Source organism: Pipistrellus hanaki (genome assembly GCF_964339955.1).
Source record: "Pipistrellus hanaki genome assembly, chromosome: 4".
Lineage (NCBI taxonomy): Eukaryota > Metazoa > Chordata > Mammalia > Chiroptera > Vespertilionidae > Pipistrellus > Pipistrellus hanaki.
In genome coordinates this window covers 95,740,567-95,810,068 of record NC_140506.1, presented here as the reverse complement: position 1 = coordinate 95,810,068, position 69,502 = coordinate 95,740,567, and the positions used below count along the sequence as shown (strand labels likewise).

The 69,502-nt window shown below is 47.4% G+C and overlaps 4 protein-coding genes and 2 pseudogenes across 14 annotated transcripts in view; 2 read left to right on the top strand and 4 right to left on the bottom strand.

The window, feature by feature from the left end:
- The window catches only part of LOC311622176 (uncharacterized protein), a 13,003-nt gene extending 1,281 nt beyond the window's left edge, over positions 1-11,722 (bottom strand). Inside the window, exons 1-3 of one of the 6 annotated variants that reach the window (XM_084883053.1) lie at positions 11,284-11,722; positions 10,508-10,663; positions 10,128-10,232 (exon numbers count right to left, since the gene is read on the bottom strand). In XM_084883053.1, coding sequence (XP_084739179.1) covers positions 10,128-10,232; positions 10,508-10,654 — 252 coding nt within the window. In that variant the 5' untranslated portion in view covers positions 10,655-10,663; positions 11,284-11,722. Of the gene's footprint in view, positions 1-10,127; positions 10,233-10,507; positions 10,664-10,807 lie in introns of all 6 variants that reach the window. The other 5 variants (XM_084883050.1, XM_084883051.1, XM_084883052.1 and 2 more) reach the window with 5 other exon arrangements.
- On the top strand, positions 24-6,007 carry LOC311622196 (UBA-like domain-containing protein 2; annotated as a pseudogene). The gene has a single exon. The product of its transcript is annotated as a UBA-like domain-containing protein 2 (transcript).
- A 12,333-nt stretch (positions 11,723-24,055) lies between the features above and the next one.
- Positions 24,056-27,188, top strand: LOC311622166 (selenide, water dikinase 2-like). Its single transcript, XM_084883027.1, has one exon. It carries the CDS (start codon positions 24,377-24,379, stop codon positions 25,718-25,720), a length of 1,344 nt encoding a protein of 447 aa, XP_084739153.1. The 5' UTR covers positions 24,056-24,376; the 3' UTR covers positions 25,721-27,188.
- Positions 27,189-41,855: 14,667 nt separating this feature from the next.
- On the bottom strand, positions 41,856-42,602 carry LOC311621609 (microtubule-associated protein 1 light chain 3 beta-like). The gene has a single exon (XM_084881841.1). It carries the CDS (start codon positions 42,508-42,510, stop codon positions 42,133-42,135), a length of 378 nt encoding a protein of 125 aa, XP_084737967.1. The 5' UTR covers positions 42,511-42,602; the 3' UTR covers positions 41,856-42,132.
- Positions 42,603-45,171: 2,569 nt separating this feature from the next.
- Positions 45,172-54,868, bottom strand: LOC311622179 (uncharacterized protein). Of its 4 annotated transcripts, none has more exons than XM_084883073.1 (4): positions 54,606-54,868; positions 53,841-53,981; positions 53,382-53,450; positions 45,174-46,726 (listed from the first exon to the last, which is right to left on the bottom strand). In XM_084883073.1, exons 2-4 carry the CDS (start codon positions 53,970-53,972, stop codon positions 45,830-45,832), a joined length of 1,098 nt encoding a protein of 365 aa, XP_084739199.1. In that variant the 5' UTR covers positions 53,973-53,981; positions 54,606-54,868; the 3' UTR covers positions 45,174-45,829. The 4 variants fall into 4 exon arrangements, with proteins under 4 accessions (XP_084739197.1, XP_084739199.1, XP_084739196.1 ...); XM_084883070.1 differs by lacking the exon at positions 54,606-54,868 and adding an exon at positions 54,327-54,478; XM_084883072.1 differs by lacking the exon at positions 54,606-54,868 and adding an exon at positions 54,132-54,477.
- A 10,224-nt stretch (positions 54,869-65,092) lies between these two features.
- LOC311621768 (ribosomal RNA-processing protein 7 homolog A-like) overlaps positions 65,093-69,502 on the bottom strand; it is an 8,788-nt pseudogene continuing 4,378 nt past the window's right edge. Inside the window, exons 2-3 of the transcript in view lie at positions 65,446-66,195; positions 65,093-65,155 (exon numbers count right to left, since the gene is read on the bottom strand). The product of the transcript in view is annotated as a ribosomal RNA-processing protein 7 homolog A-like (transcript). The remainder of the gene's footprint in view (positions 65,156-65,445; positions 66,196-69,502) is intronic.

The following is a 69,502-nucleotide window of genomic DNA, read 5'->3' as shown; positions in this document are numbered from 1 at the left end:
GTGGGTTTTGTGCGCGGGCGGCGGCGACGGCCCGAGGCGGCGGGCCGGGAGCGCGAGCCCAGGGCGGCCGGCCGGCCTCCCGGGGCCGCGGAGCACCGCGCGCCGGCGCAGCCATGTTGGTGAACATGGCAGAGCTGCGGCACCAGGTCATGATCAACCAGTTCGTGCTGGCGGCGGGCTGTGCGGCCGACCAGGCGAAGCAGCTCCTGCAGGCGGCCCACTGGCAGTTCGAGACCGCCCTGAGCACGTTTTCCCAAGAAACCAACATTCCCAACGGCCACCACCACCCCCAGATGATGTGCACCCCCAGCAACACGCCAGCCACACCACCCAACTTCCCAGACGCCCTGGCCATGTTCTCCAAGCTGCGCGCGCCCGAGGGCCTGCAGAGCGGCAGCCCCAGGACGGCTGCGGCCTGCTCGCCCCCCGCAAGCTTCAGCCCCTCTGGGCCTCGTCCCCGCCCAGCCATCAGGCCGTCTGGATGCCGCCCTGCCTTCCACCACCTCCACCACCCACAGCCCACGTGGCCCCCGGAGCCCCGCAGGGGGGCGCCCGCAGAAAGCCATGGCCGCCGGGACGGCCAGAGATGAGACTGGACACGCCGCAGGGCTGAGCTGGCAGTCCGGGTCGTGGGAACACAGGCGGGCCGGGCGGGGGCTGGGTGGGCGGGTTTCCTGAAGATCGCACTGGAAGATTTTATAGAGGAATTTGGGGGGCGGGGGTACAGTAAACTTCCTGAGCCACTTGGGTCCTTCAGGAGTTTCTCTTCAGGCAAGTTTTTCTGTTTTTAATATATAACTGTAATATATAAATATAACTAACTACACACACACAAAAAAAATAACTCAGCAAGTGGAGAAGCCAAGATGGCGGCATAGGTAAATGCCTAACTGCAGACTTGCATAACAATTTCAAAAAAATACAACTAAAATACAAAATGGACATTATCCAGAACTACAGGAAAGTTGACTGACTGGAAATTCTACAATGAGAAGGAAAGAGAAAACCAGAAGGAAAATCAGAGGAGCTGTAAAAGCCTAAGGTACAGAGACACGGTGCACGCATGGGGAGAGGACTGAGCCAGAGGAGGCAGTGGCTGAGTGCCTGGCTGGTGTTTCCTAGCAGGAAGAAGATAAAATCTCCGGACTGTGCTGAACCCCAGTTCTAGGCAAGACCCTGGGGACCCAGGCTCATACAGAGGGAATCTAGGCTGTAAGGAGGAAACTCAGGGAAGCAGCAAAAGGCAGAGTCCCAGATGTGCACACGTTGTGTGCAGAGGACTGACTGTTGACTGTGCCGCTGGATTGCCCTAGCGGGAATGAGACAAAAGCTCCGGACTGCTCTTAACCCCACTTCCAACTGCACTGAACCCCAGTTCCGGGCTCACTCAGTGAGAGACTAGACTGTCTGATAGCTGGCGAAACTTGAGGGCACCTTTCTCTCAGAGGTGCTTGCAGCAAGTAACAAAGCAGTGAGTACCGAAGGACACTGAGGAACACTGAGACTCAGGAACCTCATAGGGCAGAGCTGATGGAAGCCAAGGCTGTAGGCTGCACCCTGAAACTCTGCCCCATGCAAGCTGAGCACAGAGGCTTTTGAATAAGGCTGTCTCCCCGCATAGACACAGCTGATCCTCACAGCCAATTGGCTTGGAGGTCAGATCCTCCCAGTGATACCAACAACAATCAAGACTTAACTACTACTGCCAAAACCGATTTGGCTCAGTGGATAGAGCGTCGGTCTGTGGACTAAAAGGTCCCAGGTTCCATTCCAGTCAAAGGCATGTACATTGGTTGCGGGCACATCCCCAGTGGGGGGTGTGCAAGAGACAGCTGATCGATGATTCTCTCATCAAGGTTTCTAACTCTCTATCCCTCTCTCTTCCTCTCTGTAAAAAATCAATAAAATATATATATTTTTAAATGAACATTTGTAGTACTATGAATAAAGATTTATTAAATAATAATAATTCAGCAAGTATTTATTAAGGGCGTACAATATGCTAGACTGTGTTCTAGGCACTGGGGATTCAGTATTTTATTTTTTAACTAGAGGCCTGGTGCACAAAATTTGTGCATGGGGGGGGGGGGGTAATCCCTCAACCCAGCCTGCATCCTCTCCAATCTGGGACACCTTGAGGGATGTCCAACTGCCCACTGGGATGGGGCCTAAACGGGCAGTTGGATATCCCGCTCACAATTCAGGCTCCCAACTGCTCGCCTGTCTTCCTGATTGCCCCTAACTGCTTCTGCCTACCAGCCTGATTACCCCTTAACCACTCCCATGCCAGCCTGATTGATGTCTAATTGCTCCCCTGTCAGCCTGGTCACCCCAACTGCCCTCCCTTATAGGCCTGGTGTCTCCCAACTCCCTACCCTGATGGCTATCTTGTGTCTACATGGGGGCAGGATCTTTTACCACATAAGGAAGCCATCTTGTATGTTGGGGTGATGGTCAATGTGTATATTATTCTTTTATTAGATAGGATAGAGGCCTGGTGCATGGGTGGGGGCCCAACTGGTTTGCCTTGAAGGGTGTCCTGGATTAGGATGGGGGTTACCTTGGGGCATGGGGTGGCCTGGGCAAGGTGCCTGTGGTAGTTTGCAGGCTGGCCACGCCCCCCCTCCCCCCCAGACCCAAGTGAAGGCCCTGGGATCTGGGATTTATTTATCTTCTACAATTTAAACTTTGTAGCCTGGAGTGGAGCCAAGCCTTCTGCTTGCTCTGTGGCGGCAGCCATTTCTGTTGGAATTTATGTACCTTCTATAATTTAAACTTTGTAGCCTAGAGTGAAGGCCTGAGCCAGCAGGGGTGTCCTCCATTGCCCAAGGCAACCCTAGCCTCCTGCTCTTCAGCTCCGTGGCTGCCGCCAGTTCTGTTGGAATTTATTTACCTTCTATTATATAATTGAAACTTTGTACCCGAGTGGAGGCCTCCGCCAGCCAGGGTGTGCGGAAAGCTTGGCTTCCTCCATTGCCAGGTAAAGCCAAGCCTCCCTCCTGCTCTCTATGGCTGAAGCTATCTTGGAAGGGGTTAATTTGCATAGTCACTGATTGGTTGGGCGTGGCTGAGGGGTGTAGCAGAGTGTGGTTAATTTGCATATTACTCTTTTATTATATAGGATTTCTGCTTACAGGAAAAATGGATGAGTGCAGATATTGGGTGAATGCTGCAAATTTAAGTAAGTTTAAAAAAACTATCAATGTAATAAGAGCAAAAACTAAGGAAGTGAGAAAGCAGGCTACAGAGGGCACAGCAAGACCCTGAGGCAGGAGTTTTGCCAGTGAAGCCCCAGGAATAGCAAGAAAAAGTGCCTAGCACAGAATGCACGGGGAGGAGAGTAATGGATGAAGTGTTCCTGGAGGGGATCTCTTAGCCTCGGACCCTGTAATATGAAAGACATGGGAGGTTATGTCAGAGGAATGATGGTGTAAGGCTGCATCTTTTCCTCACCCCGGAATTTCAAAAAGTTAACCATGTATAATTCAACAAAGAAATCCCTGCTCAACACAGACACACGCCTGAGAGACCTGCGTGCTGAATCTTCTAAAGGTGGGCAACCAGGAATAAACGGGAGACAAGAACGGAAAGCATAGATGGCCCCCAGATGCAGCCCTGTAGCCAGCTCAAAGCAAGTGGCAAGCAGTGAGAGTGAACAGTGTCTGAGTCAGCAGACTCCTGACAGAGCACAGGATTCTGCCATGTACATGTGGCTCAGAGACAGACAGTGGTATTTCAGACCAAGAAATGTACCACAGAGCCCTGCCACTGCTTGGAGTCCCAAAATTTGCCTCCTGTTGCCCTTGAAGTCAAGTTCAGGAGCATATTATCTGTAAACCAAAAGCTACTGCAATAGAATCCCTGTTTCCCTCTGTGACTGAGCCCCAGGAGGGGTATTAGGGGTGGGATCCACCGAGGTCACCATTACGGTGAGGGTAAACAAATCCTATCAAGTAGCACAGCTATTTGGTCTTAGGGGAAGCAGCGGAGGTTCAAGACCGGGAGATCAGAGGTAAAAATCTTGTGCTTCAGCACCATCTACTGGAAAATAGTAGAAAGACCTCTTCAGAGATAAATGCATAAGCAAAGGAAGACAGCAAATACCATGAAGAACCACAATGATGACGATGACCTGAAAGAAAATGAAAAAATCCTCAGAAAGCAGGCTGGAACACATGGAAATATGTGATATAAATGAAAGAGTTCACCCTACCTGGTTTGGCTCAGTAAATAGAGTGTCGGCCCACAAACTGAGGGGCCTGGGTTCAATTCCAATAAAGGGCACATAACTTGGTTGCATGCTTTATCCCCAGCCCCAGTCGGGGCATATATGGGAGGCAACCAATTGATGTGTCTCTCTCACATCAATGTTTCCTTCTTTCTGTCTCTCCCCCTTCCTTCTAATCTCTCTAAACATCAATGGAAAAAATAAAAATTTAAAAATAATAAATGATAGAGATTTCAAGATTGCAGTCCTGAAAATGAGATACAAGAAAATACTGACAGGCAATTCAGTGCACTTGGAAAATAAATCAATGAACGAGTACTTTACCAAGGAAATTAAACTTTGAAAAGGACCAATAAGAAATCCTGGAAGTATGCAAATAAAGAGATGAAGAGTAAACTACAGAGCATAGAAAACAGAACAAATGAAATAGAGGAAAGAACTAGTGATATCGAAGATAGGAATCAAGAAATGGTGCAGAGGAAAAAGAGAGAGACCTGAGAATAAAGAAAAATGAAAGAGCTCTACGAGACCTATCTGATTCCATCAGAAAAAGCAATATTAGAATTACAGGCATTGCAGAAGAGGAAGAGAGGGAGTATGGAATGAAGAGTCTATTAAAACAAATAGTGGGTGCAAACTTTCCAAATCTATGGAAAGAACTAGATCCTCGAGTATAAGAAGCAAACAGAAAACACGGTTACCTCAATCCAAAAAGGCCTTCTTCAAGGACCTGTCACAAATAATGACAAAGAAAAACATTCTCAAAGCAGCCAGGAAAAAAAGGAAGTGACCTACAAAGGAAAACCCATCAGAATCATCCATTCTCTCAGCGGAAACTCTACAAGCTAGAAGAGAGTGGAAGCAAATAGTCAAACTCCTGAAAGAGAGAAATTACCAGCCACAAATAATATATCCAGCAAAATTATCCTTTAAATATTAAGGAGAAATAAAAACGTTCCCAGACATACAGAAGCTGAGGGATTTCATTACCAGAAAACCTTCCCTGCAGGCAATACTCAATGGAGTTATTCTACCTGAAACAAAGAACATAAGATCATAACACTACAAGTAGGTTCAACAACAAACTTACAACATAAATAGGATAATTTGGACAACAAAAACATAAAAGGGGAGGGGGAAAGGTCTGAACTGGAAAAGAAAGATGAAGATCAGATTCACTTAAAAGCAAAAAAACTGTCAGGCTGGCATGGCTCAGTGGTTGAGTGTGGACCTATGAACCAAAAGGGGTCAGTTCGATTCCGGGTCAGGGCACCTGCCTGGGTTGTGGGCTTGATCCCCAATATGGGGTGTGCAGGAGGCAGCCAATCAGTGATTCTCATCATTGATGTTTCTACCTTTCTCTTCCTTTCCCTTCCTTTCTGAAATTAATAAAAATATACTTTAAAAAAAGAAAAAGAAAACATAACACTTCTTAATATATACCCACCCAAGCAGCAGCACTGAAATATATAAAACTACTCACAGAACTAAAGGGAGAAATAAACCATTGACAGCTCTAGACAGATCAAACAGACAGAAAGTCATTAAAGAAATATTGACCTGCCCTAACTGGTTTGGCTCAGTGAATAGGGCGTTGGAAGCTTGTAGACTGAAAGGTCCTGGGTTCGATTCCAGTCAAGGGCATTTGCCTTGGTTGCAGGCACATCCCCAGTAGGAGATGTGCAGGAGGCAGCTGATCAATGGTTTTCTCCCATCGATGTTTCTAACTCTCTATTCAGCTCCCTTTCTCTCTATAAAAAAATCAATAAAATTTTTTTTTTTAAAGGAAATATTGGCCTTAAATAAAACACTAGACCAAATGGACATAGCATTTACAGAACCTTTCATCACAGAGCATCAGATTGTACATTCCCCCAGTGCATAGCATTCTCAAAGATTAACCATATATTGGGTCACAAAACTAGCATCAACAAATTCAAGAAGATTAAAAGTTTACCAAGCATGTTCTCTGACCACAATGCCTTGAAATTAGAAATCAAATGCAAAAATGAAGTAAAGAAACCCACAAATACATGCAGATTAAACAGCATACTACTAAAACATGACTGGGTTAAAGAAATAAAAGTTGAGATCAAAAGATACAGAGACTCTAGCCAGTTTGGCTCAGTGGATAGAGTGTCAGCATGCAGACCAGAGAGCCCCGATTCCAGTCAAGGATGGGGACACACCTGGGTTACAGGCTCCTCCCCAGATCAGGAGGGGCTCATGCAAGAGGCAACCAATCGATGTGTTTCTCTCACATTGATATTTCTGCCTTTCCCTCTCTTTTACTCTTCCACTCTCTCTATTTAAAAAAAAAAAAAAAAAAAAAAAATCAAGGGAAAAATATCCCTGTGGAAGAGTAAAACAAATACAAAACAAATGCCCTAACTGGTTTGGCTCAGTGGATAAGAGCAATGGCCTGCAGAGTGAAAGGTCCCAGGTTCGATTCTGGTCAAGGACATGTACCTTGGTTGTGGGCGCATACCCAGTGGGGAGTGTGCGGGAGGCAGCTGATCAATGTTTCTCTCTCATCGATGTTTCTAACTCTCTAACCTTCTCCCTTCCTCTCTGTAAGAAATCAATAAAATATATTAAAAACAAACAAAAACTCCCAAAAAACAAAAGTCCAGAACCAGATGGCTTCACCAGTGAATTCTACCAGACATTCAAAGATTTAAAACTATCCTTCTCAAAGCCTGAAAAAGATAACACACACAAAAAAAAACTACAGACCAGTATCTCTGATTAATACAGATGTAAAAAACCTAAACAAAATACTAGCAAATTGAATATAACAGTACATCCAAAAAATAATGCATCACACCATCAAGTGGGGTTCATTCAGGGGCACAAGAATGGTTCAATGTACATGAGATGTAAGGAAAAGAGGAGTCAAAATTACTCCAAGGATTTTGAATTTAGGTTCAAACAGAAGTCGAGCTGCCATCTGCAGACAGGAAGATGGTGGGAAGAGCAAGTTGAAGGATGAGATCTGTTTCAGGTCACATCTCCAATTCTTGATGATCTGGAGCTCAGGAGACAGGCCTAGAGATGTTAATAGTTAAAATACAGCCGAAACCGGTTTGGCCCAATGGATAGAGCGTTGGCCTGCGGACTCAAGGGTCCCGGGATCGATTCCGGTCAAGGGCATGTACCATCGATGAGAGAGTAACATCGATCAGCTGCCTCCTGCACACCCCCTTGTCTCCTTTACAGCTTAAAAAATGCTATGTGCTGTATCTTTAAAGTTTATTCAAAAGCCTGGATTCGCTTTTGGCCTGGCTTCTAAGACACCATCCTCTCCTACCTCACTGGCTGCTCCTCATCTTGCTGCCATTGTGGGTGTGCAGGAGGCAGCTGATCAATGTTACTCTCTCATCCATGTTTCTAACTTTCTATCCCTCTCCCTCCCTCTCTGTAAAAAATCAATAAAACATATTATAAAAAAAAATAGTTAAAATACAACTTGCTACTTTAAATTGAGAAACTCCCCATAGCTGACTTGGCAGAGAGAACCAGGGGCAGCAAGATGAGGAGCAGCAGTGAGGTAGGAGAGGATGGTGTCTTAGAAGCCAGGCCAAAAGCGAATCCAGGCTTTTGAATAAACTTTAAAGATACAGCACATAGCATTTTTTAAGCTGTAAAGGAGACAAGGGTAAAACCCAAATACAATTCTGAGGCCTGAAATGAAAATGAGCCAGTTTCACCAAGCCTGGGCTTCTAGAGATAAAATCAGAAAATGTTTCATAAAAGGCAGGTGAAGGACACCCGTTGTATTAACCATATTAACATTATATTTTGTTAACATTTTGTGTTAACAGGAGAAGAAAGAGGACTATTGAGGGCCAATTGCTCCCTTCTTAGGAAAGACAGGCTCATCCAGGCAAAGTGACGTTGAGTAGCTACAGCTGGCGGAGCAGTTGGGTACATTAGTTAATGATTAAATGAAATACCTGACACATCTTAAGGACAAGACAGTCTTTCCTTCTCCCCATATTAGATCCCCACAAAGTAGTGACCATAGTCTTATTTTATAGATTACTGATGTGAGAGGGTAATGTATAATAGATTGGCTGCCTCCTGCACCCCCCTGATGGACGGAAGATGGGACTATACCTATCCAACTGAGGCACTCTGGCCTGGGCAAGGATTTTACTTTCTGAATTTGCAAGGAGGGACTTCAAGGCCCTGAAGATCAGAATTCTGGTTTAAACAGTATATATCATACTAACAGTGATACCAACATTACAGGGTCAAGTTTCTACAATGCGATTGGATGTTCATTATTGTATCAAATCTTCCTGTCACCCGCCATGAGTCGGTTGTTATCCTCTGATATTTAGGAAAACAGGCTGAGGCGATTAAATTAAATGATTCTGTCATTAGTGATGTTTCTCTCTCTTTCCCCCTTTCTTTTCCCCCTGAAATTAATAAAAGCTTATTTTAAAATAACAACAACTACCATGAACTGAGCTCTCTCTGTGCCAGGAACTGTGCTAAGTGCTTTTCACCATGTTCTCGGTAAACTCTCACAACCCTTTAGGTAGGTGTCATTAGCAGGAGGACAGTGACCACACAAGGCCCTACAGCCAATCAGTGTCACAACTGGGGTCTGAGCTCCAAGTCTCACCATCCCAAACACAAGTATGAGGTCACCCCACAGCTTGTCTCCCTGCCATGGACCCTTTTCAGAATCCCCCTTCTTTTAGGTAATACAATCCCAAACCTCTGGCTCTTTGCCCCTTGAGTGTGGCTCTTCCACAAAATACCATGGGCTGGGAGAGTCTATGTTGAAGAAGTGGCGTTAGAAGTTTAAGTTTAAAAAATTTGGCTCTCAAAAGAAATTTCAATCGTTGTACTGTTGATATTTGGCTCTGTTGACTAATGCGTTTGCCGACCACTGACCTAGACCAAGGTCCTAAACTTTAGGGGGAAAAGGAATAATAGCAGAATGAATATTTACAGACTGTTTGTTATGTAAACAGTTGTAAACAGTTCTCTTTAGTGTGTTAACTCATTTCATCCTCACAACACTAAGAAGTGTAGATGTATGATTTTCCTTTTACAAATGAGGAAAGTGAGGCACAAAGAGGTTAAGAAACTTGCCCAAGGCCTTTGAGCTGGTAAATGAGGGAGATAAAAGTCCACCTTGAGCCCTAACCGGTTTGGCTCAGTGAATAAGAGCTGTTGGCCAGGTTCAATTCCGGTCAAGGGCATGTACCTTGGTTGCGGGCACATTCCCAGTAGGAGGTGTGCAGGAGGCAGCTGATTGATGTTTCTAACTCTCTATCCCTCTCCCTTCCTCTCTGTAAAAAAATCAATAAAATATATATATTTTTAAAATGTCTACCCTGAAAAAAAGAAGTCCACCCTGAGCTCTGGAGTCTGAGTTCTTAACTCCTAGGTGGAATGGGGAGATCAGGAGATCCTCATGGGCCAGAAGAGGCAGACTAAGCTAGGATGAGGGGCCAGGAGGCCTGACAAAAACAGACCTACCTAGTTATTGTGACTGGGAGCAGAGGCCAACCCAGCCAGCCCCCGCCCCCTAGGGCCCACCGCACCCACTAGGGGGCAGCAGAACGTTCTTTCCCTGGCAACTGGCTCCCTTGATGGAAGAAACCAGAGCCTGGGCCCAGAAACCTGGCCCAGCCAGAGTTCTCCAGGTATGAGCAGGGCGGCCCTGGAGGCTGTGGCAGTTCGGGGCTGGAATGGGGAAACCCAACTCACGTTCTCACATTAAAGCTCCTCCCTTTAAACCTGCCTCACCCTCAGGATAAATCCCAAACGCCCTACCCGCCTGCCACACACCCTAGGCTCATCCAGGCTTCTCCCAGTGCCCCACTCACCCCCTGAGCCACTGAGAGGCCCGTTTCTTCTGCCTGGAGACGTCACTCACCTCACCCCTCACTGGCACTGGTCTCAGATTAGCCATCTCTCTACTAACTTTGAGACCTTGGCCATTCGCCAAAGTATCAAGCTTCCTGTGCCTCAGTTTCCTCACCTGTAAAATAGGACAAATACTACCTATGTTATAGAACTGAGGTGCTTAAAACCGTGTCTGGAGAACAGTAAATGCTACCAAGAGTCAGGGGTCTCTGTTGCCTAACCTGACCCCTCCCCCACCACGTCTGCATTAGGTTCCCAGCTCTGGGCTTCTCCCCCCTGGTGGCTGCTCTCATCTCATAGGCCAGGGGCTGCCGGGGGCAGGACCCACGGCTTCTATCTGCTGGAGGCCGAGCCGGAACCAGGTTAGGGATCGGGGTGTGGGACACGTACCTCCTTGTTGTCCACGGGGATCTTGAGTTTCACAACCTCATACTTCTCCTCACCCTCCTCCTCCTCATCCTTCACCAGCAGCACCATCTCCTCTTGCATCTCCTCCTCCTCCACCTCCACCTTCAGCGTCTGCTGTTCGCCAGGCATCTTGGTGTCCTAGGGCGGGCAGCTGGGTCAGAAGCTCAGGACCCACCCCGCACCCTGGCCCTGGCCCTGGTGCAGCCGTGGCTTCTCCAGTCCGACCCTGGGGTCTGGCCCTCTCCCTCCCACCCCAGCTCGGCCCTAGGCACCAGCACTTGCCCGCGACCAGCTCCGAAGACACTCGTTCACCCCACTCATCCCGGCATTCAAGGCCCAGCACAGTTCGAATCTCCAGTGCCAACGAGTCGCCACCCTCCCGCGCTGAGTCACTGCCGGGCGCCTGGGTCGGCGGCCCGGAACTCCAGGGCACGGAAGGGAGGCGGGATCGGGGCGGAGACCCTGAGGGGGCGCACTCACCGGCCGCGGGCTCAGCGCGCACGCAGCCCCTGGCCAGCGCTCCCGGCGGTTGGGCGTTCGCGAAGCGTCGGGGGCGGGGCCTCGGGGGCGTCTGGTCATTGGTCGGAACGGCTAGTCCCGCCCCCTAAGGGCGGGACCCGGAGGGCCGGAGCGTCCGGTCCGAGCGGCCCCGGGAGGGTGGAGAGGCCAGAGCCTGTGGTTCCGCCGTTCCCCAGCTCCCAGGGCCCCGGCCGCTGCACCCCGACTTCCCAGGGCCTCGCGGTCCGGTTCTGACCCACCTTCACGGCGTCTGTCCTGTGCGCGGCTCGGAGGTCTCCGCCGCGGCCGAGCACGTCCGCTCCGCCCGAGAGGCCACGTGCGCTCCGGCCGGGCCTGGGCCTCTCGCGGGCGCCCCGCCTGGAGGGCGGACCCAGTTTCCTCCTCACCGCTTCCCTTTTCCTGTTTCTCCCCCTTTGCCTTCTTTTCTCCTTTCCCAGCGACGCCGTTCCGGTCTCATGGACTCCGCATTGCTAGCTGCTTGAATACGCGCTTACCAATTTACGCCCACAAAATACCGCGGCCTGTCCCTGTGCTGTGCCTAGGAGGCGCTGGGGTTATGCTGCGCGTGTCACACAACTGATCTCTTAAAAAACTAAATGTAGCCCTAACCGGTTTGGCTCAGTGGATAGAGCGTCGGCCTGCGGACTGAAAAGTCCCAGATTCAATTCCTGTCCAGGGCATGTACCCAACCATCCCTCTCCCTTCCTCTCTGTAAAAAACCAATAAAATATATTTAAAAAGAACCAGCACTAAAAAAATAATAATAAAATAAAATAAATGTATTGGGGTAAAATATCGCTGCCCAAAGTCTGGTCTCCTTTGGACACCGTATATTTGATCGCCTTTATCCACTTCCTTCTCCCCCCACTACCTTCCCTGGTGTTGTCTGTATGAGTTTGTTGATCTCTTTTTATCTACCCAAAGGCCGGTCCATTTTACGAATGGGCTAGTGGAAGTTCTGGGAAGTAAACTGATTTGCCTAAGTTATATAGTAAAAGTTCTCATGTCAGTACCCCACAACCCCGAAGCCTAAGTGGGAAATGGGTAGCTCACAGGCCCAATCCAGTGCACAGTAGTACCTTTGACCCTTAGGGTGTTTTCACATTTAAAAATTAGCTTAAAAAAAAAGTTTTTACAGTGTTTTATTTCTAACATTTCAGAATTTGGATATTTCATTTAAAGGTTCTGTATTTTCCAATTCTCTTGAAAAAGCGATCTAATTCTTCATTTTATGGGTGGGGCAACTAAGGATCAAAATTGTTGAAAGTAGCCCTAACCGGTTTTGCTCAGTGGATAGAGCTCCGCCTGCGGACTGAAAGGTCCCAGGTTCGAGTCTGGTCAAGGGCAGGTAAACTTGGTTTTGGGCACATCCCCAGTAGGAGATGTGCAGGAGGCAGCTGATAGATGTTTCTGACTCTATTCCTCTCCCTTCTTCTCTGTAAAAAAATCGATAAAATAAAAATTTTTCAAAAACAAAAATTATTGAAAGTAAAGAGAAATAAATCAGTAAATGTTTAAAATGCTATCTTGCCTATCTTGCCTCTTTACAACAGCTCTGTGTGTGGATCACTATCTCCCTTTGACAAATGAGGGAACTAAATGTTAGAAAACTTATTTGTTCCAAGTCACACAGCTGGTAAGTAGCAGATTCCAAAGCTCATGTTCTTTCTATTGCACCAAACTATCAAAAACGAGGTTACACAAGGAAATTGGTAGCAGACCCAGGACTCCAACCCGAGCCTCAGGCCGCAGAGCCCAGGGCATAATTCGGATGTTGGGATTAAATCTGGTAGAATATTTGTGCCTCCCCAGATGAAAGCAAAGGTGTTAAATGGCTGAATACTCACACTCAAGATCCCCAAAGCCTCTTTGACTGTGTTCATTCTCTCAAGTATTCAGTGAGCGCTACTATGTGTTTGGCACAATTCTAGGTATTGGAGATGCAGTAGTGAACAAAGCAGACAAAAATCTTGACTACCAGGGTCCTCCTAAGGGTGTAAAAAAATGGACAATAATCAAGAGGATTTCAGACCCTGATAGGAGAGGATGAGACGGGGAGTGGTGGGTTGGGGGCTTCTTGAATGGGCAGGGAAGGAATCTCTGAGGAAATAATATCCGAGATGCCTTGAATGATGAGAAAGCGTTAGCCATTTGAAACGCTGGAGGAAGAGTGTCTAAAGAGAACTACGGCCTGGCTGACGTGGCTCAGTGGTTGAGCGTCAACCTATGAGCCAGGTGGTCACGGTTCAATTCCAGGTCAAGGTACGTGTCCAGGTTGGGGACTCAGTCCCCAGTGTGTGGTGTGCAAAAGGCAACCAATTAATGATTTTCTCTCATAACTGATGTTACTATCTCTCCCTCTCCTTTTCTCTCTGAAATCAATAATAATAATAATAATAATAAATGAGAGAACTACAGAGGCATTAAGGTAGGAATGAGTTTGGCCTATTTGAGAAACAGAAGGCTATGTGGCTGAAGCCAAGTAAGTCAAGGAGGGAAATGTGGTGTGGAGGATGGAAGTGGGTTAGGCAGGGACCGGTTATGGCTGGAACCCCACCTCTAAAGAGGCCAGGCCTGCTTGCCCTGATTCAGGAGTCAGTGGGGGACTGGGCTGGGAGCACTGAAAGTTCCTTCTAGAAGGGCTTCTGCTATGGAAGGACTAAGGAACAGTCCTTTGAAAAGGACATCCATTTGCTCTGCAAACATGGACGAGTATCTACCTAGAAATGGAACTAGTTCCTGTTCTTGAGAATCTCATAGTCTAGTAATGAAGAGTGTGATAAAAATGCATAGTAGTATATATAAATTGATTACACGTGAAAAAGAAACAAAAGTTGTCTGACAGATAGAGAGGTGAATGAGTAACTGTTGAAGGGAGTGGGTATGAGGTACAGGCCTCACTGAGGAGACAAATGTGAAAGGACCTTCAAAGATCAGTGGGAGTTTGCCAGGTTAACAAAGAGCTAGCAGCTTGGGAGATGGTCCAAGGACACTTTACCGAAGTACTTAGTGAGGCCTACTGTGTGCCCGGCCCCACTGCGGACTGGGAGATAGAAAGTTGAATTTGGGAAAGTCTTTATCTTCCTCCTTACTCTGCATGTCACACAGTATTTGTCTTCAGCCTCACTAGAACTTCAGGTCTTTTTTATTATTTTTTTTTAATCTATTTTTATTGACTTCAGAGAGGAAGGGAGAAGGAGAAAAAAACAACAAAGAGGAGAGAAAATCATTGATCGGCTGCCTCCTGCATGCCCCCCACAGGGGATTGAGTCCAAATCTTGGGCATGTGCCCTGGACTGGATTCGAACCCCAGGACACATCAGTCCACAGGCCATCTCTCTGTCCACTGAGCCAAACCAGCTAGGGCTCTCTTCTTTGGAGCGGCCTCTGGATCACACAGAATTCTCTGCTGCATGTGTGCTTCTAGCATAGTCCTTAGCACACTTGAAACCACCTGTTCAATCTTCTGTGTAGAAACGGGAGAGACTTGGTCTTATTCATGCTTTTATCCCCAGTAACCAGCACATACTAGGACGTGCTGTTGAGTGATTATCCTCAGGAAGCTCTAGATGAGTTAAGTGCTCTGATGAAGGGGATTCTAACTCAGGTTGGGAGGAAATAATGCTCCAGGTGTTTGGACTGGAGAGGTTAACCAAATAGTGTGTGTGGTGGGGGTGGGGGTGGGGAGGGACATCAAAAAAAGGAAACAAAATTTAAAGGCAAAGGGCTGAAACCACACAAGTGGAAGGCATGGAAGGCCTTGGATGCCAACTAAGGAGTTCTGTTTTATAGGAGACATGCAAAGATAGGCAGGGCTTTTAACTGGGGAATGACATCAGGTGTAATTTCACAAATCCCTGCAGGTGGGTTTCAGGGCCGGAGGGAGACAGGAAAACCAGCAAGGAGCACCTTCCAAAGCCACAAAGGCCTCCAGGTAGGCCTGTGGGTTTGTGTGCCAAAGCCTCCGAGAACCCCAGGTCTGGATGCACAGCTCTAAGGTTGTGAGTGTGCGTAACAACTTGGTGGGGGGGTGAGACGGGTTGCTGAGGAGGCGGTAGTGGAGGGAGACTGCACTGTAACAAATTTTTTTTTTATCAGTTTCTAGGCAAAGCCTGTCTAACTATTGTGATCTGTTGAGAGCTTCTATCTGGGAACCACTCCCACATGCAGATGAGCAGGGTCAACCAACCAGTGAAGCAGTGAAAGTCTGTACTTCATTTCTTAGGTGCGTGATGGCCTTGGTCTTTTTTTGTCCCTGGCCAGTCATACCCGTTCCTCTCACCCCTTCCTGTGGACACCCTCCTTGTAAAAAGCTAGGAATTGGAGTCAGCTCCTAACCCATGGGACGTCTGCCTTTTCCAGGGGATAAAGAGACATCCCCTTTCAGCCAAATAATCTATTTCTTTCTTTTCTTTTTAAAAAAATATATTTTATTGATTTTTTACAGAGAGGAAGGGAGAGAGATAGAGAGTTAGAAACATCGATGGGAGAGAGTCATTGATCAGCTGCCTCTTGCACACCCCCTACTGGGGATATGCCCGCAACCAAGGTACATGCCCTTGACCAGAATCGAACCTAGGACCTTTCAGTCTCCAAGCCGACGCTCTATCCATTGAGCCAAACCGGTTTCGGCTATAGCTCATCTTTTAAAACCAGAAGAGTCACATGAAGAATCATACAGATTCTCATTCTTACTTAAAAATCTAAGGTGCACACTGGGAATGGAACTGTTTTCTCTTTCTAGAGATGTGGCAGCCACGTTTTCTGATCTCTCACACATAGGGCCAAGCTGATGTTCTAAATCAAAACTGCCTGCTCCCTCCTGCTCCTGCTGAGCCTCAGCAGAAGTCTGTCTTGGCAGGAAGGTTTTGACAGGAAGAAGGCATTGTAGACCCTCTATCCCAACAGAAACCCTAACCAACTGAGCTACACAGAAAAAAATGTAAGCAAGCCTGCACAAACACTCAACATGCTATAAGCAAAGGAGAAAAGGAGATCTTTACTTCCAGCGAAAGCACATGCTCACTGGAGCGCCACAGAGCGTTCTGCTTTCCCAGTGAAACAGGAATTTTTAGGGTGAAAAAGACAGGTTTGGGAAATTTTAGAAATGAAGGGGACCATGGAAAAGCATGGGGCTGCAAAACAGCAGGTGTATTCCCACAGAATAGGGGAGCTGAAAAGCAGAACACAGCCAAAGGTCTATATTTATAAAATAAACAGAAGGAGGGGAGAAAAAACCTCCTGTGTCCCACGTGAGGTTCGACCTTTGAGCTCAGAAGTTACTATAGCAACCAGTCTAAGGGAATAGTGGCCAATCAGAGGGGATATCGATCTACAGCCTTTATAAACCTCGGAAAAGGGAACTCAGGGGGCCCCTTTCCCCCTCCCCACTGGGAGTCTGTGCTGTGAGATTCTGTCCCGCTCCCCACGTGGGAGTCTGTACTTGATCTTCAGTAAATCGCCACCTTTGCTCTACCACCTTCTGTCCGTGGATTCATTCTTCCATTCTGGCCGACAAAGAACCCGGGAACCAATCTGCCCGGGGACACTGTGTCTTCCAGTCCAAAGATTCCATCTCACCAGCACGAACAGCTAAAAAGCATCCGGCACCTAATACTACTTTGATCTTGCAGTGGGTAATGGTGGAACTCCCAAGATGATATTCACTAGGTTAGCCTGAGCGTTTATCTATAAAAATAGGTTTTCCCCCCCAAAAAAATGCTTAAAAGAGAGTTCTAGAAATAGGGGGCTATATCGGACCAGCAGCAGAAGACAGCGATATTGGGACTGCAAATGTGAGACTAGGAATTGGCTTGGACATGAGGCTTTTAGGTAAAGGACATCTCAGTTGATTCCTACAGCCAAGACTCCTGTGACAATAGGAGCTCCCGAAATTTCAAGCCAGGTAGCTGGCTTGAGGAACACCCTCGATAAAAGCTCCCAAACCGGCCAAACCAGCCCTAACCGGTTTGGCTCATGGATAGAGCATCGGCCTGGGGAAGGTCCCGTGTTCGATTCCAGTCAAGGGCATGTACCTTGGTTGCAGGCACATCCCTTATGGGAGGTGTCAGGAGGCAGCTGATCGATGTTTCTAACTCTCTATCTATAAAAAAATCAATAAGATTATATATATATATTTTTAAGCCCCCAAACCGTAAAAACCCCATTGGTGCAACATATCAACACGTGTACTAAGGAATGTATAGGTGAAATGCCGGCTGTGAATTTGTCCAGAGGAGCGGACTCAGGGAGGATGTCCACCGAGGGAGGAGGAGTAGGGTTACTGAGCACAAGGGTTTTCTGAAGAAACGGATCCCAGGAGGGTCACACCATTTTTTTTCTTGGCCCATCAGTGCTTGGCATTAACAAAGAGCTGCAGAACAAAGCTGGTCTCCCCAGAATCTAGCCTTCCATCGCTAGCTGAAGCTCTCCCCGTGCTCGGGGCTGATGTCCGGAACAGTCTCACTGCCGGAGGGGGACCGCGGGCCACAGGCAGTTCTGGGAAACTGGGAGAGGGTGACTAGCACAGTTACGTTGAAAGGAGTTTGAGCAGAATTCGGTAGACGGGGTAAGGGGCAGAAGAAGGAGAAATCATGGAGCTAGCTGAAACCACAAAATGTTTAGCAGAAAAACAGGGTGTTTTGAAACAAGGATGCTTTTCTTTTTCTTTTTCTTTTTTTAATTTATTTTTTATTTTATTTTTATTTTTTAATAAGTTTTTATTTTTCATATTATTACAAATGTTCCTTTTTTTCCCCCCACCATTGCTCTCCTCCACCAGGTTCCCACCCCACCCTCTGCCCTTTCCCCTCTCCCCATTGTCCTCATCCATAGGTGCACAGTTTATGTTCAGTCTCTTCCCACGCCCCCCTCTCACCTTTTCCCCAAGAATCGTCAGTTCACTCCCCTTCCATACCTCTGATTCTATTATATTCAACAGTTAATATTGTTCATCAGATTTTTTTAATTTCCTTGGTTTTTAGATTCACTTGTTGATAATTACGTATTTGTTGTTCATAATTTTTATCTTTGTTTACTTTCTCTTCTGAAAGAACCCCCTTCAGCAATTCATATAATTCTGGTTTGGTGGTGATGAACTCCTTTAGCTTTTTTTTATTAGTGAAGCTCTTTATCTGGCCTTCGATTCTGAGTGATAGCTTTGCTGGGTAGATTATTTTTGGCTGTAGGTTCTTGCTATTCATCACCTTGAATATTTCTTGCCATTCCCTTCTGGCCTGCATGGTTTCTGTTGAGAAGTCAGCTGACAATCGTATAGGTGCTCCTTTATAAGTTACTACCTTCTTTGCTCTTGCTTCTTTTAATATTCTCTCTTTGTCTTTTGCTCTTGGAATTTTAATAATGATGTGTCTCGGTGTGGTCCTCTTTGGATTCCTTTTGTTTGGAGTTCTGTGCGCTTCCTGGACTTGTAAGTCTAATTCTTTCACCAGGTGGGGGAAGTTTTCTGTCACTATTTCTTTCAGTATGTTTTCGATATCTTGCTCTCTCTCATCTTCTGGGACCCCCATAATTCTGATGTTGGTTCGCTTGAAGTTGTCCCAGAGGTTTCTTACATTATCTTCAATTTTCTGGATTCTCTTGCCTTCTAGCTTCTGTGGAGGAGTGTCTTCTGGCTCTTTATGTTCCAAATCTTTGACTTGATTCTTGCGATCTTCCCTTCTGTTTTTAGGACTCTGTAAAATATTTTTTATTTCAGACAATGTATTCTTTATTTCTTGTTGATCCCTTATCATTTCTTGTTGACTCCTTATTAATTCTAGTTGATCTCTTTTCATATCCTCATAGACCTTATCCATCTTTTCTAGGAAATTCTTGAAAAACCTTATAAGCGTAGATTTGAACTCTATATCCAGACGCTTTTTGTCCTCCATTTCTTTCGTTTGTGATCTATTTTGTTGTCGCATTTCGCAGTTACAGATGGGACGGGGTTTCAGGGTGGAGCCTGCAGCTTTGGCTTCCGTCAGCCCCGCCCTAAGCGGGTCCTTCAGTGCTCGCTGCCGGCGCCTCTGAGAGAAAGGTGCCCTCGATTTTCGCCTGCTGCCAAACAGTCTATGCTCTCCCACGATGAGCCTGGTATTGGGGTTCAGTTCAGTTGGAAGTGGAGTTGGAAGTGGCGTTCACAGCAGTCTGGAGCCCCAGTCTCCTTCCCGTCAGGGCAATCCTGCGGCACAGCCGACCGTCCCTTCTCTGGGGGCAGAGTGCGCGCCTCCGGGACCTCCTTTCTCCGCTACCCCGGGGTTCTGCCTTACAGCCCAGCTCCCTATGGCTGAGCCTGAGTCCCCGGGGTCTGGCCTAGAACTGGGGTTCAGAGCAGTCGGGGGCCCAGCACAGTCGGGAGTGTTTATCTCCTTCCCGCTAGGGAACGCCCGCCAGGCACTCGGCCTCCCTCCTCTCCGGCTCCGTCCTCTCCGCGCGCCGCGTCTCTGTACCTTGGGCTTTTCCAGCTCCTCCGCGCCTCCTTCTGGTTTTCTCCTTACTTCTCGCTGTAGAATTTCCAGTCAGTCAACCTTCCTGTAGTTCTGGGCAATGTCCGTTTTATATTTTAGTTGTATTTTATTGAAATTGTTGTGTGCGGCTGCGGCTAGGTGTTCACCTGGGCGCAGCCATCTTGGATCCCTCAAGGATGCTTTCTTGCAAGTGCAAAATAAAAGGTTGCAGAAAGGCCAGGAACCAATCAGAGAGCGGCACAGATAGACAAAGAGCCGTTAGCAGACCTAAGGGGAAGAACAGATGCTTGGGGTCAGCCCTCTGGGTCAGGCTGGAGCCTGTGTTAGCTTAGGATACACCCCTGCCTTGTTTGAACTCCTCTGGTCCTCGGCCTTATTCTTCCATCCCGTGAGACAGGCCTGGGAAGAATTCCTGCTCGCCGGTTCCGGTTTTAACGTCACCGCTAAACCACTGCTTAGGTCCAATCCCCCGCCTTCTTTTTCTGCTCAGGAATCCAGAAACATTTCTTTAAAAGCCAAAAAGTCAGTAAATGTGAGCAGCATGTCAAATCTGTCCCCAGCCACTTCACGTCTGTGGCGCTGCGAAGTTGTAGCGAAGGCCACCGTGTTAAACTCAGGAGTCCGCTCCAGCGGCTGTCCTTTTTTATTATTTTTGCGGAATTCTTAAAAGTGAATTTTAATTTACTTCAATGGAAAAAATCAGCACATCCTCTATAGCACTTGCTGCAAAGATAAAACAATGGGTGTTTAACAAGAAGCCTGGGAATCACTATTTTAGGTTATAAGTTAATAGTAACCGGTTAATTGCACTTTACGCTATTTGGCCTTTGAAATTATTGTGAAATAGTCCTATTTAAAAATGGAACTGTTCTTCCACCCACGGTTGTCTTACAGGCACGTGTGTGCATTAATGTATGCTGCTGTTAGCTGTGGGGTTGAGGCAGAGACAGGAGAATGAGCCCTCCCCGCAACAATAAGGTGGCAGAATTAAACAGGCATATAGGGAACTGTCTTTCCTTTCAGTAACTACAAAGTACTTGTTAAAATAGTATACAAACTAGATCAGATAGAACTGTTTTAAGGAAATAATCTGAAGGAAGGTTAAGCAAAATCTGTTACCTACTTAGACCTATACAAATCTAACATAACCTTTAATGCAATGCTGTATAGACTGCATGCAATTACTACCTTAATCTACACGCCCTGACTGGAATCCAAGAGTGACCTCCTGGTTCGTACGTCCACATGCAACCACTGGCCCACTCCGGCCAGGCATGTATTCTCCTTTTAACAGACACTTGGGTTATTTCCAGTGTTTTGCTCTTATAGTTATTCTTTTTTAAGGACCTTAAATGGGTTTGTTTTTGTTGTTAATTTATTTTAGAGAGAGAGGAAAAGAGATGAAAGAGGGAGAGAGAGAAACATCCGTGTGAGAGAGAAACATCTGCCAGTTGCCTCCCTTACCAGGGACTGAAACCATGACCTGTGACTGTCCCCTGACCAGAAATCGAACCCCGGCCCTCTCAGGTTAGGGGACAACATTCCAATCAACTGAGCTAGACCCGCCGGGGCTGGGATTTGTTTTTATAAAAAACTTTCCAGGGTCAGCCAGCATGGCTCAGTGGTTGAGCGTGGACCTATGAACCAGGAAGTCACAAGCCCAGGTTTCTGCTCAATCCCCAGTGTGGGGCGTGTGGGAGGCAGCCAATCAATGATACTACTCTTATCATTGATGATTCTATCTCTTCCCCTCCCTTCCTCTCTGAAATCATTAAAAATATATTTTACAAGCTTTCCAAGATGTTTTAAGTTTTATGAATTTAAATTGATAATAGGTTCTGTCATTTATTTTGAGTTTACCATCAGCTGGGAATTATGTTAGATGCTTTACACACATTTAAAATTTTTATTTTCATAACATTCCTATCTAGTGTGTATTATCTTTAGGTGAAATAACTGTGTTGGTTTTTTTAAAATATATATTTTATTGATTTTTTACAGAGAGGAAGGGAGAGAGATAGAGAGCTAGAAACGTCAATGAGAGAGAAACATCAACCAGCTGCCTCCTGCACACCCCCTACTGGGGATGTACCCGCAACCAATGTACATGCCCTTGACCGGAATGGAACCCGGGACCTTTCAGTCCGCAGACCGATGCTCTACCACTGAGCCAAACCGGCTTCGGCTGAAATAACTGTTCTTATAGGCAATAGAAACTGAGGTTCCTAGAGGTTAGACAATTAGCCCAAGGCCAGTTCACCCAAGCCAAGATCACCACTCTATCTGATTCTAACGTTCAAATTCACCCCAAGCCTTAATACTGTGTTGTGCAATGATAAAAAACAAGGGAAATGATGTACTATAATATTTATAACTAGTTCCTATATAGTTTATATTTCCAGTAATTGCAAAGTATACATAGCACAAAATTTGCCATCCTAACCATTTGTAACCGTACAGTTCATCAGTATTAAGTACATTCCCAGTACTGTGCAACCCACCTCCGGGGCTCTGACATTATATCCTGGGCACATGGGCCAGATTTCCTCTGTGGGGAGAATAGCTGAGGCAGTCCACCTGTAGGTGGAATGCATGGGTTTGCATATGTTCAGCTTTATCAGTTAAGATGTAACTCTTTTCCAAAATGGTTGCACCAGTTTATACTCCCATCGACAATTTCCTTTTAAAACATATGTAATATATTAAAATGTTTACAAATGTTCTTTATAAAGTTCCAAATGTTAAAGGAACAAAAAGGCAATACACTGCCCTAGCTAGTTTGGCTCGGTGGATAGAGCTTCAGTCTGAGGACTGGAGGGTCCCGGGTTTGATTCTGGTCAAGGCACATGCTCAGGTTTCAGGCTCGACACCCAGTAGGGGGCATGCAGGAGGCAGAAAATCAATGATTCTTATCATTGATGTTTTTATCTCTCTCCCTCTCCCTTCCTCTCTGAAATAAAAACAAATGAAAGATTTAGCCCTAATCGGTTTGGCTCAGTGACAGAGCGTCAGCCTGCAGACTGAAAGGTCCCAGGTTTGATTCTGGTCAAGGGCATGTACATTGGTTGCCAGCATATCCCCAGTGGGGTGTATGCAGGAGGCAGCTGATCAATGTTTCTCTCTTATCCGATGTTTCTGACTCTCTATCCCTCTCCTTACCTCTCTGTAAAAAATCAATAAAATATATTTTTTTTAAAAAGGCAATACATGGAAAAATATTGTATCCCCTAAGCATTTCATTCCTTTCTCAGAGACAATCAATCTTAACAGTTTCTAGTTGCATATACTAGTAGTCTCCGCTCTTACAACAAATAGTAGTATTCTATACATGCAGTTCTGAAGTTTGCTTACTCCTTTTAACAAACATCACAGGCACAGAACCTGGTGGTCTCTGGAGCAGATTGGATGACTATACTGCTCCTCTACACTGCTTGTAATCTTCAATAGGTCATTTAAGTGCATTGTGCCTTATATTCCTTATATATATGGTGTGGAAAGAATCATAACTCAAAAGATTTCATGAGAATTAAATAAGTTAATATAAATTAAATAAGTTAATAATGTAGAACTGTGCCTATTAGAATGGTAACTATTAGCAATATAATTACACCAATGATTTCTCATCCTTTTTTACATTGTTTGGTAGCTTATTATATAACTACTAGAGGCCCAATGCATGAAATTCATGCAAGAGTGGGCCTGCCGTCCCCGCCTGCCATCACTGGCTTCCCCTTGCACCTGGGACCGGCAGCCTTGGCTTCCAGTTGTTCTCAGCTTGTTGATATTATAAACAGCACAGAATAACTGAATTATTATTTTCCATTTGGGCTGGTGACATCTGTAGGATGTCCAGTCTAATTAGCATATTATGCTTTTATTATTATAGATCTCACAATTTATTTTAATCATAATGGATAAACAATTAAGTTGTTTCCAGTATGTTGATATTATAAATAACACAGCAATGACTAACGTATTATTTTCCACTCGGGCTAGGGACATCTGTTGGATAAAGTTCTAGAATTGGAACTGCTGGATCGAAGGTATTCTGTGCAGTTATACCTTTGATACGGGCAAACCGCCCTTCGTGGATACAGCATAGATTCTCGCATCCATTAACTTAGAGGATACAGAGACTTCAGAAGAGAAAAGCAGGTGAGCTGCTGTGTTGTCAGGATGAGTCAACTGATGAGAGAGGGGGGGTGAGGGGGGAAAGAGGGAGAGAGGGAGAGAGAGAGCGAGCAAGAGCGCTGGTAGTGGAGAGGACACCAGAACTGAGGCCAGTGTCTGGAGTCCTCAACTTCGTTAAAGTCCTTTTAAACCTTGCATTGTTTTCATGCAGGAGTTTCCTTATCCGATTTCTTATCATTCTTTCCGATTTTTTCCACAGGTTATTTTTCCTCCCCTGGATCGATCCTATGCGCTGTCAAGCGACCTTTGGATCCTTGAGGTTTGCCAAGCCTGCGACCTCCGCGGTGCCAACCAGCTGTACCGGGCAAAGTGCTTCTGGGGAAGCAGAGCTCCGCCTCCGGGGCGAGTTCATTCAAATCGCAGCGAGGCCGGCGGACGGGAGCCCCGCCCCGAGCAGCCGCCGCCAAGTTCGCAAGTTGGAGGCCGTTTGTCATACGTCAGTCTCCCGGCCTCAGGGGCCCGCCTCCGCGCGCCAGGGCGGCTATTGGAGGAGAGGGCTGTCAGTCAGCAGGCCCCGCCCCGGGGAGGCCGGCCCCGCGCGGCGTGCTCGCAGTTCCGCGCGCGAGTCGTGCCGGTTGCAGTCGCCGCGGCCACAGCGGTTGTCCGTCCGCAGGCGCCGGAGCCTGAGGTAAAGGCGGCCTCTCCTCCGTCCTCTCCCTCCCGGCGGGCAGGCGCGATGGCAGACCCCGCGGCGGCGGGGGCCAGCGGGGAGGCGGCGGCGGCGGCAGGTTCGGCGGGACTGGCGGGCTTGTCCCTGGGGCACGGCTTCTCGAACTACCGGCCCTTCGAGCCGCAGGCGCTGGGGCTGAGCCCGAGCTGGCGGCTGACGGGCTTCTCGGGCCTGAAGGGCTGAGGCTGCAAGGTCCCCCAGGAGACGCTGCTCAAACTCCTGGCGGGACTGACGCGGCCCGACGAGCGGCCCCCGCTGGGCCGGGGCCTGGGCGGAGGCCATGAAGAGGTGGCCCAGGAAGCCGGCCTGCAGGTCATGGCGGAGCCCAGCCCGGCCTGCCCGGCCCTGGGCATCGGCATGGACTCCTGCGTGATCCCCCTGAGGCACGGGGGCCTGTCCCTGGTGCAGACCACCGACTTCTTCTACCCGTTGGTGGAGGACCCCTACATGATGGGGCGCATCGCCTGCGCCAACGTGCTGAGCGACCTCTATGCCATGGGCATCACCGAGTGCGACAACATGCTGATGCTGCTCAGCGTCAGCCAGAGCATGACCGAGGAGGAGCGAGAGAAGGTCACCCCGCTCCTGGTCAAAGGCTTCCGGGACGCCGCCGAGGAAGGAGGGACCACAGTGACTGGCGGGCAGACCGTGGTAAACCCTTGGATCATCGTGGGAGGGGTTGCCACCGTGGTGTGCCAGCCCAATGAGTTCATCATGCCCGACAGTGCCGTGGTTGGGGACGTGCTGGTGTTAACCAAGCCCTTAGGAACCCAAGTGGCTGTCAATGCCCACCAGTGGCTGGACAACCCTGAGAAGTGGAATAAGATAAAGATGGTGGTCTCCAAAGAAGAGGTAGAGCTGGCCTATCAGGAAGCCATGTTCAATATGGCTACCCTGAACAGAACTGCTGCTGGGCTCATGCACACGTTTAATGCCCACGCCGCCACAGATATCACAGGCTTTGGCATCCTGGGGCACTCTCAGACTCTTGCCAGACAGCAAAGAAATGAGGTGTCCTTTGTCATCCATAACCTGCCAATCATTGCCAAGATGGCCGCCATCAGCAAGGCCAGTGGGCGCTTTGGGCTCCTTCAAGGAACCTCAGCAGAAACTTCTGGGGGCTTACTGATCTGTTTGCCAAGGGAACAGGCTGCTCGCTTCTGTTCTGAGATAAAGTCTTCCAAGTATGGAGAGAGCCACCAGGCATGGATCGTGGGCATTGTGGAAAAGGGAAACCGCACGGCCCGCATCATCGACAAGCCCCGGGTCATTGAGGTCCTGCCTCGTGGGACCACGGCCACAGCTGTGCCTCCAGACCATCCCAACGCCTCTTCGGAACCTAGCTCTTGAGATGGAACAGCAGAAGTGGTTTGGGCCTTACAGCCTGTGGACACAATCATGGATGATTCTCAAGAGTTGACTTTAAGAACAGATTTCCAAAGAAGGCTGCCTGCATAGGAGTTCCACAGTTGCCCTTTCTTGGTGATTGACTCAGCCCATCATCAGCTGCACATCCAAGGCCAGAAGTGTCATTTTGGACTTTGGGGGAAGGTGGTTTTGTTTTGGCTTGGAAGGGGAGCACAAAAACCTGTTTTCTGTTTCCAGGAGCAAAGTGAGGAAATTCCAATCTGAGAATTGGGGGGGAATGCATATACATATGCAACTAAATTTGGACCAATGTGGTTGGTAAATATAAATTGTTAAGAAAGATCTTATAATACAATGACAGGTTCTTTATTAGACTTTTCTGAAATACTGTCTCTTTCCTGTTCTGGACAAGAATTGAGCAGCTTGTCCAGTGACTGGAAAGGAAGACCTGCAGCCATCTGACCTGGTCTCTGTTAATGATGCCTCTTCCTCTAAACCCCTTTAAGGACTGGGAGAGGCTGACAAGCCCCAGAGCTCAGGCCATGGTGGTCATTAAGATGTTAAATTTTGTGTTGAAAATTTCTGATGATTTCATCAGTAAACTGATTTCTAGTGAACTAAATAAAAAAGCATTTTGTTGAAAAGTCACTTGACTAATGTTTGGATCCTTGGAGTTCTGAATCTTTTACAGTGTTATCAAATGAATCAATTAATACATTTAGAGTCTGGACCAAGTAGAGAGTTTTCTCACCTTTCCCTGATCCTGGACCAGGAGATTTAATCCCAGATTAAGGTTTGCATTCTCCCCCTGAGTTGACAGCAGAGGACTCAAGGGAGACATAAACTGCAGGGACCGGTTTGGCTCAGTGGATAGAGCGTCGGCCTGCGGACTGAAAGGTCCCAGGTTCGATTCCGGTCAAGGGCATGTACATTGGTTGCGGGTACATCCCCAGTAGGGGCTGTGCAAGAGGCAGCTGATTGATGATTCTCTCATCGATGTTTCTAACTATCCCTCTCTCTTCCTCTCTGTGAAAAATCAATAAAATATTTATATATATAAAGAAAGAGAGACATAAACCTCAAGGACTAGAAGGTGGGAGGGGAAATAGCAAACGTGCCAACAGTCCTTGGAAAATGAAAAGTAGGTGGGAGAGGGGTAACTGACTTAGCAGAATAGAGATAGCTAAAGTGTGAATGCCTCTGAGGTGGGAATACTAACAGGAAGTGAGGAGATATGCTCCAGAGGTCCTAAGGGATCAAGGGTGGGGATAAAAACAGATTCTGGCTCTGGCTGCTTTGGCCCAGTGGACAGAGCATCGGCCTGTGGTCTGAAGGGTCCCAGATTCTATGCAGGTCCAGCGCACATGCCCAGGTTGCAGGCTCATTCCCCAATAGGGGGCTTGTGGGCGGCAGCCAATCAATGATTCTCATCATTAATGTTTCTATCTCTCTCTGAAATAAAAAACATTTAAACAAAAAGATTCTAGTTGAAAGTTTATTCGGAGTAATTAGATTTTTAAATTTCTCAAACTTCTCCCTTGTTCACACTGCCAGAAGACTGCTCCTCAGCTTGACAGATAAAGGGAAGTTTACTTTCTGGAAAATGTGAATTAAAAAATACTGCAGTCCTGCCGAAACCGGTTTGGCTCAGTGGTAGAGTGTCGGTCTGGGGACTGAAAGGTCCCAGATTCGATTCCGGTCAAGGGCATGTACATTGGTTGCGGGTCCCCGGTAGGGGGTGTGCAAGAGGCAGCTGGTCTATGATTCTCTCTCATTGATGTTTCTAGCTCTCTCTCCCTCTCCTTTCCTCTCTGTAAAAATAAAATATATTTTTTTAAAAAAATACTGCAGTCCTGACCGGTTTGCTCAGTGGATAGAGCGTGGGCCTGAGGACAAGGGTCCCAGGTTTGATTCCGGTCAAGGGCATGTTCTTTGGTTGTGGGCAAATCCCCACTGGGGGGTGTGCAGGAAGCAGTTCATGGATGTTTCTCTCATTGATGTTTCTAACTCTATCCCACTCCCTCTCTGTAAAAAATCAATAAAATATATATATTATTGATTTTTTACAGAGAGGAAGGGAGAGAGATAGAAATATGGATGAGAAACATCAATCAGCCGCCTCCTGCACACCCCCCAGCGGGTACCTGCCCTTGACTGGAACCGAACCCAGGACTTTTCAGTCTGCAGGCTGATGCTCTATCCACTGAGCCAAACCGGTCATGGCAATAAAATATATTTTAAAATAAATACTGCAAAATCAGGGACACCAAGCATAACAGAGGACAGAAGAATGAAAAATAAAAAATGAGGGCCCAAACCTCTCCCTCTCCCTCTCTCTCTCTCTCTCTCTCTCTCTCTCTCTCTCTCTCTCTCTCTCTCTCTCTCTCTCCCAGCATTAAAAACAGCACAGGAAGCTCTTACCGCTGCTGATGGAGAAAATGAATGCGCCCAGAAAGAAGACAAATAGAAACATTTGAGGAGCCCCCAGTTAAAATCCCTGTATGAGGAAGTCTCCCAGGTGAAAATCTTCCCTCAGGCACATTCTTTTTAATGCCTAACTCTCAAAGAGGAGCGGTCATTGGAGATAAGCCTCCTACTTGAAAGAAGAATTCTAGAAAGGGACAATACTGGGAGTGGAAGAAAAAAAATTCAGGCAAAGATAAAAGAAGATAAAGTGTCCAAGAGAAGATAAGAACAAAGCACTTAGAATATAAATATATTTAATAAAAATAAAAATAAATATAGCTAATATTTTAAAATTCAGTATAAGACTTAGAAGATAAAGTTGAATAAGTTTACCAGAAAATAGAACACATATAAAAAATATACACAATAGCCGAAACCGGTTTGGCTCAATGGATAGAGTGTCGGCTTGGGGACTGAAGGGTCCCGGGTGCGATTCTGGTCAAGGGCATGTACCTTGGTTGCGAACATATCCCCAGTAGGGGGTGTGCAAGAGGCAGCTGATCGATGACTTTCTCATCGATGTTTCTAACTATCTCTCTCCCTCTCTGTACAAAATCAATAAAATATATTTTTTAAAAAATATATATATTTATGTATATATATATATATATGTGTGTGTGTATATATATATACACACACAATAGAAGAGAAAGATAAATGAAAATCATAGGTGAGTCAGGAGGTTCAACATCTCAGAAATTCTAAGAAGAGGTAAAAAAGTGTATGGAAGAAAGAAAATTATCACAGTAATTCAAGAACATTTTTTAAAACTTATTTTTTTTAATATATATTGATTTTTTGCAGAGAGGAAAGGAGAGGGATAGAGAGTTAGAAACATCGATGAGAAAGAATCACCAATCAGCTGCCTCTTGCACACCTCCTACTGGGGATGTGCCCACAACCCAGGTACATGCCCTTGACCGGAATCAAACCTGGGACCCTTCAGTCCACAGGCCGACGCTGTATCCACTGAGCCAAACCAGTTTCGGCCATTTTTTAAAACGTAGAAGTTGTGTCACATACCTCTTAATTCCCACCATAGGGAGTGAAAAATGACACTAATTTTAATAATAATAGTCGCAAATATTTATATAATGCATACTCTTTGCCAGGCACCATTCTAAGTGTTTTATATGTATGAACTAATTTAAAATTCCAACCCCATTTTGTCAATAAGGAAGCTGAGGTGCCAGGAGATTAATAAATTTGCCCAAGCCTGGCCAGCGTGGCTCAGTGGTTGAGTGTTGAGCTATGAACCAGGAAGTTCCTGACCAGGCATATGTCCAGTTTATGGGCTTGTTCCCCATGGTGGGGTGTGCAGGAGGCAGCCAACTAATGATTCTCTCATTGATGTTTCTGTCTCTCTCTCCCCCTCTCTGAAATCAATAAAAATATATTTTAAAAAGATATTTTCCCAAGGTTACACTATCAGACTTCTAGATAATGTGACTCCAGAGCCCATGCTTGTATTCACCGTGCTCTCCTAAAATTTTCTGGGGAGAGGGAAGAACAGGTACAAATGTTTGGGGATAAGTCTGGTAGCAGAGCTCTAGCCAGTTTGCTCAGTGGATAGAGCTTTGACCTGTAGACTGAAGGGCCCCAGGTTTGATTCCTGTCAAGGGCACATGCCCAGGCTATGGGCTCGATCCCCAGTAGGGGCCATGCAGGAGGCAGCCAATCAATGATTCTCTTTCATCATTGATGTTTCTATCTCTCCCTCTCCTCTCTGAAATAAATGAAAATATAAGTAAAGAGCAAACAAAAAGAAAATCAACAAAACACATATTGTCCTGGTACTAGGAAGAGGCCTTGAAGGCCATCATTACATAAATAGGAAATTGAGGCTCAAAGAAGAGAAAGAATCTTCCCAAAAAAACCAATATATTTTTATTGATTTCAGAGAGGGAGAGAAAGACAGAAACATCATGATGGGGTCCCAATAACCTGACTCCTAGTTTCCCATCACACACTCTTGTCTCTGGGATCTCAGACTGGCTCAGGTTCTCCCCTATAACACCCACCAGCTTATGGGCCTCTACTACTTTGTTCTCCTGCTGCTTCCGCCTCTTCCACTCCAGTTTCCCAAAGAGCCTTGCTGGAGCAGTTGCACAGCCTCGCTCTAATAAGGAAGGTGGCCAAACTCTAATGAGTAGCAGAAGGGCATGTGTGTGCATGCTCATGTGTGCGTGTCCCAGCCCAGCCATCCTGTCATTAGACATTTATCAGCCCGTGCTGGGGAAATACCTTAGGTGTTTGTTCTGTTTGTTTGTTTGGAATATATGTTTTTATTGATTTCAGAGAGGAAAAGAGAGGGAGAGATAGAAACATCAATGATGAGAGAGATAATCATTGATTGGCTGCCTCCTGAAAGTCCCAAACTGGGGATTGAGCCTGCAACACTGGCATATGGCCTGAAGAGACCAGGAATCAAACCATGATCTCCTAGCCCTAACCGGTTTGGCTCAGTGGATAGAGCATTGGCCTGCAGACTGAAGGTCCCAGGTTCGATTCTGGTCAAGGGCATGTACCTTGGTTGCAGGCACATCCCCAGTAGAAGGTGTGCAGGAGGCAGCTGATCGATGTTTCTCTATCGATGTTTCTAGCTCTCTATCACTCACCTTTCCTCTCTGTAAAAAGTCAATAAAATACATATTAAAATTAAAAAAAAAACATGACCTCTTGGTTCATAGGTAGATGCTCAACCACTAAGCCATACCAACTGGACCAGAAACACATTAGTTTCGAAAAGACTAGGTGACCCAACACCAGAGGGCATGGGCATAGGTTTCTAAAGGGTTAATCACAAATGTGGACCAAAACACAAGACCAAGCACACTGTGGCCCTGACAAAAGCTGGGAGGTCAGGACGCCTAGATATATATGTCTGAGGGGAATGGTAGAAACTGACTGGATGGGGTGAGGCTGGAAAGAGCATGGGATGAGGAGTCCAGATGACAGGGCCAATCATATGTGCAGGTCTGTTCCCTCTCCTCCATGGGGGCCTCCCTTATCCCCCGCTCCGTGCTGTGCTGGAGCTGGGTCTGGTTGGTCTTCAGAGGATGATGCTGTGGAGCAAAGAACTTGGATGCCCCTGCAGCTTCTTCACGAGAGCCTCACAGCTCAGCCAGGGGGCTCCTGGGAAGAGGGCTGAGGCAGTCCCAGAGGATGCCTCTTCCTCCTGTCAGTCTCCAAGGACATCTGACCTGTGAGCGCTAGAACTCCTGGTCCTTGGCTATGCAAAAATCTGAGATGCAGAAGACTCCTAAACACGTTGCTCTCCAAGTGTGTTTCATTTTCCAGTAGAAGTTTTGGGGTTCTTATTGGAGAAGCTCAGCAAACACCAAGGAAGGTGCTGGGGAAGGTAGTTGGCTCCTGAAACTTTCAGTTCACAGGTCCATAAGGCAACTCAGTGCTCTCCACTTCAGGCCTGTGTGTCTACCAGCCTGCCGTTCATCATCTGGATGTCCTAAGCCATCTTAGGCTCCATGTTTCCCGAAATACATTTATTATCTTCCCTCCCACCCAACATCCAGGCTTCTGTGTCCTCTTTTCAGCAAATGTCAAAACTATCCATCCATTTACTCAAGCTAGAAACCCAAGAAGTTTTCTCCCATCTTTTCTCCCATCTCTGGTATCCAACTTCCATGTTGCCTAATCCAGTGGCAAATTCTGTGCTCTCAATTCACCCAGCAGCTCAGCAGCATCCAAATCAGATGTCCACTCAATCTGGAGCACTCTCCCCTCTTGCCTCCGTAACAGCACAGTCTGCCAATTTCCCTTCTACTCACCTGCCTCTCCTCTGCTGAACTGCTAAATGTTGGAGTACCTCAACTCATGTCTTGACTAGCTATGCTTTTCTTGTACTAGCTATGCTTCTCCAATTCCATGACTTTACTCTCTAAATGTATGAGACTACCAAATCTGAATCTCTCTTGAGCTCTCCTCTAAAGCTTAGGCTAATAAATCCACCAGCCAACTTTACATGTATCTTCACCTCATTTTGTCATAAATCAAACTCCTGAAGCCACATGTGTTAAATCCTTCACCTCATCTTCAACATCACCTTCTCAAAGACAAGTTACAGAAAAACCAACTGAAAATGGCTTGAGCAATAAAGGATTTTTTAACTCGTATATCCAGAATCCTAAATTAGAGCTTTTCTGGAATTTGTAAAAGTAATTTGCCCAGCAATTATCAAGCATCCAGGTCCTGCTTGGTCAGTGTGGCTCAGGGAGTTGAACATCTTCCCATGTACTGTACCAAGAAGTCACTGGTTCAATTCCTGGTCAGGAGAGTGTGCAGAAGACAGGACACATTTATTTCATTGATATTTCTATCTCTCTCCTCCTTTCTATCTCTCTCTAAAACCCATTTCAAAAGATGTTTTAAAAACACTGCCTGGGCCAAAACTGGTGTGGCTCAGTGGATAGAGCCTCAGCCTGCGGACTGAAAGGTCCCAGGTTCGATTCCGGTCAAGGACATGTACCTTGGTTGCTGGCACATCCCCAGAGGAGGATGTGCAGGAGGCAGCTGATCGATGTTTCTCTCTCATCGATGATTCTAACTCTCGATCTTTCTCCTCTCTGTAAAAAAATCAATAAAATATGTTTAAAAAACAACAACACTGTCTGATGTTGCTCATTGGTTGGAGAGTCGGCCTGTGCATCCAAGGGTTTGATTCCTTGTCAAGGACACATACCTGGCTGGGTTGCAGGTTCAATCCCCACCCAGGTCTGGGCCAATGGGGGAGGCAATCAATTGATATGTGTCTATCACATTGATGTTTATCTCTCTCCCCCACTCACCAACCCCCCACCCCCTGTGCTGGGCTCTAAGGATTAAATATGCAGAATGCTTAAAACAGCTACATGGTTCCAATTCATTCCTACCTCGTTCCAGTTCATGCCTCTCACTTTCCCTCTCTTTAGGGATCAATGGAAAAAATATCCTACGGTGAGGATTAACAAACAGCAACAACAACAAAAACAAACAAACAAACAAACAACAACAACAACAAATATATATATATTTAAAAACATAAAAATAAATGAATGCAGGTCCCTTCCATCTTGTTATTTACCAGTCTCAGCTGGTGGGCTAGCTCTTCTCATAATCCAATTCTCACCTACCATCAAAGGTAGAAACTTACTATGACTTTTTAAAAAAAGAACTAAGAACCTTTCCTAGGAGCCTCTAATAGACTTCCTTTATAGCTCTCCTTGTCAAGAACTAGTCCTCATGTTCACCCATAAACCAATCAATAGTAGAGTAATGGGGCTGTTGCAAGCAGACATACATCAGCAGAGCAAGGAGGATGGACCAAGTACAGAAGGTCACCAGTGGGAGCCTCAGGTGCCTAGCCAGGACCAATCAATTGTAGGGCAAGACTTTGCCCCAGGGTGACCTTTCCTCCCCTAGCATATCGCTGGTCATGAGGTTTGGACCCAATGATCTTTCCCCCCCTAGAGATAATATCTACACCTCAGGCCCTGACCAGTTTGGCTCCGTGCATAGAGCATCAGCCTGCGAACTGAAGGGTACCCGGTTAGATTCCAGTCAAGGGCATGTGCCTTAGTTGCGGGCACATCCTCGATAGGAAGTGTGCAGGAGGCAGCTGATTGATATTTCTCTCTCATTGATGTTTCTAGCTCTCTGACCCTCTCCCTTCCTTTCTGTAAAAAATCAATAAAATATATTTTGGAAAAAAAATCTACACCTCAGTTGTAAATCCTTTTTTTTTTTTTTTAATATACTTTTATTAGTTTCAGAGAGGAAGGGAGAGGGGAGAGGAGAGAGGGGAGAGAGAGAGAGAGAGAGAGAGAGAGAGAGAGAGAGAGAGAGAGAGAGAGAGAGAAACATCAATGATGAGAGAGAATATCATTGATCGGCTGCCTCCTGAATGCCCCTTACTGGGGATCAAGACCACACCTGGGCATGCGCCCTTGATTAGAATGGAACCCTGACCCTTACCGTCTACAGGCTGAAGCTCTATCCACTGAGCCAAACCAGCTAGGGCCTCAGCTGTATTTCTTTAGGCCCACATGAGCAACAAAACCAACCTCAGGGCCAGCTGCATTGAATATGACCCCTGCCCTGGCAGTGGAGACCACACCCTGAAAGGACACACATGGAAAAATGATGGCTATTCTATTGAAATCTTCCTCTGGGACCGCCCCTAAAATCTCCACTTAAAACCCTTAGGACGGAAGATCCAGTGTGCTCTCCCTCCCAGGATCCTGTCCTTGCCTTTCCCCACCATACCCCACCCCACCCCACCCCACCCCACCCCACCTCAGGCACATTACCAGTTAGCTTCCTAGCTGGCAACCTCCTAGGGCCCTTCTTTACCTCTATAACTTGTTTCCCATTTCTTTCAGGAATTATCTTTTCTACCACTATGATTCACCCAATAAATACTCTCTTACAGTTTGAGTCTTGGCTCTGAATTTCTTCCTAGCCAGAACCCAAGTACTGAGATTGCTGAACCCAGATTCAATCAGATCCCACTGGTCAGACCCCTGGTGCAGTTCCTGCCGCCTACAACAGACCCACATAGTCAAGTAGAGAAGGGTGGGCCCCAGAATAAATCACTTCTGAAAAGATGACGGTGTGAAAAGAGCAGTTGAGTAGGTAAACAACAGTCTTTACCATATCTTCCCTGGGCCATGCAATCTAAAGTTGCCCCCACTTTTCATAATGTTTAAATACATTTAAAATTTGTTTTCGTAGTACTTACCATTTGACCCAATATAGTGTAGGCCAAACAGGTCCAAGGTCAAACTGCCTGGAGTTGAAACCTGGCTACCACTTTACAGACAGTAGAGTTAAAAAACTATCTCTGTTCCTTATCTGCAAAATGAGGAGGAGGAGGATGATACTACCTCTCTCTTAGGTTGTTGTGAGGATTAAATGAGTTGCTATAAGGATTAAATATGTAGAATGCTTAAAACAACTATATGGTTCCAGTTCATTCCAGCTGTATTCTGGAGATTATTATTATTAGAGAGAGGGGAAGACAGAGAGAGAAACATTGATGTGAGAGCAAACATTAGTGGGCTGAACAATATAAACTGATGAACAAAAATAGATCCAGAGACAAAGAAACACGAAATAGCCGGGACTGGTTTGGCTCAATGGAAAGAGCGTCGGCTTGGGGACTGAAGGGTCCCGGGTTCGATTCCGGTCAAGGGCAAGTACCTTGGTTGCGGACATATCCCCAGTAGGGGGTGTGCAAGAGGCGGCTTATCGATGACTCTCTATCTCTCTCCCTTCCTCTCTGTACAAAATCAATAAAATATATTTTAAAAAAAGAAAAGAAAAAAGAAACATGGAACAGACCATCCAACCTCAGGGGGAAGGCAGGGGAGGGTGGTGGGAGGGTAAGAGATCAGCCAAAGGACTAGTATGCATGCATACTAGCATAATCAATGGAAACGGACCCTGGGGCAGTGGGAGTGGCGAGGAGGGGTTAATGGTGGGGGTGGGGAAAGAGACACATATAATACTTTAAACAATTTTAAAAAATATATATTTTATTGATTTTTTACAGAGAGGAAGGGAGAGAGATAGATAGCTAGAAACATCGATGAGAGAGAAACATCTACCAGTTGCCTCTTGCACACCCCCTACTGGGGATATGCCCACAACCAATGTACATGCCCTTGACCGGAATCGAACCTGGGACCTTTCAGTCCGCAGACCGACGCTCTACCGCTGAGCCAAACTGGTTTCGGCTAAACAATTTTTTTTTTTTTTTTAAATCAATGGGCTGCCTCCTGCAAGCCCCCTAGTGGGAATAGGGTCTGCAACATGAGCATGTGCCCTGACCAGAAATCAAATCATTTTGGTGCACAGGAGGACACCCAACCAACTAAGCCACACCAGCCAGGTGTCTGGAGATATCCTTGTATCCTTATAATAAATTCCCCCTTTTTTCTTAAGCCGTTCATTTCTGGGGTTCTTAACCAAGTGCCCTTCCCTTCTCACTGCCCCATCATTTCTGAAATATGGTAGCAATCATACTCTGGTAAAAACTGCTGTTTGAATTTTAACCCCACTATTCTGACTTTGACCTTCGCTTACTTGCTTAAACAATAGGGTAGTTATAGGAGATTGATTCCCACTGACTCAGTAGCTTCAGGGGTAGAAACTATAGATAACCTTTAGAGATTAACCTCTGAGTTCTGCTTCTGTATTATCGGCAAGATAGGGCCACATTCCAATGTTCCCAGCCTTTAGAATTTAGAACAAAGGAAAATTCATATGGTTTGAACCTTTAGAAAGACTTGCCTACACCTGGAACACTGCAGCATGGGGAGCCCACCTGCATGTGGTGCTCTCTCGGCTGTCCTAGCCAGTTTTTCTCTTTTTCTTTTTTCTTTCTTTTAAATATATTTTATTGATTTTTTTTATAGAGAGGAAGGGAGAGAGATAGAGAGCCAGAAACGTCGATGAGAAAGAAACATCGACTAGCTGCCTCTTGCACAACCCCTACAGGGGATGTGCCCACAACTAATGTATGTGCCTGCAACCAATGTACATGCCCTTGACCAGAATCAAACCTGGGACCTTTCAGTCCGCAGACCAACGCTCTACCCCTGGGCCAAACCGGTTTCGGCCTGGCCAGTTTTTCAATAAATCCTTGCCTGCTTTTTTTAATCAATCATCAGCCTCCAGTGGTCTTATTTTGAACCCAGGGTTCAACCCCACAATAATTTCCCTTTCCCGCCATCGGATGTTCATAGGGAAGTGACATGTCTGCACTCTCCCAACCCTCAGTGTTTTGCCTCTTCCACTGGTGGAATCTGGCACCTACAAATTTCCCCCCTCTTACAGTTTTTATTTGCTTCAAGACTGGGGTTGTGGATGTTGGAAATTGCCTTACTAAGCTAAAAATATGAAAGAGAGGTGAAAGAGAGGTGAGATTGGCTGGTGTTAATGCAAAAATCTGAGTAACAAAGCAATAGCACAAGGCCTAATTGGTAAATGCTTAGGTTTCCGTATCAGCGAAATGGTACTTGAAATATGGTAGCAATCATACTCTGGTAAAAACTGCTGTTTGAATTTTAACCTTGCTATCTGACTTCGACCTTTGATTACTTGCTTAAACAATAGGGTAGTTACAGGAGATTGATTCCCACTGACTCAGTAACTTCAGGGGTAGAAACTGTAGATAACCTTTAGTTCTGCTTTTGTATTATGGGCAAGATAGGGCCACATTCCAATGTCCAGCAGGGTGTGACTGGGAACCAACCCTGCAGGCTGTCCCCAGTCTTTAGGATTTAGGAACAGATAAGGACGGCCAGTTCTTTGTCCTGAGGGGCCAATCAGGGCTAGCCGAGGCAGTGACATCACCACCTACCTGAGTAAAACCCCTGGACTGGGCGAAATTCGCTCTCTTCTGCCATGCTGCCCGAGTGAGTGGGACAGAGCCCATGCTAGCATGGAAAAGGCTCTTTTGTTTATTGCTCCCTGGTGGTCCTTGGGGATCATGAATTCGTCTGGGATCCCCAGCCAGGACCATGAGGGTCCCCGATCCGGAGAATCTGACTGGCCGCCGTAGGTGTGTGTTTGTCTGTGTTTTTGTGTGAGCACTCTGGAGGGACTGCCCCTCCATCAGGGCTCTTATCTGGGTGTTTGCCGGCTGCTGCGTCAGCCACAGTTTGAGCCCGGATTCAAATCTGTAATAAATTCTTTTTTTTTTTTTTTTAATAAGTTTTTATTTTTCATATTATTACAAATGTTCCTTCCCCCCCACCACCACCACCATTGCTCTCCTCCACCAGGTTCCCACCCCACCCTCTGCCCTTTCCCCTCTCCCCATTGTCCTCATCCATAGGTGCACAGTTTATGTTCAGTCTCTTCCCACGCCCCCCTCTCCCCTTTTCCCCAAGAATCGTCAGTTCACTCCCCTTCCATACCTCTGATTCTATTATATTCAACAGTTAATATTGTTCATCAGATTTTTTTAATTTCCTTGGTTTTTAGATTCACTTGTTGATAATTACGTATTTGTTGTTCATAATTTTTATCTTTGTTTACTTTCTCTTCTGAAAGAACCCCCTTCAGCAATTCATATAATTCTGGTTTGGTGGTGATGAACTCCTTTAGCTTTTTTTTATTAGTGAAGCTCTTTATCTGGCCTTCGATTCTGAGTGATAGCTTCGCTGGGTAGCTTATTTTTGGCTGTAGGTTCTTGCTATTCATCACCTTGTATATTTCTTGCCATTCCCTTCTGGCCTGCATGGTTTCTGTTGAGAAGTCAGCTGACAATCATATAGGTGCTCCTTTATAAGTTACTACCTTCTTTGCTCTTGCTTCTTTTAATATTCTCTCTTTATCTTTTGCTCTTGGAATTTTAATAATGATGTGTCTCGGTGTGGTCCTCTTTGGATTCCTTTTGTTTGGAGTTCTGTGCACTTCCTGGACTTGTAAGTCAAATTCTTTCCCCAGGTGGGGGAAGTTTTCTGTCACTATTTCTTTCAGTATGTTTTCGATATCTTGCTCTCTCTCATCTTCTGGAACCCCCATAATTCTGATGTTGGTTCGCTTGAAGTTGTCCCAGAGGTTTCTTACATTATCTTCAATTTTCTGGATTCTCTTGCCTTCTAGCTTCTGTGGAGGAGTGTCTTCTGGCTCTTTATGTTCCAAATCTTTGACTTGATTCTTGCGATCTTCCCTTCTGTTTTTAGGACTCTGTAGAATATTTTTTATTTCAGACAATGTATTCTTTATTTCTTGTTGTTCCCTTATCATTTCTTGATGGTCTCTTTTCATATCCTCATAGGCCTTATCCATCTTTTCTAGGAAATTCTTGAAAAACCTTATAAGCGTAGATTTGAACTCTATATCCAGACGCTTTTTGTCCTCCATTTCTTTCGTTTGTGATCTATTTTGTTGTCGCATTTCGCAGTTACAGATGGGACGGGGTTTCAGGGTGGAGCCTGCAGCTTTGGCTTCCGTCAGCCCCGCCCTAAGCGGGTCCTTCAGTGCTCGCTGCCGGCGCCTCTGAGAGAAAGGTGCCCTCGATTTTCGCCTGCTGCCAAACAGTCTATGCTCTCCCACAATGAGCCCGGTATTGGGGTTCAGTTCAGTTGGAAGTGGAGTTGGAGGTGGCGTTCACAGCAGTCTGGAGCCCCAGTCTCCTTCCCGTCAGGGCAATCCCGCGGCACAGCCGACCGTCCCTTCTCTGGGGGCAGTGTGCGCGCCTCCGGGACCTCCTTTCTCCGCTACCCCGGGGTTCCGACTTACAGCCCAGCTCCCTATGGCTGAGCCTGAGTCCCCGGGGTCTGGCCCAGAACGGGGGTTCAGAGCAGTCAGGGGCCCAGCACAGTCGGAGTTTTCTCTCCTTCCCGCTTGGGAACGCCCGCCAGGCACTCGGCCTCCCTCCTCTCCGGCTCCGTCCTCTCCGCGCGCCGCGTGTCTCCGTACCTTAGGCTTTTACAGCTCCTCCGTGCTTCCTTCTGGTTTTCTCCTTGCTTCTTGTTGTAGGATTTCCAGTCAGTCGACTTTCCTGTAGTTCTGGGTAATGTCCATTTTATATTTTAGTTGTATTTTATTAAAATTGTTGTGTGCGGCTGCGGCTAGTTGCCTACCCGAGCAGCCATCTTGGATTCTCCCAAATCTGTAATAAATTCTTGCTGGCTTAATCAAATTGGCTTCGGTGGTCCATCTCTTGGGGACTCGCTCCGTAACAGTACTGACCTAGGATTGTTATTTGGATGACAGTACTGAGTGTGGGATTACTGTGAGCCATAGTAAGACTCAAGTTGATTTGAAAGGTGAGGCATACGACTAAGTATTGCCAAAGTTTGTAAATTTGGTTTGCCTTGTTATCAGAGGGACATCTTTTCAGATGGGATTGACTGTTCCTAAACCTGAGTCTCACAGTAGGGCCTTAACAATAGTTTAGTGACCCATTCCTGAGTTAAGCACCTAAGGTTTCTTGATATTCCTATTGACATCTTATGGCAAGTATCATATTGGTGTAATTGGCCCAGGGTTTTCATTACCTGTATAAGAGAGGTATTATTATTATTATTATTATTATTATTATTATTAGGGGATCAGTGCACAAATTTGTGTACATTGGAAGAAACTGTAGGCTGAGAGGCTATGGTAGGCACAGGAGCAGGTCTTGGCCCATCCTCTGTGCCCATGCTCAGCCCTGCCCTCCATGCCCTCCCTCCCATGTCTGCTGGCTCACTCTGATGACAGTGACCAGTGCCCTGACTTGGTCTGGCACCTCCGCTCATCTGTTCCACCATCACCCAGGGCGAAACCTGCCATGTTATGTACTCTTCTGCCTGCTGCCAACGCCCGCCATTTTTTGCATGCAACTCCTGGTGATCAGTGCATGTCCTAATGACTGGTTGTTCGGTTGTTCTGCTATTCAGTGTATTTGAATATTAGAGTCTTATATATATCGACTAGAGGCCAGGTGCACGAAATTCATGCATGGGGGTAGGGGGAGGTGTCCCTCAGCCCAGCCTGAACCCTCTCCAATCTGGGACCTCTTGAGGGCAGTCGAACATCCCTCTCACAATCCAGGACTACTCACCTGCCTATCTGCCTGCCTGATTACCCCTTAACCGCTTTTTCCTGCCAGCCTGATCACCCCTAACCATTCCCCTGCCAGCCTAATCAATGCCTAACTCCTACCCTAATGGCCTGGTTCCCCCCCAAAATGTTCTCCCCTGCAGGCCTGGTCCCCCCTAACTGCTCTCCCCTGTAGGCCTGGTCTCCCCCAATTGCCCTTCTCTTCTATCCTGATTACCCATAACTGCCCTCCCCTGCAGGCCTTGTCCCTCCCCCAATTTCCCTCCCCTGCAGGCCTGGTACTCCCCCAACTGCCCTCCCTTGCAGGCCTGGTCTCTCCCAACTGTCCTCCCCTGCCTGCTGGGTCACCCCCAACTTCCCTCCTCTACTGGGCTGGTCCCCCTCAACTGTCCTCCCCTGCAGGCCTGGGTCCCCTCAAACTGTCCTCCCCTGCAGGCCTGGTCCCCCCCAACTGCCTCCCTTGCAGGCCTAATCTCCCCCAACTGCCCTCCTCTGCCAGCTCAGTCACCCCTAACTGCCCTCCCCTGATTGCCTGATCACCCACAACTGCCCTCCTCTGCAGGCCATCTTGTGGTGGCCATCTTGTGTCCATATGGGGGCAACCATATTTGACCACATAGGGGTGGCCATCTTGTGTGTTGGATTGATGGTCAATTTGCATATTACTCTTTTATTAGATAGGATTATTGTACAAAATCAAGCAAGAATTTATTGAGGTGCAGCAGAAACATACTTTGGGCAGTGAAACAAGGAAGGGTGTAGAAGCAACAGGAGAGCCTAGGCTGGGCTGCTTTGGCTCACTGAGAAGTCAGAGAAAGGGGGCCCTTGAAGTCAGGTTCAGGGGGTTAGCCCCAGAGGAGCTGACACTGCTCACTGCTCCCCTGGTTGCAAGCCTCATGGGGTCCCTGGAAGGTTAGGAGACACGCGCCTGTGGGGGAATGACAGCATGCTCCCTGGAGGGAGAGAGCAATAATGGAGGTATTATTGATGAGGTCCTCTAGATAGAAAGATCAGTGACTTGCTGAAATCCATCCACAATGAGCATTTTTCTGGCTTTAATTTTAGTATTTGGTCTGAAATATATATTAATAACTTTTTTTAAACTTAGAATGCAAAGTATTTTATTTTTAAACTTTAAAACAAGACAGCCTAGGTTAAATAATATAGTTTTCCAAAGCTGAATGTGCTCGCTTGGAGCTCAGTTTTTCTGCTTAAAGTACAAAAACAACTCTCTAAAACTCCTAGGCAAGACACTACTGTTTTGATGATCTGTGATTTAGATGAACTGATCCAATCTCAGTTGTTAACATCCCTTTTTCCCCCGTTGGTAAGGGTTTAAAAAATTCTAGAACAGATGCATTTTTCTAGTCTTACACCGACAATTTCATTCCAAATGTCTCCTGAGAGGCGTAGACCATATACAGGAATCCATCTTCATCCTTCTCACTTTCATACACTTCCGACATCGGTGTGGACACACTCACCATGCTGTGCCCATTCACTAACAGGAAGAAGGCTTGATTAGCGTTGAGCTGTAAGCGCCTTCTAATTATCTTGATGAGTTCACTCATGTTGACATGATCAGGTACAAGAAACTTGGTTTTATCCAGAATAGGAAGCTGCTTTTCCCCCTTGTATCGTTCTATTATCACCGGGATTTTGGTGGGATGCTGCTCTCGGATAAGCCGGACATGTTCTACTCTTTGTTCGAAGGTGCGGCGCTGCTTGAAGGTCTTCTCCGACGGCATGGCGCGCGAGGCGGGAGCAGGCGGCGAGGCAGAGGGTCCCGCAGCTTTCGGTGGCAGAGGTCCCGACGACGTCGACCGCGACTTCCCTTGTGTATATTAATAACTTATTAGGACAGCTCAAATAGTTTGGTACCCACACCTTTAAGATGGTTGGCCAACACCGAAGCATTCTGGGGCAGAGGCCTATGAGCGCACGCCTGGAGCTTGCTCCTATTGGTCCAGCCTGGGCAAGGGGCGGGCTATAGCCAGCTCCACACAAGTAACTGGCCTTTCCTGCGGCTCCGCCCCCGGAAGCAATCGCTAACGCCTGCGATTGGCCGGAGCCTCTGCTGGCGGCCTTCGAGCTGAGCGCGGGGCTTTTCCGTGCTATCTGGGCAGCGGCTCGGTGGGCGACATGTCCACTGTGGGTGGGGAGAGGCCTGGGGCCGTGGGGGGCGAGGGCCCCGAAACTGCCCGCCCCTTCAGCTTCAGCCCGGAGCCCACGCTCGAGGACATGTAAGCGGTCTTTCCCCGACCTGGGCTGGGCAAGTCACCCCTCTCGCCCTTTTTTGGGGTCGGGTCCCTCCACGTGTCGGAAGTCCCAGCTCTGCCCTCTGCCCTCTGCCCTCTGACGAGCCTTCTAACCTCTTAGGAAGGGCTTAGTGCACACCTGAGGCAGGGGGATAGTGACGCCGGTGAATAATGTTGTTTTTTTAAAAAATATATTTTATTGATTTTGTACAGAGAGGAAGGGAGAGAGATAGAGAGTTAGAAACATCGATGAGTCATCGATCAGCTGCCTCTTGCACACCCCCTACTGGGGATATGCCGGCAACCAAGGCACATGCCTTTGACCGGAATCAAACCCGGGACCCTTCAGTCCCCAAGCCAACGCTCTATCCATTGAGCCAAACCAGTTTCGGTGCCCAGAATAATGTTAATGAAATATGGTAGCAATCATACTTGGGTAAAAACTACTGTTTGAATTTTAACCCTACTATTCTGACTTCGACCTTCAATTACTTGCTTTGTTCATTGCGCATTGGGCTTAGGATGAGTTCAAATTCTGGGCAAGGTTACGGGCAGAACTTTCTTTTTTTCTTTAAAAAAAAAATATATTTTATTGATTTTTTACAGAGAGAGAGGGAGAGGGATAGAGAGCTAGAAACATCGATGAGAGAGAAACATCGATCAGCTGCCTCCTGCACACCCCCTAGCAGGGATGTGCCCGCAACTAATGTACCTGCCCTTGACCGGAATCGAACCTGGGACCTTTCAGTCCGAAGACTGACGCTCTATCCACTGAGCCAAACCGGCTTTGGCCAGAACTTTCTTTTTCATTAAAGAGCCAGCCCTATGTACACTTAGTGGTTATCTCGATGCTGGCCTCGAAAACAATGCTGTTCTGTCCAATTAAAAGAATGCACCTGGCATGGTATTGAGATGGTGGGCATATCTGGTCTCTGGCCTGCAAGGTCAGACAGCTAAGTTTCTCTTCATCATTCTTCAAACGGGCTGAAGCAAACTAGAAAGCAACATTTTATCTAGGAAGAACAGCAGAAAATTCCAAACAACAGTTTGTTGTAGAATGGGGGTTTTCCTTCTCAGAACATTTAAAAATAACTACCTGCCCCTAAAGGCTCGCAGTTGTTTGGAGTCCGCCTGCGTGCAGTACTCTTGTGCCTGCCCTGGCCAGTCAGTAAATCCTTGTTTGCTTTTTTAAAATAAATTATCAGCCTCCGGTGGTCTTATTTTGAACCCAGGGTTCGACCCCACAACAGTTAAGGCCCGCCCTGAGGAAATATTTGGTCCATGCTCTGCCCTCCAGGAATGGGCGAGAGAACGTAGACAAATGCAGTGAGAGGGAGGCATTATTTCTCGCTGAAGGAAACCAAGAAAGGCTCCTTAGGGGAAGTCCCCGCGGACCTACAAGGTCTCTAAGATCCTGGGCTTTAGATATGCAGACAGGGGTGTGCCAGGTGGAGGAAACTGCAGCAGCAGCTACAGGAGGTGGAATGGTAGAGGGCATTGTTGGGTTTCCATGGAGGTTGGGGTCTGTGCAGGGGCTGGTCCATTTTATAGTCCCCTAGAAAAGACATGACTAAGGGCCATTCAAGGAGTTACTTTCAGGTGCGAGGCTCAGGAACCTCTGGAAGACAGCCTCTTGGTACTCTTCTCCCTCAATACAAGTTTTGTTCAACCACCTCCAGATTCTGTCTCAGCAGGTGCTCTGCTTCTGGCCCCACTCCCATGTTTCTCTGGTGTAGCTCCCACCTGCAGGGCAGAGGTCTGATTTCTGGTGGGTTGCCTGTGAGATTCCAGCCAGTTTCCTAGAGGCCAGATTTAATTTATTAATATATTTTATTGATTTTTTACAGAGAGGAAGAGAGAGGGATAGATATTTAGAAACATCGATGAGAGAGGATCATCCATCAGCTGCCTCTTGCACACCCCCTATTGGGGATGGTCTGATTTCTGGTGGGTTGCCTGTGAGATTCCAGCCAGTTTCCTAGAGGCCAGATATTTATTTATTTGTTTGTTTGTTTGTTTGTTTATTTATAAATATATTTTATTGATTTTTTTTTACAGAGAGGAAGAGAGAGGGATAGAGATTTAGAAACATCGATGAGAAAGGATCATCCATCAGCTGCCTCGTGCACACCCCCTACTGGGGATGTGCCCACAACCAAGGCACATGCCCCGGTTTCGGCGAGGCCAGATTTTTTAGACAGGCCATCAGGGATCAAATGCCATTTTTCATACTTAGCTGATGTGCTTCAGTTTCCTCATCTAAAATGGAATAATAGCGCCTACCTGATGGGGTTGTAAAGTTTAGGTGTCGATAGAGTACTTAGGACAATGCCCAGCACATAGGAGAAATTTGTAACGAATGTGCTGCATTTCTGGACCCTTCCAGACCAGAGGTTATGAGAACATAACCAAGGGCCGAGGGTGGGATGACTCCACACACACAAACCCAGTGCCGGGAACCCTTTTGGGCTAATAGCCCCTCTTGGTTCCATGACGATTCACTTAGGTCACCCAGGGGAAACCCCAACTTTGCTCCTCTCCCCACTGACCTCTTTCACAGGCACATGTGCGTAAAGATGGAATACTTTATTCACTAACACGGGTTGAGGATTGTAGTGAGGGGAAAGAGGCCGCGGTTTCCAAAAATCCCGGGAGGGGATTTGCCATGTCTTCCAGGTCCAGGGCAGCCAGTTCTGTCATCCCACCCTTTCCCAAACCAGGGCCCCGGGGTCCCTGTCCAGCCCCTGGGGGTCGGGGCCTGGCATGCTCCTCCTCAGCCAGCACTAGCAGCCCGCAGCCACCAGGGGGCTCATCTGCTCTCGCACTCGGGGCAGCGCTCGGAGACGGTGGCGGCCGAGGTGCCCGGGGGCAGCTGGAAGTCCTGGCCGCACACGGTGCACATGTAGAGACGTTTTAGAAGGTGGGAACGGCGGTGGCGGACGCAGTGCGAGCTGAGGCGGAAGCGCCGGCCGCACTCGCTGCAGGGGTAGGGCCGCTCGCCCGTGTGCGTGCGCGAATGCTCCGCCAGGTTGGACCGGTGGCCGAAACGGCGGCCGCACACGGTACAGCGGTGTGGCTTCTCGCCCGTGTGCACGCGCCGGTGCTTGGCCAGCGCCGAGCTCTGCGCGAAGCGCGTGCCGCACTCGGCGCAGACGTACGGCCGCTCCCCCGTGTGCGTGCGCCGGTGGCGCGCCAGGCACGAGCTGCCGCCGAAGGCGCGCCCGCAGTCGGGGCAGGTGTAGGGCTTCTCGCCCGTGTGCACGCGCAGGTGCTGCGAGTAGTTGGAGCTCTGGGAGAAGCCGCGGCCGCACTGCGTGCACACGTAGGGCTTCTCGCCGGTGTGGCTCCGCCGGTGCTGTTGCAGGTTCGAGGCGGCGGAGAAGGTCTTGTCGCAATCCGGGCACTTGTAGGGCCGCTCGCCCGAGTGCGTGCGGCCGTGCTTGGTCAGCGCCGACTTCTGGGAAAAGCGCTGGCCGCACTCGGTGCACACGAAGGGCCGCTCGCCCGTGTGCGTGCGGCCGTGCTTGGTCAGCGCCGACTTCTGCGAGAAGCCGCGGCCGCACTCGGCGCATTCGTAGGGCCGCTCGCCCGTGTGCGTGCGCGCGTGCTTGGCCAGCGTGGACCGGCGCGCGAAGGCACGGCCGCAGTCCGGGCAGGCGTGTGGGCGCGCGGGGTCGGCGGGCTGCGCGGAGGCCTTGCTCGCGATCTGCAGGGAAGGAGGAGATAGGTCAGTCCTGACCACAGGCCCGGGAGCAGGAGACCTGGGTCTCTGCAGGCTGCATGCTCAGTCCCGCTGATGGAAAACAGGGAAGCCAGGGCGCCTCCCTCAAAGCCCGGCTGCGCACAATTAGGTACTGCATTAATGCCCATAGCGCATGCCCTGTCATCCTGCCTGTTCTTTAATAACTCAGCAAGTATTTACTAAGGGCGTACAATGTGCAAACTGTGTTCTAGGCACTGGGATTCAGTATTATATTTTTAAAATTCCTGCTTTCGGGAAAAATGGATGAGGGCTGATATTGGGTGAATGTTTCAAATTTAAATAAGGTTAAAAAACTGATGTAACAAGAGCAAGTGAGAAAGCAGGCTACAGAGGGCACAGCAAGACCTTGAGGCACGGGTTTTCCCAGTGAAGCCCCAAGAATGACCAGAAAAAGTGCGTAGGGCCGAATGCATGGAGGGGAGGGTAATGGATGGGGTGCCCTGGAGGAGATCGCTTAGCCTAGCTAGGACCCTGGAATATGAAAGAGATGGAGAACCATTGGAGACGTTAGACGGTACTTCGCAGGAACATGACTAGATCAGATTCATTTTATTTTTATTTTTTATATATGTTTTATTGATGTTTTTTCAGAGAGGAAGGGAGAGGGTTAGAGAGTCAGAAAAGTTGATGAGAGAGAAACACCGGTCAGCTGCCTCCTGCACACCCCCTACTGGGGATGTGCCCGAAACCAAGGTACATGCCCTTGACCAGAATCCAACCTGGGACTCTTCAGTCTGCAGGCTGACGCTCTATCCACTGAGCCTAACCGGTAGGGCTAGATCAGACTCATTTTAAAAGCCTCCATCAGGATGCTGGGGCAGGAGGAGGCAGCAGGCAGAACAGGAGCCCAGAGAGAGAATTCTGGCAAGAGAATACAGTGGCTCAGGCCCAGGTGACAGGTGAAAAGCGAAGCAGTGAAGGTGGCCAGAAGTGGTCTGCTTCTGAATATATTTTTGCCGTTTGAGATAATTGATTTGATACATAAGATCAGACATGAGATGTAAGGAAAAGAGGAGTCAAAATTACTCCAAGAATTTTGAATTTAGGTTCAAACAAAAGTCGAGCTGCCATCTGCAGACGGGAGGATGGTGGGAAGAGCAAGTTGAAGGGCGAGATCTGTTTCAGGTCACATCTCCAGTTCTTGATGATCTGGAGCTCAGGAGACAGGCCCAGGCCAGAGATGGTCATTGGGAAGCCGCCAGCCTGCAGATGTTTTTAAAGCTTGAGGCTGAATGAGATTACCCACGGGATGGGCAGAGAGAACCGGGCACCAAAATGAGGAGCAGCCAGTGAGGTAGGAGAGGATGGCGACTTAGAAGCGAGGCCAAAAGCGAATCCAGGCTTTTGAATAAATGAGCATAGACCCACTGGTGTGGGTCAGTGGTTAAGCCTCATCCCATGAACCAGATCAAGGTGGAATTCCTGGTCAGGGCACAAGCTCGGGTTTTGGACACCATCCCCAGGAGAAATCCTGCAGGAGGCAGCCCAAGCATGATTCTCTCGATCACTGATGTTTCTCTCTCCCTCTCCCTTCCTCTCTGAAATCAATAAGAAAAAAATAATAAATCAGCACAGTAGTGAGCGCTATACATGCGACTAAAAATGGGCAGTCAGGTGGTCAGTCAAGGCCCTTTCATGTGTTAAATTCTACAGCTATCAGATTTAAAAATAAGAATAAATAGTATTGCCAAAACCGGTTTGGCTCAGTGGATAGAGCGTCAGCTTTTGGACTGAAAGGTCCCAGGTTCCGGTCAAAGGCATGTACCTTGGTTGTGGGCACATCCCTAATAGGGGGTGTGCAGGAGGCAGCTGATCGATGTTTCTAACTCTCTGTCCCTCTCTCTTCTTCTCTGTAAAAAATAAAAAATATATATTTTAGAAAAAAGAATAAATAGTATTTGCTCTATCCTAAGAGGGTCCAATGGGGATACAATGTAGTATAGTAAGATATATAAAACTTGAAGTATATATATATATATATATATATATATAGTATATATATATACATATATATTAATATATCTTATTGATTTTGTACAGAGAGGAAGAGAAGGATAGAAAGCTAGAAACATCAATGAGAGAGGAACATCGATCAGCTGCCTCCTGCACACTCCCCACTGGGTGAGTGCCCACAACCAGGGTACATGCCCTTGACCAGAATCGAACCCAGGACCCTTCAGTCCGCAGGCCGACGCTCTATCCATTGAGCCAAATCGGTTTCGGCTAAAACTTAAGTTTTTGAGTTTGTCTTCCTGTTTATGTTTTGTGTTTTTTTTTTTTTGTTTTTTTTACATTTTATTGATTTTTTACAGAGAGGAAGGGAGAGAGATAGAGCTAGAAACGTCGATGAGAGAAACATCGACCAGCTGCCTCTTGCACACCCCCCACCGGGGATGTGCCCGCAACTAATGTACATGCCCTTGACCGGAATCGAACCTGGGACCCTTCAGTCCGCAGACCTACGCTCTACCACTGAGCCAAACCGGTTTCGGCTATGTTTTGTGTTTTTTTTTGTTGTTGTTGTTTGTTTGTTTGTTGTTTTTTATCGGAGCAAAGTTCCCAGTTTCCTCCTCAGCTATTACTTGTCCAATTAATGACAGCAGCTACCATGAACTACCTGTCTGTGCCAGGAACTGTGCTAAGTGCTTTTCACCATGTTCTCGGTAAATTCTCACAACCTTTAGGTAGGTGTCATTAGCTCCACTTTACAGAGAAGGAAACAGGACTCAGAAGGACAGTGACCACCCAAGGCCCTACAGCCAATCAGTGTCACAACTGGGGTCTGAACTCCAAGTCTCATCATCCCAAACCCCTGTTCTCTTAGCCCTGCTGCAGTTCCACCTCACCGACAAGTGTGAGGTCACCGCACAGCTTGTCTCCCTGCCCGGGACCCTTTTCAGAATCCCCTTCTTTTAGGTCAGTGTTTCCCAAACTTCTCTCATGATGAGAACCACCTGGTGGAGTTGTTAAACTACAGATTCCTGAATCCCAACTAAGAAGTGCTAAACTAGAATTTTTGGGAATATATAGGTAAAATTGTATACTTAAACTTAGAGCACTAGTTAAGTGTATACTTAAACTTAGAGCACTAGTTAAGTGTACAATTAAGCTTAGAGCACTAGTTAAGTATACAATTTTACCTATATGTTCCCAAAAATTCTAGTTTAGCACTTCTTAGTTGGGATTCAGGAATCTGTAGTTTAACAACTCCACCAGGTGGTTCTCATCATGAGAGAAGTTTGGGAAACACTGTTTTAGGTAATATGATCCTGCCTTGCTACAGACCAGCCTTATCAGCATCAGTGGGAACTTGTTAGAATCTCAAGTCTTAACCACAGACCTACTGAATCAAAATCTTCACTTCCACAAGATTCTCAGGTGATTTGTATGCTTGTTAAAATTAAGACACTTTTAATCAAAAGAGAGGACAACTCCTGGAGAAGGCAGGTGGAAAAGGTGAAGAGGGGTTACAGGCTGGAGGACCACACAGGTAAAGTCTTGGAGGTGAGAAAGGGCAGGTGTGTTTGAAGCTGGGTGTGGGATGGGTGTTGGGTCATGAAGTCATGGGGTGCAGAGCTTTGAATGGCAGACCTAGGAGCTGAGACTTTATCCTGAGGGAAACAGGAAAACACTCAAAGGTCTGAGCAAAGAGAGAGAGAGGATCAGATGTGCACAGAGCCCTTGGAGAAAAATCTTTGTGTTCATTAAGGAGAGGTTGGATTTTTAATTTTTTAATATATATATTTTTTATTGATTTTAGAGAGGAAGGGGGAGGGAAGGATCAATAGAAATATCAATGATAAGAAAGAATCATTGATCGGCTGCCTCCTATATGTCACACACTGTGGATCAAGCCCACAACCCAGGCATGTGCCCTTGACTGGAATCAAACCTGGGATCCTTCAGTCTGCAGATCAACACTCTATCCACTGAGCCAAACCAGCCAGGGCTGGAGATGTTGGATTTTGATAGGCAGTGAGAGAATGACTCGGCACCTGCGTGCAGCGTGATTCAGGCCTGTTCTTGGGACTGGGTGATGACAGTGAAGAGATACAGGATGTCAGCACTGGAGAGAGCTTGGGAGATGACAATTTTCTAGAAACTGAGACTCAGGGACACCACACAGCGAGCTCATGAGCCATCTTGTGGGCAGAGTGCTGTGCTGGATGTTGATGGGAGAGGTGTGAGTAATCCTCACTCCCACCCTCCTCCTCCACATCCAGGCACCCAGAGGACACTCAGTCTGGCTTTCAAAAACCTCACTTTCATTATCTCATTTTACAGCTGAGAAAGCCAAGGCAAAGCTGAAATATGGTGAAGCTGGGATTCGAACCGATGCTTTTTTAAAAAAATATATATATATTTTATTGATTTTTTTTATAGAGAGGAGGAGAGAGGGATAGAGAGCTAGAAACGTCGATGAGAGAGAAACATCGACCAGCTGCCTCTTGCACACCCCCTACTGGGGATGTGTCCGCAACCAAGGTACATGCCCTTGACTGGAATTGAACCTGGGACCTTTCAGTCCGCAGACCGACGCTCTACCACTGAGCCAAACCGGTTTCGGCTCGAACTGATGCTTTTAACGGGGTCTAGCCCTCCGTACGATTCATGACTAGCCATGCCCAGCCTCCTCCATCCCATCCTTAGCTCGAGCCGGCCCAGTCAAGGTTCACAAACATCCCCCACTCTCTGTCTTGTCTCCACGGCTGTCACTGCCGGAGAGCAGGCCGCCAGCCTCCCATGGCCTGGTCTCCCACAACAGCCGTGATCTTCCGGACAGAAAGCCACCTGCCTCCTCTGCTGGGAGCCTCTGATGGCGCCGGGTAACCTCACGCGGTGTGTGATCCCTGTGCTCGCTCTCAGCACCTGGAGCTCTCCGCCCCGTCTCCTCTGAGCCTTTGCTTTTGCTGCTTCCTCCTCCTGGAATGCCCCTCCTCTGCCTCCGTCTGCCAAATCCCCGCTGAGCTCTGTCTGTGGACCTTCCCCACTGCCTTGAGATGTCTGCCCTCAGTCCTCTGTCTAGGCCTCCACGTTGGTATCCCTTTCACACCCAGCCCCGGGATACAGCCCCAAAAGGTCTTCGACAAAAATGAGTTGAAAGTTCTCCAGAACGCCCTCGCTGGTTTGTTCAGTGGGTAGAGCGTTAGCCTGTGGCTGAAGGGTCCCGGGTTGTATTGTGGTCAAGGGCCAAGGCCTGGGTTGCAGTTTGGTTCATCAGTAGGGGGCATGCAGAAGGCAGCAGATCAATGATTCTCATCACTGATGTTTCTATCTCTCCCACTCCCTTCCTCTCTGAAATCAATACCAAATGTGTGTGTGTGTGTGTGTGTGTGTATATATTTATTTATTTAAAATAATCCTCAAGAAGGATGACAGACCAAGGCCTCAAAGTTTAAGAAGAATAAATATGAATAATATTTACCTAGTATTTAGGATGTGCCATACAGAATTCTTGCTCTTTACATGTATTAACTTAGGGGTGTCGAACTCAATCAGAGAAGGGGCCAAAATCTAAAATCCAGCCTAAATCGCGGGCCGAATGGTTTACTGAACAGTCATAAACTGACAATGTCATAAACTGACAGCGGAGTGCAGTGATGACAGCGCGGTGCGGGCCACATTGCAAGGCCTGGTGGGCTGGATTTGGCCCGCTGGCCTTGTTTTTGACACATGTGTATTAACTCATTCATCCTCACAACCCTAAGAAGTCGGTTCATGACTTTCCTTTTACAAATGAGGAAAGTGAGGCACAAAGATATTAAGATTAAGACACTTAATTTAAGAGATTGCCCAAGGTGATACCGCTGGTGACTGATGGAGATGGAAGTCTACCCTGAGCTCTAGAGTCTGAGTTCTCTTTATTTTTAAAAAAAATATATTTACATTCATTTCAGAGAGGAAGAGAGAGAGATAGAAACATCAATGAAGAGGGAGAATCATTGATTGGCTGCCTCCTACACCCTCCACCCCTCACTGGGAATCAAGCCTGCAACCTGGCCATGTGCCATGACCAGAAATCAAACTGTGAATTCCAGGTTCATTGGTTGAGGTTCAACCACTGAGCCACACCGGCCAGGCTGGAGTCTGAGTTCTTAACTCCTAGGTGGAATGGGGAGATCAGGAGATCCTCATGGGCCAGAAGAGGCAGACTAAGCTAGGATGAGAGGCCAAGGAGGCCTGAGAAAAACAGACCTACCTAGTTATTGTGACTGGGAGCAGAGGCCAACCCAGCCAGCCCCCGCCCCCTAGGGCCCACCGCACCCACTAGGGGGCAGCAGAACATTCTTTCCCTGGCAACTGGCTCCCTTGCTGGAAGAAACCAGAGCCTGGGCCCAGAAACATGGCCCAGCCAGAGTTCTCCAGGTATGAGCAGGGCGGCCCTGGAGGCTGTGGCAGTTCGGGGCTTGAATGGGGAAACCCAACTCATGTTCTCACATTAAAGCTCCTCCCTTTAAACCTCCTCACCCTCAGGATAAATCCCAAACGCCCTACCCACCTGCCACACACCCTAGGCTCATCCAGGCTTCTCCCAGTGCCCCACTCACCCCCTGAGCCACTGAGAGGCCCGTTTCTTCTGCCTGGAGACGTCACTCACCTCACCCCTCACTGGCACTGGTGTCAGACAAGCCAAACTGTCAAGCTTCCTGGGCCTCAGTTTCCTCACCTGTAAAATGGGACAAATACTACCTATGTTATAGAACTGAGGTGCTTAAAACAGTGTCTGGAGAACAGTAAATGCTACCAAGAGTCAGGGGTCTCTGTTGCCTAACCTGGCCCCTCCCCCCCCACGTCTGCATTAGGTTCCCAGCTCTGGGCTTCTCCCCCCTGGTGGCTGCTCTCATCACGCAGGATTGTAACTGCGCCGTTACTCAGCAGTCTGCCAGTGCTACGCAGCAAGCTCCATGGGAACCAAAGAACATCTGTACATGGTCACCCAGCACAAACGCTGGCACAGAAGGTGTGACACCTCTTTGACCTCAGCATCGCAGTGGGGCAGAAGGCTGGGTTGCTGATCCTCAGATTCCAGGTTAGGGATGGGGTGTGGGACACGTACCTCCTTCTTGTCCACGGGGATCTTGAGCTTCAGCACCTCATACTTCTCCTGGCCCTCCTCCTCATCCTTCACCAGCAGCACCATCTCCTCTTGCATCTCCTCCTCCTTCAGCATCTGCTGTTCGTCAGGCATCTTGGTGTCCTAGGGTGGGCAGCTGGGTCAGAAGCTCAGGACCCCCCCCCCCGCCCCTCAGGCCCGGCCCAGGCAAGACGGCGCAGCCGTGGCTTCTCCAGCCCGACCTGGTGTCTGGGTCTGGCCCTCTCCCCGCCACCCCAGCTCGGCCCTAGGCACCAGCACTTGCCCGCGACGAGCTCCGAAGACACTTGTTCACCCCACGCATCCCTGCGAGAAAGGCCCAGAGCAGTGCGAATCTCCAGTGCCAACGCGTCGCCACCCTCCCGCGCCGAGTCACTGCCGGGCGCCGGGTGGGCTCCGGGGCGCCGGCTGCAGGCGGGGTGGTGCGGAGACCTGGGGGTGCGCACTCACCAGCTGCGGGTTTCGCATTAACGCAACCCCCCAACCAGGACAGGGCTCCCCGGGTTTGGACACTTGCGATGCTCCGGGGGCGGGGCCTCTGGAAGACCTGTCATTGGTCATATAGGCTAGCCCCGCCCCTAGAGGAGGGGCCAGGAGGACCCAGGCGTCCAATCCGAGCCGCCCCTGGAGGATGGAGAGCCCAGATGCAGTGGCCTCCGCCGTTCCCCAGCTCCCAGGGCCCCGGCCGCTGCACCCCGACCTTCCAGGGCCTCGCGGTCCGGTTCTGACCCACCTTCACGGCGTCTGTCCCGTGCGCGGCTCGGAGGTCTCCGCGGCGGCCGAGCACGTCCGCTCCGCCCGAGAGGCCACGTGCGCTCCGGCCGGGCCTGGGCCTCTCGCGGGCGCCCCGCCTGGAGGGCGGACCCTGTTGCCTCCTCCGCTCTTCCCTTTTCCTCCTCCGCTGTCTTTTCTCCTTTATCGGCGATGCTTTTCCTAAATCCGAGATATCGTGCTCCTTGAAAATATGCTTACCCAATCTACACCCACATAGAGTACCGCTGCCCTGTCCTGTGTCAAGGCCTGCTATGGAGCAGCAAGCTATCTTGAAAATTAAATACGTGTCGATTTGGGGGAGGGGGGGTTATTTGGTTAATCCCCACGCGAGAATATTTTTTCAATTGATTTTTAGAGTGGAAGGGAGTGGGAGACACACAGAGAGAGGCAGAAACATAGATGTGAGAGAGACACATCAATTGCTAACCTGCAGGAACCCAGATTGGGGCGGGGGTCCAGCCTGCAACCGAGGTGCATGCCCCTGACCCGAATGGATACCCGGACCCTTCAGTCCTCTGGCCCATGCTCTAACCACAGAGCAAACCGGCTAATGCGTAACACTAAATGTATTGGGGAAAATCATCACCGCTCAAAGTCCAGTCTCCTTCAGACCATATATTTGACCCCTTTCCCTGGTCCTCACCTTTCCCCCATTCACCCCACCCGGCCCTTCTACCTTCTGCTGTGTTGTCTGTATCTATGAATTTATTGATCTCTTTTTATCTACACAAAGGTGGTCCATTTTATGGAGCTGGGCTAATTGAATATTTGTGCCTCCCCAGAGATAGGCAAAGGTGTTAAATGGCTGAATACTCACACTCAAGATCCGCAAAGCCACTTCTATTGTGTTCATTCTCTCAAGTATTCAGTGAGCCCTACTATGTACCTGGAGATGCAGTAGTGAACAGAGGAGACAAAAATCTTGACTACCAGGGTCCTCCTAAGGGTGTAAAAAAATGGACAATAATCAAGAGGATTTCAGACCCTGATAGGAGAGGATGAGACGGGGAGTGGTGGGTTGGGGGCTTCTTGAATGGGCGGGGACAGCATCTCTGAGGAAGTAATATCAGATGCCTTGAATGACGAGAAAGCTTTAGCCATTTGAAACTCTGGAGGAAGAGTGTCTAAAGAGAACTACGGCCTGGCTGACGTGGCTCAGTGGTTGAGCGTCAACCTATGAACTAGGTGGTCACGGTTCAATTCCGGGTCAAGGTACGTGTCCAGGTTGGGGGCTCAATCCCCAGTGTGTGGTGTGCAGAAAGCAACCAATTGATTTTCTCTCATAATTGATGTTACTATCTCTCTCTCCCTCTCCTTTTCTCTCTGAAATCAATAATAACAATAATAAATGAGAGAACTACAGAGGCGTTAAGGTAGGAATGAGTTGGGCCTATTTGAGAAACAGCAGGCTATGTGGCTGGAGCCAAGTAAATTAAGAGGGAAATGTGGTGTGGAGGATGGAAGTGGGTTAGGCAGGGACCGGTTATGGCTGGAACCCCACCTCTAAAGAGGCCAGGCCTGCTTGCCCTGATTCAGAGTCAGTGGGAGACTGGGCTGGGAGCACTGAAAGTTCCTTCTAGAAGGGCTTCTGCTATGGAAGGACTAAGGAACAGTCCTTTGAAAAGGACATCCATTTGCTCTGCAAACATGGACGAGTATCTACCTAGAAATGGAACTAGTTCCTGTTCTTGAGAATCTCATTGTCTAGTAAAGAAGATTGTGATGAAAATGCATAGGAGTATATATAATTAAATTCACATATAGCCTGGCCAGTGTTGCTCAGTGCACATGCCTGGATTGCAGGCTTGATCCTCAGTGTGGGGCGTGCAGGTGGCAGCTGATCATCACTGACATTTCTCTCGCTTCCTCTCCTCTCTAAAATCAATAAAAAATATTTTAAAATATTTACATATAAATGAAAAGGAAACAATAGTTGTTCTGGCAGAATAGTGGGTTAAATGAAGAACTCTGTTAAAGAGAATAGGTATTGGGTACAGGCCTCACCGAGGGGACAAATGTGAAAGGACCCTCAAAGATTAATGGGAGCCGAAACCTGCGGACTCAAGGGTCCTGTGTTCAATTCCGGTCAAGGGCATGTCCCTTGGTTGTGGGCACATCCCCAGTAGGGAGTGTGCAAGAGACAGCTGATCGATATTTCTCTCTCATTGATGTTTCTAACTCTCCCTCTCTCTTCCTCTCTGTAAAAAATCAATAAAATATATTAAAAATAAAGAAATAAAAAAGATGACTGGGAGTTTGCCAGGTTAACAAAGAGCTAGCAGCTTGGGAGGTGGTCCAAGGACACTTCACCGAAGTATTTAGTGAGGCCTACTGTGTGCCCGGCCCCCCTGCGGACTGGGAGGAAGAAAGTTGAATTTGGGAAAGTCTTTCTCTTCCTCCTTACTCTGCATGTCACACAGTATTTCTCTTCAGCCTCACTAGAACTTCAGGTCTTGAATCCCCAGCAACTTGTGCATACTCTTCACTCTGCCTAGAGCACTCTGCCTCCTGCCCCACCCCCACCCCACTTCCTCCTTTCTTAGTTTATTCCAAGTCATTCTTTACCACTTCTTTAGAGGAGAGACCTTTGGATCGTTTTTATTGTTGTTGTTTGTTTTTTAAATATATTTTTTATTGATTTCAGAGAGAAAGGAAGAGAGATAGAAACATTAATGATGAGAGAATCATTGATCAGCTGCCTCCTGTATGCCCCCCACTGAGGATTGAGCCTGCAACCCAGAATTGAAGCTGGGAACCTTCATTCTGAAGGCTAATGCTAGGGCTGGAGAGGCCTCTGGGGCACACAGAATTTTCTGCTGCCTGTGTGCTTCCAGCATAGTCCTTAGCACACTTGAAACCACCTGTTCAGTGGAATCTTCTGTGTAGAAACTGAGGGCAGAGATTTGGTCTTATTCATCCTCTGTCCCCAGTAACCAGCACACGCTAGGTCATGCTGTTGAGTGACTATCCACAAGAAACTCTAGATGTTGTCAAGGTAAGAAACATTGAAACCTGGAGAGAAATTTTGTGAGTTTATTTGAGCTTGACAATTACTGGGAAGCCAAGTCTCAATGGACTGAGACAGTGTTATAGAGAATGGCAGTTTTGCTCTCTATATTATACACTAATGGCCTGGTGCACATTGAAAGGAAATTAATTAGAAGAAATATTTTAATATGTCTATTTATCCTTTCTCTATAATAGAACTGCTAAGCCACACCAGCCGGGCTAAGTGGTCTTTGAAGTCTTCTCCCAGGAGTTTGCAGTGAAATGAAATGTTACTAATTTGTCAGTTTCTAAAAGCTGGCAATGAGCCGAAACCAGTTTGGCTCAGTGGATAGAGCATCGGCCTGGGGACTGAAAGGTCCCAGGTTTGATTCCGGTCAGGGGCATGTACCTTGGTTGTGGGCACATCCCTAATAGGGGGTGTGCAAGAGGCAGCTGATCGATGATTCTCTCTCATCGATGTTTCAAACTCTCTATCCCTCTCTTTCTCTCTGTAAAAAATCAATAAAAAAATATATTTTAAAAAATAAAAATAAAAAACAAAAGCTGACAATGAGCCCTGATAACAATTCAGAATGTCTCCTTTTAGTAAAGTTGATGCATATGTTCCTTCCTACAGATTTATGGGGTAACTGGTGACTATTTCATAAGGAGAAAGACTATGTTTGCCAACAGAAGTAGATTTCAGGTTGAGGAGCAGTATAGGGAGGTCTTCTGGCCAACAGAAATTAAAAGCTTCTGAAAATACATTTAGTTGAGCTTTTTGTTCGTTTTTTGTAAGTGGAAGCAAAGTTTATTGAGAGACTGAGGGGTTCCCTGCAGCAGGCAGGGAGGGGCCCCGAGTGGGTTTTCCCTTGTTGAGTTTGAACTGTGCCATTTGTATGCTCAACCCATCCAGAGAACTGGGGTGGTAAACACAATAAAAACACGGTAGCCCTAACCGGTTTGGCTCAGTGGATAAAGCTTTGGCCTGCGGACTGAAGGGTCCCAGGTTTGATTCCAGTCAAGGGCATGTACCTTGGTTACTGGCACATCCCCGATGGGGGGTGTGCAGGAGGCAGCTGATTGATGTTTCTTTCTCATCGATGTTTCTAACTCTCTCTCCCTTTCCTTTCCTTTCCTCTCTGTAAAAAATCAATAAAATATATTAGGAAAAAAAAAGATTCCTACTACATGACCTTTTTAATTCTCACCAGAGGATGTTTATTGATTTTAGAGAGAGAAGAAGGGAGAGAGAGGACTATTGATGTGAATGGGAAACAATGATTTGTTGCCCCCCCCCCCCTATGTTTCTCAACAGAGAATCAAACCCACAATCTTTTGGTGTGTGAGACAATGGTCTAACCAACTAGCCACACCGGCCAAGGCAAAGGTTCCCCTACCCCCGCCTTTAAAAAATATATATTTTTATTGATTTCAGAGAAAGGGAGAGAGAAAGAGAGATAGAAACATCAATGATGAGAGAGAATCATGGATTGGCCGCCTCCTGCATGCCCCTACTGGGAATCAAGCCTGAAACCCAGGCATGTGCCCTTGACTGGAATCAAACCTGGGACAGAGAGGGAGCCCTTTGGCTACTGAGTCCAATGCTGATGCTCTATCCAATGGGCCAAACCAGCTAGGCAAAGGTTCCCCCTTTTGTCCCTTTTCTTTCTTTCTTTTTTAATATATTTTATTGATTTTACACAGAGAGGAATTAAGAGAGATAGAGAGTTAGAAACGTCGATGAGAGAGAGTCATCGATCAGCTGCCTCTTGCACACCTCCACTGGGGATTTGCCCACAACCAAGGTACGTGCCCTTGACCGGAATCGAACCCGGGACCTTTCAGTCTGCAGACCGACGCTCTATCCACTGAGCCAAACCGGTTTCGGCTTTTGTCCCTTTTCTCCTCCAGCTGTCCATTAGCACGGTAAAAGTGAGTCTTGCTGATTTCATGGGAAGCAAGGAGCATTCTCATATCTAGATAATGCAGCTGTCCAGCTGCAGCTTCAGCTAAATGATCTCCTATCGCTGTCATGGCGGCAGCTTTAGAAGGTCCTGGAATTGTGATAATTGCCAAGTGTTTCCCTTTCTGAATGACATCTAATAATTCTGCAACCTGTTTTCTATTCTTCATGTGCTGCCCTGAGAACATTAAGAAGCTTCACTGTTTCTTCAACGTTCTAGATTTGTGAGCTACACCAAGGGCATAGATTAGTACAAATATTGGCTGATTTTTTGCCAATTGACAAGCCTGAGTTAGAATAATTAATTCAGCTTGTTGGACAGATCTTATTCAGGTAAATGAGAACTTTCAATTATATCCACCCTGGAAGTTAATTGCATATCCAACTGGGTAATATCACTGCTCACCTTTCCCAGCTCCATCTGTAAATCAAATTAAGTCAGCATTAGCAAGGAGTTGTCTGTAAACCATTCCTAGGAACAAGAAGGTGGTCAGTGAGCAAAACATAATCACTGATGTCTTCATCCTGCAAAGGTAGTTGGCTCAGTGGATAGAGCATCGGCCTGCAGACTCAAGGGTCCCAGGTTCGATTCCGCTCAAGGGCGAGTTAACACTGTTACATCAGCCCTGACAGTATGGGCTGTTTTGCCAGTTCAGTTCCTGAGGAGAGCACATGCCTGAGTTGTGAGCTTGATCCCAGTAGGGGGCATGCAGGAGACAGCTGATCGGATGTTCCCCTCTCATATCCAATTTCCCTTTCTCCCTTTCCCTTCCTCTCTCTCTAAAAATCAATGAAAATATACAATACTTTTTAAAAGACTGTCACATCGAGTTAAAGTAATATTAGGCGCAGAAAGCAAGGACCAGTTGACTGTCGGCAGCGTTGAGTGTGATGAGAATTCAGTGGAAATACAACAGAGTGAGGAACATGAACAAAGGGAGCCCATAACTACCTTTTCTCTTCTGCTTGTTTGCATAACCTGTTAATTTAAATTCTTTATTCTTCAAAGTATTACCTAAGTCTTCCTTTCCCAAAATTGACCTCTCCCTGGGCACTCTCACCCAGCACATGCCCTCACACCCTACCATCGTGTCCACTGGTTGTGCTCATCTGCATGCATACAAGTCCTTTGGTTGATTTCTTGATTCTCCCTCCTCACTCCCTGCATGACCTGTCTTAGCAGAGATGGCTGTCACGCAGAGCCGGAGCCCTTTGGCTACTGAGTCTAATTACAGACTATAATATTTTATATCTATGATAAAAATATATTAAAAACAAAACATACAAACTTAACATTTTATCTAATTATGAGAGACTCTTATGAAAGGGCTACAAAAATTAGAAATTCTGAATAGTTTTCAATAAATATTGTATTTTAAAAGATTAATTTAAAAAATTAGAAAGTTTATAATTAAGGTGTCCCAGAGTGAGAGCTTGAGGTAATTTTTTCTTTAGCTTATTAACAGGGTTGTGGGCACACTGTGCAATATACAGATCTTGTAACATAGAAACCCACACCTGAAACCTATATGATCATATTAACCGATGTCACCCCAATAAATTTAATAAAAAAGGGAAAATTAAAATATATAAATTTAGAGCTTTTTAAAAAATATATTTTTATTATTTATTTCAGAGAGGGAGAGATAGAAACATCAACAATGAGAGAGAATCATTGATCGGCTGCCTTCTGCACCCAAATACTAGGGATTGAGCTCAGAACCCAGGCATGTGCCCTGACTGGGAATCAAACTGTGACCTCCTGGTTCATATGTTAATGCTCAACCACTGAGCCACACCAGCCAGGCTAAAAATAAAAAATTATCAGCTTGGTAGGACAGTTGGTTAGATCATCGTCCCAATATGCCAATGTTGCAGGTTCAATCCCTAGTCAGGGCACATACAAGAATCAACCAGTGAATGCATGAATAAGTGAAGCATGACCTCCTGGTTCATAGGTTGACTCTTAACCAATGAGCAAACACCAGCTGGGCTATAAATTTAGAGCTTTTACAACTTTTTTTCCCTTCTGGGTTCCACTGAATTAGATCAGGTCACATGCCCAGGTTGTTGGTTCGATCCCTACTGTGGGCCTGCAGGAGGCGGCCAATCAATGGTTTTCTCTCATCATTGATGTTTCTATCTCTCTTTCCCCCTCTCCCTTCCTCTCTGAAATTCAGTCTCAAGGTTATTTTCCTCTTGTGGGAGTTTCTTTTAAATTATTATTTTTCCAATTGGTTCAGTATCTGATTTACTTAGTCCTAAATACATTTCACCCTTCTAGAAGAAGAATATGTGGGTGTCATTGTTTTCAAGAAAATATCGCCCTATCAGGTAAATTGGGACAGCAAGAATATATATTGCCCTGAAACACTCCCTCGGTGGAAGGGGACAGGCTCTGATTTAAAAGTCAGAGGTTGGTTAGAGCCCTTCCATTCGCACAGAAGCTTTACTTCGAGGGGGAAGGCAACTTAGTTGGAGCAACCATATGCTTGCTTCTGTTTCTTTTTTACATATTCTATTGATTTCAGAGAGGAAGGGAGAAGAAAGAAGAAAGAAACATCAATGGTGAATAAACAATCCAATAAAAAAAATGGGCAAAGGACCTGAATAAACACTTTTCGAAAGAGGACATACAGAAGGCCAACAGACATGAAAACATGCTCAAGTCACTAATCATCTGAGAGATGCAAATCAAAACGACAATGAGGTACCTTCTCACACCTGTCAGAATGGCTATCAACAACAAATCAACAAACAACAAGTGCTGGTGAGGATGTGGAGAAAAAGGAACCCTTGTGCACTGCTGGTGGGAATGCAGACTGGTGCAGCCACTGTGGAGGACAGTATGGAGTGTCCTTAAAAAATTAAAAATGGAACTCCCATTCAACCCAGTAATCCCACTTCTGGGAATATATTCCAAGAAACCAGAAACACCAATCAGAAAGGATATATGCACCCCTATGTACATAGCAGCACAACTTACCATAGCTAAGATTTGGAAACAACCTAAGTATCCATTAGCCAATGAGTGGATTAAAAACTGTGGTACATCTACACAATGGAATACTATGGATAAAAAAAAGAACATTTGCTGTCGCTGGAGTGGCTCAGTGGATAGACTGTTGGCCTGTGGACTGAAAGGTTCCAGGTTCAATTCTGGTCAAGGGCACATGTCCAGGTTGTGGGCTTGATCCCCAGTAGGGGACGTGCAGGAAGCAGCCAATCAATGATTCTCTCTCATCATTGATGTTTCTATCTCTATCTTCCTCTCTGAAATCAATCAATATATATATATATATATATTTTACATTTGCAAAAGCATGGATGGAACTGGAGAGCATTATGCTAAGGGAAATAAGCCAGTCTAAGAAAGATAAATATCACATGATCTCACGCATATGTGGGATATAACAATCAACATAAATTGATGAACAAAAATAGATCCAGAGACAAGGTAGCACTGAACAGATCGTCCAACCTCAGAGAGAGGGGTGAGGGATGGGTAGAGATTAACCAAAGGACTTGTAGGCATGCATATTAGCATAACCAATGGACACAGACACTGGGGCAGCTGGGGCTTGCCCTTGGGGGGTGGGAAGAACACACATGTAATACTTTAAACAATAAAAGAAAGGAAGGAAGGAAGAAACATCAATGATGAGAGAGAATCATTGATCTGCTGCTTCCTACATGTCCCACACTCAAGATCAACTGGGAATCCAATCGTGACTGCATACCGTAAGTTGATGCTCAACCACTAAGCAACACCAGCTGGGCTCTTCCCCGCCCCTCGCCCCCTAAATCCCATTTTAGTTTTCTATAATCCTTCTTTCTTTGTTAATCCTCACCTGAGGATACTTTTCCATTGATTTTTAGAGAGTGGAAGGCAGGGGGAGAGACAGAGAGAGAGAAACATCAATGTGAGAGAGACACATTGAATTGGTTGCCTCCTACACATGCCCCAACTATTAATTCTGCTACTTTTGCTCCCAGAAACCAGTAGGTACATTACTTGGAATAGGTCAGAATGACCAGAATCACATGCTCTAACAGTTAAATTAAGTTCCTTTGTGAGTCCATTAGGGTTCCAGAGAAAATCAGGGAAATATATAGGTAGATTCCTTAATTATGTTCTAGTCCAAATAATGTATACAATTTCTGGTTCCCTTCCGCCTGAGACCAGCTTTTCTCCAAAGGGAGTTGCTAGAATTCCTGGATTGTCCTTGTCTGAATTTTTTTTTTTTTCAGACTCTCCCGATTTTATTTTATTGTCCTCACACCCAAGTCCAACTCAGCCAGCGGCCACCCCAGTTTCCTAAGGTCCCAATGGGAACAGATGACCAGTTCCCTCATTGGGTGCTGGCTGCAGGTGGGGTGGGCCGCCAAGCAGGAGGCTGGGCCTTGTGCTGTGACTGTCCCTGGGGAGCACCTGGCAGGAAACGGTCGTTGCTCCCTGACACACACCTGATCCCGGAAATGGGAAGCCTGGGGGGGGCTGGGGGGGGGGGGGCATGGGCAGGAGCAGAGTGATTCTTCTCCCAGGCGGGCCTGAATCACCCAGTGTCACTTTGAACCACCTCAGGGAGGCCATAGACCCCAGGAAAGCCCCAGCAGAGGGGCCCTTGGAGCCCCCACTCTGGGCCACCCCTCACCACCTGTCCCCTCCCTTCCCCAGCGGTTCCAGTCTGGAAGTTCCAGGCAACCACCACGTTTACGTGAACCAACCCGATCACGTGGCCAGTGTCGTCGGCTCCTTCTTACAGAGCGGGACCAGGATGCCAGCCAGGCTGGGGCCCTGGGCCTGGGGCCACTGAGACCTCGTGCTCACCACTCGCCACCGGATGCCCAGCTCTGGGTCCCAGCCAGGCCAGGCATGATGGGGCCAGGCCTCACTGGTATTGGGCAGCATGAGCTGGCAGAGCAGAGGTGTGGGGTGAGATCTGTCTCCCACGTTTGTGAGTTCTAAGGGGAGACGGTGTCCGGATCCGGGCTGTCTGTGTTGTGGCTGGAAAGCGGCAGGGAGCTGGGAGAGCAGAGAGGGCTGGAGAGGCTGCCGCCAGCCGCCAGCAGCTCTTGCAGACTTTGCTGTGCCTCCTGGATGAATAAATTGTTCTCTTCTCTCTCGCTGCCTCTGAGTCGTTCACGGGGGGAGGGGGTGGCCACTGAGGGATAAGGGGCGAACATGGTGGACACTTAGCTTTTGCCGGAAGATCCAGACCGTCTGGAAGGAGACAGGAGCAGAAGGAAGCACTTCCTGGGCCGGTGGCTCCTGAGAGCCATGTCCTTGTGCTGGGCAGGCTCCCCAGCTCCGGGCCGGGGCTGAAGGCAGGACCAAGGGTGGCATGTCCTGTGCCCGCCGCCTGTGGGCGGACTCTCGGGGCTTCTGACAAGGCAGCTTCCGGGCCGGGCAGTCTGGAGGCCTCCAGGCCTTCGTGTCCTCGCTGGCCACCGCCACCCCTCATCCCCCACCCCCCGTTGGTGCGGTTCAGTGGGGATGGAATTTGCGCTGGGCCCGCATCAGCTCAATCCTCTGCTTGTCCTCCTCGAACTTCTTGAACTTCTTTTCTTTTCTTTTTTGTTAATATATTTTATTGATTTTTTTTTTTTTTTTTTATTGAGAGGAAGAGGGGAATAGAGAGCTAGAAACATCGATGAAAGAGAATCATCGATCAGCTGCCTCTTACACACACACACACACACACACACACACACACACACACACCGGGGATGTGCCCGCAACCAAGGTACATGCCCTTGACCAGAATCCAACCTGGGACCTCTCAGTCCGCAGGCCGACGCTCTATCCACTGAGCCACACGGGTTTCGGCTCTCCTCGAGCTTCTTGCGCAGCTGCGCCTGATGCTCCGTCTTGGTGTCGGGCGCTGCCGGGCGGAAGCTGAGCGGCTAGTGGCGGGCGCGCTTCCGCCTCTCCCTCTCCCGCCGCCGCCTCGGTCGGGGCAGCACTGCTGCGCGTCACCTTCACCCAGCCTCACCCCGGGACCCCTTCCTCCGCCTCGGCCTTAGCTTCCTCCTCGGCCATCCTCCTGTCGTTCGCCTCCATGAATGTGTCACTGCCACTCGCAGGGCCCCGGGTCCAGCAGGGGGTCTGTGCAGTCACGGACCCACCTGTGATGGCCGCTCCTCTCAGGGCGACTCTGCGGAGACCAGCAAAGGGCCCTCAGGGCTCAGGCCGCCGACACCCCATTCGGCTGCCGGAGCACCACGTAGGCCACCGGAAGCCCGGGACAGGCCTGGGGTGAAACAACTCGCACTTTGGCTCCTTGGGGCTCTCGGCGAGCTCGGGCTGCCCCTGCAATCCCACGGCCTGGCCGGGCCACAGGGGGAGGCGGGCCAGGCACTCCTCAGGGCAGAAAGGGGCACTTTGAGGACAAAGAGGGCCCTCTTCTGAGGCCAGGAAGACCTGGTGCCCTCTCGAACTCTGCTCTCTCACGTAATGGGAAGCCTTCTGCTTTTCGGAAAACTTGATCGGAATGGCTGAGGAGCCTGGCGGGCTCGGAATCCCCTCTTCGGCGTCCCGCGCCGCACGCTTCCTCCAGCGAGCCACCAGACAAGGTTCCGGCCACCATCCTGCCGGCCCGGAACCTTGTCTGAATTTCTATCCTCATTGCCCTCTGGGTCAGTAGTGGGGAGTGGTGGTGGAAGAGATATAAAGGAGAGAGAAGCGGCAGGAAGAAGGGAGAGAGGGCAAGTCCGGACCAGAAAGCTCAGAGAGCAAAGGAGCTAGGGGAAGAGCTGTAGAAGGGGAAAGAACGGGGTATTGCATTTAGTAGCGTTAGCAGTCTTATTTAGATCAGGGACAGTCTCTACATTTTTTTAAAAATTTATTGATTGATTTGAGAGAGAAACTTGTTGCTTTACTTATTTATACATTCATGTTTGAGTCTTGTATGGGTCCTGACTGGGGATCGAACCTGCAACCTTGGCATATCAGGATGATGCTCTAATCAACTGAGCTACCTGGCCAGAACTCTATTATTTCTTATTAACTTAAAAACATTTTTTAGCTGAAACTGGTTTGGCTCAGTGGATAGAGCATCGGCCTGTAGACTGCAAGGTCCCAGGTTCAATTCCGGTCAAGGGCATGTATTGTACATTGGTTGCGTGCACATCCCAGTAGGGGATGTGCAAGAGGCAGCTGATCCATGTTTCTCTCTCATCAGTGTTTCTAACTATCTCTCTTTCTTCCTCTCTGTAAAAAATCAATAAAATATATATTTTTAAAAACCATGTTTATTGATTTCAGAGAAGAAGGGAGAGAGAGAGAGAGAGAGAAACATTAATAATGAAAGAGAATCTTTGATCAGCAGCTTCCTGTATGCCACTTACTAGGGCTCAAGCCCAAACACTGACCGGGAATTGAACTGGGACCTTCTGGTTCATAGGTCAATGCTCAACGACTGAGCAACATTGGCCAGGCTAATAAATTTATTGGCCCTGCCTGGACACTTGGTTAGAGCATCATCACAATATACTGAGGTTGCAGGTTTGATCTCTGCTCAGGGCACATACAAGAATCAACTAGTGAATGCATATATAAGTGAAGTAGCAAATCAATGTTTCTTTCTCTAAAATGAATCAATAAATAAAAAAGAAGAATTGATCTGTGCTCCTCCTAAAAGCTTCTAATTTCCAATCATTCAGTTTAATTTTAGAGCTGGCATTTTCTAATTTTGCATGCAAAAAAATAATTTAGGCACTAAAAACATATCGTTTTTGGCCATCTTAAGTTGATATAATTTATAGTTAAATCTTCCCATTTCTGTAAGTACTTGCAAGTAAAGACTTCCTATGTATTGTATATCCGCAGGAATATATTTTTTAGTACATTTCATTGATTTTTCACAGAGAGGAAGGGAGAGAGATAGCTAGAAACATCGATGAGAGAGAAACACAAACCAGCTGCACTGGAGTTGTGCCGCAACCAATGTACATGCCCTTGACCAGAATCGAACCTGGGACCTTTCAGTTCGCAGACTGACGCTCTATCCACTGAGCCAGACCGGTTTCAGCTATCTGCAAGAATATTAATGGGGACCGGAGGCTGGGAGTTTTCAGCCTTGGAGGCATGATTTTCCACGTTAATTTTAGTTTTGTTTGGATATCTGCAGAGTCTCACAAGTTTCTAGGGATACTGTGTGGTGAGTTGAAGTGTGCTGCTTGAGTTGACTGCAAGAGGCCATCACCTCCGAGTTGCATTCAACCCTCTCATGTGTCCTGATTTCTCTCCCAGCCCTCTGATACAGTGATGAGAACTGAGGAAACAAACTTGGAAGTGCACATCCCCGGACGAGTCAACTAATTATTTACAGTTCAGTTGGAATCCCCAAAGGGGCTCCTACATATCATGGGGGAAGCTTCCTTGCAGCAGGTCAGTAAGACACTAGAAAAATCCCTTGCCAAGTGGAATGCGGAAAATGAGACAGACAGCTGAACAATCTGGTCTAGCAATTTACAGCCAGATACAGAAGGTCACCCCCCTAGAGATAGATAACATCTAGGCTCTTATATTTTAGCTCCAGGCCCAGAAAAGCAGCAAGACCAGGTGGGCGGTACCAGGACCAGCTGCAACGACTAATGACCCTGCCCTGATGCTGACCAATCAGTAGAGACCATAACCCTAAAAGGGCACACCTGGAAAACGAATATTCTACTGATCCCTCCCCTTAGACTTTTCCTGGGAGCACATGTGCTTTCCTTCTCCCTCCTCCCCTAAACTTAAGGGTCCCCATGAGACCTGCAACCAGAGGAGCACCAGGCAGCAGCAGCTCATCCTGGGCTAACCCCCTAAACCTGTCTCCAAGGCCCTCTTTTCTGTGACTTCCCAGTGAGCAAAGCAGCCCTGCTCTGGCTCATCTCTTCCCTGTAACATTTCTAGAGCTAAAGCAGCCTCACTAAGGTCTCTCCTGCTGCTGCTTTCATGCTGAGCCCTTCCTTGTTCACTGGCCCAGCTTTAATAAAGGTACTCTCAATCACTTGGACTCATGTTGTGGCATCTTTCCTGCACCAAATCAACCCACATGGTACAGGCTGGCCCTGGGCAGACCTGCTCAGCACCAGGTCCCCTGTCTGGTAACACCCTAGCATCTCCACAAAGAAAAATGCAAATTTGGGCCCTAACTGGTTTTGCTCAGTGGATAGTGTCAGCCTGTGCACTGAAGGGTCCCAGGTTCAATTCTGGTCAAGGGCATGTACCTTGATTGCGGGCACATCCTGAGTAGGGAGTGTGCAGGAGGCAGCTAATCGATGTTTCTCTGTCATGGATGTTTCTCTCTATCCATCTCCCCTCCTCTCTGTAAAAAATCAATATGTGCTTTGATTTTGATAGAGAGAGGATGTTTCTCTCTATCCATCTCCCCTCCTCTCTGTAAAAAAATAGCCAGTACCGGTTTGGCTCAGTGGATAGAGCATCGGTCTGCGGACTGAAAGGTCCCAGGTTCGATTCCGGTCAAGGTTATGTACATTGGTTGCAGGCACATCCTCAGTAGGGGGTGTGCAAGAGGCAGCTGGTCGATGTTCCTCTCTCATCGATGTTTCTAGCTCTCTATCCCTCTCTCTTCCTCTCTGTAAAGAATCAATAAAATATATATTTTAAAAAAATCAATAAAATATTTTTTTTTAAAAGAAAGAAAAATGGAAATTTGGGCTAGAGGGAGGAGGAAATGCCCCTTATCTTCATAGCCAAACGAATTCAGATTCTCATTTATCCAGCAAAAAGTTCTTCGGTCAGACTCTCAGAAAGCAATTCCAATTGAAAAACCAAAGTTAAAAATTAGCCACTCATTTTTTTTCTCCTGTCCTGCCTTAGCCTGGGTTCTACCAATCCTTAACTTTTAGTTCTATCTGAAGGATTTTTTAGAAGATTTTTTTTTTTATT

What these genes read in the sequence shown, in the direction of transcription:
- LOC311621609 (XM_084881841.1), bottom strand. Translation starts at nt 42,510, where the DNA reads ATGCCGTCGGAGAAGACCTTCAAGCAGCGCCGCACCTTCGAACAAAGA.
- LOC311622179 (XM_084883070.1), bottom strand. Translation starts at nt 54,437, where the DNA reads ATGACCAATGACAGGTCTTCCAGAGGCCCCGCCCCCGGAGCATCGCAA. An exon ending in TAATGCGAAACCCGCAGCTG is followed by an intron (nt 53,982 to 54,326) that starts GTGAGTGCGCAC and finishes TGCCCACCCTAG; the next exon opens with GACACCAAGATGCCTGACGA. An exon ending in CAGTGCCAGTGAGGGGTGAG is followed by an intron (nt 46,727 to 53,381) that starts GTGAGTGACGTC and finishes CCTTCCCTGCAG; the next exon opens with ATCGCGAGCAAGGCCTCCGC.